At 38.2% G+C, this 72089-nt stretch overlaps 1 pseudogene across 1 annotated transcript; it reads right to left on the bottom strand.

Annotated features, from left to right (window-relative positions):
* Window positions 1-13543: 13543 nt before the first annotated feature.
* On the bottom strand, window positions 13544-65820 carry LOC311170569 (glyceraldehyde-3-phosphate dehydrogenase-like; annotated as a pseudogene). The gene is made up of 4 exons: window positions 65622-65820; window positions 62104-62221; window positions 13915-14866; window positions 13544-13649 (listed from the first exon to the last, which is right to left on the bottom strand). The product of its transcript is annotated as a glyceraldehyde-3-phosphate dehydrogenase-like (transcript).
* Between the last annotated feature and the right edge of the window lie 6269 nt (window positions 65821-72089).

Raw genomic sequence — 72089 nt, 5'->3', positions numbered from 1 at the left:
GGAGCACCTGTGGTTCTCGAATGGGATGATTCACTGTTCTCTGGAGATTATTTTCTGGAGTTATATTTGGTTGTCACTCTGGGAGGGATGTAATACCAGTATTAAGTGGGCAGAGACCAGGGATATTTCAGAGTGTCCTACAATAACGCTGAGGTTAAGAAATCCTGGCATTACACCTGTCAGTCAGGGCTAGCTGCAGGGTGGACACCTAAGTCCCACAAAGCTTTTCTGGTAGTTTGAGGGACTAGGTGCTGACTGTTGGGAGTGAGAACCTACCCAGATCCATGAGCATGAAGATGGTAAGGGAATCAAAGGGAGCACGGCAGAGCACTGAAAGGGTGTGTGAGAGAATCCCTGCAATTCATTGATATATTTACTTAAAATAATCTCTCTGTCTTTTCCATTCTCACAGCCTCCTCTATCTCAGTCACCTGGATTAAGATCTATTGGGGGCCTCCCTGGTGGCGCAGTGGTTGAGTGCTGGGTTGCGAAGCTGCCCCCGGCCGCCAGCGAGGGTCCCACATGGTGCGCTGACCTCTCCTGCCGCCTGCTGCTCCCCTCAGCAGTGTACTTTGTCAGTCTGCCTGTTCTCTCCCCACTCTGGCTCTGGTGAATTCTCTCACCCTCCCGCACTTCTGACTGTACCAAGGTTGCATAAATAAATAAATAAAATCTTTAAAAAAAAGATCTATTGGGACTGCAAACATGGTCTTGATTTATTTCATTGTGTAACTGGGAATCAAAAAGAAAAAGGCAGTAACATTGGATTAGATACATAAGTTATGCTATCTCCCTCAATGCCAAGGCGAATGTTTTTTGACATTTTCTTTCTGACTTAAGTAATGAGCTGCATTTTCACTCATCTTTTGCGCTGAGGCCAGGCTAATATCTCCTGAAGTATTCTAAATTGATATTCAGTAGCTTTCTAAGGTCATTTAAATTCCTAATGAAAAGTCACTCAAAGCCAAAGTACAAAATAAATATATTGTTATTGATCATGCAATAAGGTATTAGGCTAATTTAATAAGGCTCTGCCCTGAGATGTACTTAATTCACCAATATTGTCATTTCTCAGTCATCAGAAATTCTGCTGTTTTCTCATGGTCTAGAAATAGTCATCTCCGATTTGCTCTAAGCCTTCTTGCCACCTGGACATTTTAAGATGCCTCATCCCTGTCCATCGTCTTTTCCCTGTCGGCAAAGTACAGTGACAGAATAAGGATTCATTACTCTTGAAATGACCCTTTCTACGATATCCTCTTTTTATCTCCTTAATCAGCAAAGTGGTGCTCTGAGGACTGGCAGGTTCACTGCCTAGAGGCACATTTATTACCGAGACACAAGCTGAATAATTGTGTATTTACCAACTTCAATTTAACCTCACAACTTGACTGTCTTTTACGACAGGTGAGAAATAAGACCAAGGCACTTCTCTCCCTGTAGCTCATCAATAACTATTTCCATCGCTGTCCTTGCAAGGATGAGTTGCTTTAGCATGCGGTTTTTAATCTATGAAAGAAAAAGTTTTTGTTGTCTTGGTCAAATTTTAAGTATTAACTAAAAATAGAGTAAAGAAAGATAGCCTTTTCCTTTTCATCCCAGGAAAATGCATGTCAGTGTGCAAGGAAAGAAGGGGTTAGTTGGTTTGTTCATTCATTCAGTCATTCATTCAGATCTGGAAAGGAGATGGCTAACAACATGCCACAGGTCAATAATTTGTTAGTGTCACATAAAAAAATATTGAAAATTATAGTAAAATATAATATTAAAATACACATGCTTATTGACCTAGCAGTTTCTAAGGAAACAACAGAAATGTGCAAAGACATAACAGTGTCACTTTTCATTAAAAAATTTAAAAATAACTGGAATGTCTATTAATCTATGATCATGTTAAAATCATATACTGAAATGAAATGCACCTATTAAGTGGATAAGGTGGGTCCATGAATATTGACATGGAAATGCGTCTGTAATATATCGTTAAGTGGGAAAAGAGACCTTAAAAAAATTGCCTGTGTGGATATTTCCCAATTGTAAAACGAGTCTTTTATTTGTATTAAAAATCTGGATGGCTATTTGCCAAACTGTCACAGAGCTTTCTGAGAGGCAGGATCACATTGATTCCAACCAAGTGGTTTTGTTTGTCTGCAATGTCTGGAAACCTGTCCTTTTTTATTTATTAATTGATTGATTGATTGATTTATATAAATATTTATTTATTTATTTATACAAGCACTGGGTACACTCAGAAGTGCAGGAGGGTGAGAGAATTCACCAGAGCCAGAGCAGAGAACAGAACAGGCAGACTGATGAAATACACTGCTGAGGGGAGCAGTCGGTGGCAGGAGAGGTCTGCACACCATGTGGGACCCTGCCGGCAGCCGGGGATCGAACCGGCGCTGCAGAGGCTGCGGGCAGCTTCGCAACCCAGCGCTCAACCGCTGCGCCACCGGGGAGGCCCTGGAAACCTGTCCTTTTTTTTTTTTATCACAACTGAGGGTGGTGCTATGGGCTCCTGATAAACAGAGCCTGGCAGTGCTGCTACACCTTCTGCAGCACAAGGACAGTCCTCGTTATGTCAATAGTGCCAAGATTTAGAAACCCAGGGTTACAGAGATTTACACTTTCTGTTCATGCTCTTTGGTATTGCAATTTTGGGGTAACAATCTTGCTTTCATCTTATTTTAGACAAAATTAATAAAATATTTCCATTTCATGAAAAGAATTGTGATAAAATACAGTTCATTTCTTTGAAAACTTCAAGTAAGATAATGCAGGTTATTGAGAATTGTAGACACGGGGAGCAATAATAAAAAATTACATGCCATAAAACTATAGTTTAGGGGGCAGGTAGAATGAAGATAAAGGAATTGAAGGAAAAATTAATTGAATGATAGTTGAATGTCTTCATTTAAAAAGTATTCTTTCATAGAATTTATTACAATCTCATTCCTGACCTTTGGACTATGTCTCTTGCCTATAATTTTCTATATGTTTAGAAGATGCATATTAAATTAAATAACACTTAAATATATTTACAGAACAGTGCTTATTGCAGTACTGTTTATAACAGAAAAAAATAGAAACAACCTAAATGTATGGTAAAAGGGGAATGTTCAAGTAAGTAGTATATTTATGTAATGCTAAGCAGTCATTAAAAAGAATGAGATGGAGCTACGTGTCTGACAGAAAATGAGGTCCATGACATAATGTTAAAAAAGAAAAGCAAGTTGCAAACTAGTATGTCCAATAAGACTTTTTAGTATACATAGGTATTTATACAGTGTGTGCATAGCTATGTTTGACAGTGATGCCAGCTATCACTCTTATACAACATTTTCCTGGATGGCCCAGGTAATGCAATAAGAGAATTATAAAATAATTACTGTAAACACTAAAAACAAAATAGAATTAATTCTTTTTGTTAATATGAATATATCAATACATCCAGAAAAATCTAGGACTCTTGAGTAAAATGATCCACTTGTATTAATAAGATAACTTTATATGTTGATTAGATACAGGATAAATTTATGAAAATCAACAACTTTTCCCTATACTAAAATTAAAACCTAAAAGAGAGAAATGAGAAAAATATTTTATTCACAATACTAACAAGACCACTAAAATAGTAGGTAATACTTTAAAAAAATATTTATGTATTTTACATATATATATTTTACATTATTGTTCTTTTGCACAATATTTGTTTTCTCCTCTCAGATGTAGTCCCCCTAAATTCCCACTATCAGTAAACCGGTGCACCATCGCTATAGTCCCTTGTGTTCTTTCCTCCTCTGTTTTGTTCCCTCTGCATCCCTCTCCCTTGCAGAATGTCTCTGATTTATAGTTGCTGCTAATTTTGTTTATTTGTTTATTAGTATTTTTATTTTTTATTTTTCCTGATCCTAGGGAATAAATTTAACAAGTAAGGTCAGGACCAATACTAAGTAGATCATAAAGAAATCATGGAAGGATTTGAACAAGATCTGGACAAACTGGATGCTTTGTCATGCACTTGTTTGGAAAATTTAATATTGTATATTTGCGTTCTCACAAAATTGACATATACATTTCATGCAACTCCATTAAACATCAAAACAAATTTTCTATGAGGCATGAGAATTCAATATAAAAATTACTTAAGAATAAATCTATGAGGGGCCTCCCCGGTGGCGCAGCGGTTGAGCACTGGGTTGCGAACCTGCTCGCGGCCTCTATGGCGCTGGTTCGATCCCTGGCTGCTCCCCGGCCACCAGAGGAGGGTCCCACATGGCGCGCAGACCTCTCCTGCCGCCCGCTGCTCCCCTCAGCAGTGTACTTCGGTCCTTCTGCCTGCTCTGCTCCCCGCTCTGGCTCTGGTGAATTCTCTCACCCTCCCGCGCTTCTGACTGTACCCAGTGCATGTGTAAACAAAACAAACAAACAAACAAATAAAATAAATAAATAAATAAACATGCCTCTATAAAATTAAAAAAAAAAAAAGAATAAATCTATGAGAATTGACAATCAAGGTTAAAAATTAAAAAAAAAAGAATACTGAGGGAAGTTATGTTAATAGATATTAAAATACACTAAATCACTTTAATCAGTAGAACATGATTTTGTCATAGGAATAGACAAAAAGATCTGTGGAACACAACTGATGATATAAATATAGATAAAATGATAAATGAAAATTTAATATATAGTCAATATTTAAATATGTATTAAACAATGCCAGCTCAATTGGTGTTTTGCAATGACATGTAGATAATCCTCTAGTGCACCACATAAAAATAAATTCCTGGACCTCCCTGGTGGCACAGGGGTTAAGTTGTGTGGGGAGTTAGCCAGTCACTGCTGCATGAATTTGATCCCCAGTTAGGGGGTCTAAGCTATGTGGACAAGCAGACCTCTCCTGTCTTGTCCAATGCTCCCCTTAGCAATGTATTTCAGTAGATCTGCTCCTCACTCTGTCTCTGGTGAATCCTCTCAACCCTCCCACCCCACCTCTGACCTACATCCCAGTTCTTGTATGTGTAAATAAAAAATAAATCTTTAAAAAAAATAAAAATAAATTCCTGATAGATTAAAGACCACACTGTAAGCCACAAAGTAATTAAAATCTTTCAAGGAAAACTAGAAGAATAAAGTGTTCCTTTTATAATGTTTATTCAGTTAACAACATAGCCATAATAGTGCTTGACATGTTATGCCACTTTTTGGATAACTTTATGAGTCATACTAAATAAGTGGACTAGAAGAGGTGATAGTTCCACCTTATGGTTTCAGGTAAAGACATACTACTTACTTGACAGAATAGTTTTCAGTTTGAAACATCATATCTAAGAAATTTGAATTGTGGTCTGATTGGGATGAATGTAAAATATTCTGCTTTGCATTTTCTGTCAAGGATGAGGGATGAAGAAATAGCATTTTCTAAATATTTTCAATCTGTCATGCATATATACTATTTCCACATTTGAAAATGCTCATTTTCCTTTTGTTTTTATCAAGAGGCATTTTTCTGTGTAGTGTGAATATGATAATCATGAATCATTCAAAGGTTTAAAAATTGGTGAAGACAATGGGAAAGAAAGAGGAAGTAACAGGGTCCAAAATTTACATATCCTTTATATATGAACTGCATTCATTTTTAAGTTACTGTTTATTATTTATATAAACTTGTTTACACTGCTTAATTAGCATATTTTTCTGTGAAAATTACATGAATATCTTTTGAGTTGTAATGAAGCACATCACAAATTTTCTTCCTAAAATCAATAAGAATTTTTAAAGTTCTGCTAAAGAAACACATAACATGAAATAAGCTGTCAACAAAATATTATGTATACAGTACAGTATTACTATGTATGTACAAGGTTATGCAGCAGATATCTACAACTTTTTCATCCTGAATGAAAACTTTTCCCCTTTGAACAAATTTCCGTTACCCCATCGTCTCAGTCCTTGGCAACCACCATTCTATATTCTGCTTCTATGGGTTGATTTTTTTTATTTAATGACTTTTTATCTAATTGCAGCATTTTTTAGATATTAAGCATTTTAAGTAAGAAAGAGGACTATGTGCACAATAAATATAGGGGTAAGAAAAGGTGGGACAATGTTTTTTTTTTTTTAAGATTTATTTATTTTTGTACAGGAACTGGGGTAAAGGCTAGAGGCCAGGAGGGTGAGAGGACTAACCAGAGACAGCGGAGAGCAGAACAGGCAAATGGACCAAAAGCACTGCTGAGGGGAGCAGTGGGCGAGACAGGAGAGGTCTGCCATGCCATGTGGGAATCTCCCTGGCCGGCCGGGAATCGAACCTGTGCTGCAGAGGCTGCAGACAACTTCACAGCGCTGCGTTCAACCCACTGCACCACCGGGGACATTGTTCTTAATATAAATTGTTAATCCAGAAGCTAGATAAGAAAATGAAGATATATTTGTAGAATTGAAAATTATGTTTAGAAAAGATACTATACTTAACAGACGAAGGACTGATTTTATAGCAATATCTGTAACACAGGTGACAAAGAGCTCGCCTTTTTGATAAGCACAATGGAATGTATAAAGCCAAAATAACTCCTTAAAAAAGCAACATCTGGGCCTCCCCAGTGGCGCAGAGGTTGAGCGCTGGGTTGCGAAGCTGCCCGCAGCCTCTGCAGTGCCGGTTCAATCCCCTGCTTCTCCCCGGCCACCGGAGGAGGGTCCCACATGGCGCGCAGACCTCTCCTGCCGCCCGCTGCTCCCCTCAGCAGTGTATTTCATTGGTCTGCCTGTTCTGTTCCCCTCTCTGGCTCTGGTGAATTCTCTCACCCTCCCGCGCTTATGACTGTACCCAGTGCTTGTATAAATAAATAAATAAATCTTAAAAAAAAAAAGCAACATCTAATAGACTGTGAAAGGTGACTATAGACTAAGTTCTATAGTCTCACACTAGATTCTCAGCTGCTTCTCCCCACTTTCACAAGATGGTGGCCAAAACTCCAGGCACCATAAGCAGTCATAACCTTTTCCATGTTTTATGTTTATTTTTAGAAATGAGGAAACCTGTCTCATAAACATGCCCCAATATCAGTGACCAGCAGGGGACATGGAATGTCCAGTACTAATTTTATTGACCTGACTCATCCATCGTTTTTGGATGGAATCCCTGTTTCTGAAGGGTAATTATCCGAACAAAACTGTGTTTCTGTTTGCAAGGAGGCATAGAGAAATTTCCATGAAGTAAGTTGTAGTGCCTGCTACAGACAACCTAATCACTAATGTAGAAATCTATGTGTTTGTGTATCATGTGAAGATATACATATAATGAAATTTAAAAAAAAAGCATATGTCCTCGAAAAAAAGCTTTTGAAGTGCAGTACAAAAGCTTCTTTTTCAAGTGTCAACCCAAATGGAGGAAATTTGCTACAGAATATATATACAAGTCTACCACCATGAGAAATAATACCACTTTTTTGTGTGTCACTTAATTGTTGAAGAGGCTAAACTATTGCTCCACCTACAAACAAGCAAGCCATAGATCTTCAAATATCACAATTTTTTTTTTCCTTTTTAAAATTTATTTAAACAAACCTAGGTAGAGTCTCCTCCATATCCATGCAGTGTGAAGGATTACACTTGGTGAACCTATTGTGTTGACTTTTAAGATAAGAGCTCTTAAGGATTTTTAAGCTATCAAGCAGTATCCATCAGAACAAATAAATGAGAGATTGCTCTATTCTTTTTAGGCAGGATACATTCTGTGACCTGTCTTTTCTGTGACCTACAAGGCTTTAGAAGAAGAGCTTCCAGAGTTTTATTGGCAATGCTACTATTAGAGGGATTTCCCTCTCTCTTCCAAGCTCTTTGGGGGTCAGCCTTAAAGCAAGCTCTGAGCGAATGGCTAATGGAATTAAGGGTATAATAATAGAAGGATATAGTGAGACAATTGTATTAACAAGAAATAAATCATGTTGAATGTAAGGTAAGTGTTTTTTAATTGATTGATGGGAAGGATGCTCCACAGGTTTTGTCGGGGACTAACAGCAATTTACCTCCCCATCTACAGTAAAAAGCCAAAATGTGGAAAAAAGATAAGAAAATTATGCAGTGGGAAGATAAATTATTCAGAGAAGATGGCCATTTTGTGCTGACATCACTAATGTGAAAAGGCATTAAATCTTTGACATTAGCTTCATTCCTTAGGAACTGGGGCCTAAAACAGTGTTTGGAACTAGAGATAAAAACTGAAATGTCTCTTCGTACCACTTTCCTTTGAATAACTTCGGCAATGACTGGGTACCAGAAGAAATAGCAGTTTCTGTGCTTTCCAAATTGAATGATGGATTTGAACTTTGAAAACTAATACCTTTGTCCGTTTAATATAACAATGTAGCTATCGATATTTTTCATCGAGTTGGAAGAGGTTATGTACCTTGATATAAAGGATATAAAGAGCTGCATAGAAGCAATTTTGTGTTGGATATGGAAAATTTGATGCTGAATTTCATTACTAAATTTTTAATTACATTCTCAGTTACTTCCTTGAAATGATCTCCTTTTATATCCTATCGTAATCCTCTTTCTCCACAACTATTCTTACTATTGAGATGTTTGAACTGTTCATTTCAGACCAGCAATACTCTTGAGACTTTTATTGTAAGATTCAGACATGAAGAAGAGTGGGTAGATTCATCTATGTGTGGACAAAGGGTCATGCCTCTTGCTACAATTGCTTTAAGAGTTATTTCAAATCTGGCTCTCTCCCACTACCACTTTTCTGGGGCTTCTGGTTACTTTAGTAACTAGGTTTATACACTGTAATCCAGGAAACTTTTTCGCCACAACATCAAAATGACACATAACTTATATCAACAAAGAAAGCCAACTTTTATCAGTATCTCTAAACATTGCCAGTTCTGTTCTTTAAGGGAGACTTATCTATGTGTAAATTATTTGGTGTTTCTTCTTCTTCTTTTCTCTTTTTCTATTGCTGGAATGGAGTAGGGTAGGCAATGGCTGGATACTTTCTAAAATCAAACACTATGGAAACATTTTACATACACTATGTAAAATATATTCCTTGCAGTCATTCTTTGCAGTAAATATCATTTTGAAGATAAGGAAACCAAGGTTTAGAGGAATTAAGTACTTTGTCCATGCTCAATTTGCTTAAGTAAAGAATGAGGTTAGAACCAAGGACATGTAAGATTGCAGTCTGCACTCCCCTTTCACACTAATCCTTGGTGGTGGTATTTTGAGGTTTCAGAGATTGGTTTCTCTGGCAGCAAATGTTGAGAAGTTTGGGACACAGGATATTTATTAGGAAGGAAAATTGAAGCAGGATGGGGCAGAGGAAGGAGTCAAACTCCAGTGCCAGCCTAACACCATTTTGGCCAACCTGGTGAGAAACTTTGGAACGAGCACCCCATATGAGCATCTTGCAATGGGACGAAATAGGCCAGCTTTTGTCTCTCCACCTTGCTTAGTCAGGCTGGCCTGGTAAGGAGGTGACTTGCAAGGAGGCTTAAAAGCTCCAGGAAGAAATTGAGTAGGAGGCATTAAGTTCTGCTTGAAGGGGATTTGGACACTATACTGCTATCTCTATCACATGAAAAACTTCATGATCTCTGTAATGGGCAGTACAAAATGAACTAGTGAATGGTTTCTTTTGTCATTGTTTTTGATTATCTTATCCAACAGAATGAGATGGAAGATATGTGATGGTGATTTTGGATAAAAAACTTAAACCTTGATCCTTTGCAATAGGATTGCTCTCAACATAAAGCCTGAACATCATTTCCCACTAAGAGTTGAACAATTTTTCTCTGATTTTGTGTTCAAAGACCATTGATTGTTCCTACTACCCTTGCTGACTATTTCTTTCTACTAAAAAATCCAGTTGACTGTACTTACCTTTGTTTAGCATTACTTACATCTTCTACATTTTTTTGAGTACACGATCCTCTTTTTGGTGGACTTTGTATATTGTACATTTATTGATCTCAAAACTAATCTATAGTTTTGACTCAATTGACTTTTATTCCTATTATAAATTTTAGCCAATAAAACACTCATTTTAAAATATCTCATGTGTTCTCCTTAGATACTTATCATAACATATTGCCTTGTATTTAAAATGAGTCATTAGTTTCCAAGATATAGTTCATCATGAATTTGTTTTCATGGTTCCTTCCTGTTCATTTCCCTACAGCACATATGACTGAGCATCACATTTGGACATCACAGTCCACTCTTCTTGTATCCTTTATTAGATTAGCTAGGATGGACACTTCATTTATTTCTCCAAGATTCACCAACTGCTTTATCAGAACTAACATGTATAATTACCTTCTAGAAATTTGATTGGTTCTGTAGCCCATCATCCTATTTATTATTTCAGATTGTGTGGTCAGGGTTCTCCTCTAAAGCATCTGTTAAGTTTATACAAAGTTTTCTATTTACTCATCAAAGTTCTTCCATCTTTAATAATCATCATTGCTGTTTTGCTAAATAGCATTCTTAAGAGTATGTACTTCTCCCATGTGTCTTCCTGGAATACCTGTGTTGTGGGAAGATTGACAACTTCCCCTTCTCTCTCAGCCTCATCATAACTAAATTCGGAATTTTATGAATGTAATCATCTTGCTCTATCCCCAAGGTAACCTTTAAGACTATTGATTCTGTAGACTCACTCTATGATTCTGATATGATTCAGGCAGACGAGGAAAGAAATTAAAACTTTTGTATATAATAAGGGTAAAACACTGATTCTAAAGGAAAATTGACTTTTGGTTAGTGGAGGAAATGTCCATTTCTCTGTTTGGGCTTACCAGGATTTCTCAATCTCTTTATTTATGGCATTTTGGGTCAGATAAATTTTTGTTGCAGAGGAAGGATTGTCCTGTGCATTGCAGGATGTTTAGCATCATTTTAAATCTCCACCCACTAGATTCCAGCAACACCTCTCCCCTAAGTTGGGACAATAAGAAAGATTGTCAAGACTTATCTCAAGACTTTGTCAAATGTCCCCTGAGAAGTAATATTGCCTCAGAATGAAAGTCAACGGTATAATGTACTTCTCAGGGATGATGGTTGGGGGAAAGGTAAAAAGGATTTGTAAAGTAATTTGTGAACTTGCAGAAGGGAGATCCAAGTCTGGAGTCCATAAAGAATTTCCCTTCTCTCATAAATGTTTAAGTGTTAAGATTCCACCCCTTTAGAAATCAAGAGAAAGTTCAAGTGTAATAGAACTTTAATCTTTCCTTCTTACGATGTAATTGTTTTTAGAAATTCCCTTACATTTCAATAAAGGTAGCTGCATTTCCCTGAACAGTTAGCATGAGGTCTTGGAAAGTATCCAGTTGAAATGGAGAAGGGACTCATGGGTTCCATTAAGGTGGGCTAGTGGCAATTCTAGACCAGTCAACTATGGTCAAGAGAGGTTGCTCTTGAATCATTTAAGTTTCTGTTACAGTCATGTGACTGAGAAAGAAAAGCAATTCCTAGAATAATTACACTATTATCTTAAATTTATTGGGTGCTTACTAAATGCCAGGCACTATATTAATCATCTTACCTGCATCATTTTATTTAAATCCTTACTATCTTATGAGGAAGATACTGCTTTTAACCTCTCAAATTTATAGAAAGGAAATGGAAGCTCAGAGATAACAGATACTTTGATCAGGTACTTAGGCAAGATATAGCAGAATTGAGAATTGAGGCCAGACAACCTGGCATTAGAGCCCATGAACCCTACTATACTAGGCTCCTTTCTAGAACATAATTGGATGTTACTGGGTGTCCATTACGTTCGCAGATTGCTAGTCATGGGTTACATTAGGAAAAAGGAGGTTAATATTATTTCAAATACAGTGATAAATCTTCAGACGTCTAATCGTTGAATATGTATTCTCTTAATTATTAATGAACCTCATATACATATATGTGTTATCTTTGACTTAAAAAGCCAAATACAATTATGAGTCTTTGGTTATGTGAACTTATATTGTGTAAAATAGCATCTCTTAATATTAAATGGAAACTTCAAAATACTAATAACAAAATAGAAAGAGGAAAATCTGAAAACAGAGAGAGTGAAGAGAGGGAAAACTTCTGCCCCCTTTGTTGATTTCAGGGGATTTTCTTTCTTCCCATCATCTTACTTAGATATTTTTTAATTTTTTTATTTAATTATGCATACCAGAACTGGGTACAGGCCAGATGTGTGGGAGGGTGAGAGAATTCGCCAGAGACAGAGCAGGGAGCAGAACATGCAGACGGACCGAAAACACTGCTGAGGGGAGCAGCAGGCGCGAAAGGAGAGGTCTGCCTCACCATGTGGGATTCTCCCTGGCTGGCTGGGAATCGAACCGGTGCTGCAGAGGCTGCGGACAACCTCACAGCACTGCACTCAACCTGCTGCGCCACCGGGGAGGCCCTTACTTAGATATTTTTTAAAAATTAGATAACCTGGGCCTCCTTGGTGGCACAAGGGTTTGGGACACAACCTATGAAGCTATCTGCAGCCTCTGCAGCATGAGTTCATTCCCTGGCCAGCCAGAGAGCTACCCACATGGCACAACAGACCTCTCCTGACTCAATGTGAGTGGCTGGCCTAAACTACAACCCTTTTCCCCTCTCTTCCATTCTCTCTATCACCTATCTATCTGCTTTCAAAATGGACCTTAGATGACAATCAAAAAATTCTTGCTGTCTTAAAGTGTTCTGAGGAGAGGTTATGTCTCCTTCTGAGGGAAGAGATAGTGGTGGCGATCAAATTTAAGTGGTGTGGGGAATAGGTATGGGGAAATGTGGAAATGCTAAATTGCTAAAGTAGAAAAATCACAAGGGAGGAAGTAAGAGAAGAATAGGATGAGAAACAGGCCAGGGATCAAGTAAGAGAACAAAAATGGGCATTGGGTTCAGTCATCATAGTTTCTGATTTTCTCCAGCATAATAAAAACGAGACAGGGTTGAGTTGTCAAGGGAGAGAGGATTTTCAGCTTCTACAAGCAGTTTGAAAATGGCTGCCTATGCTATAAAACTAGGTAAGAAGGCAAATGAAGTCATGGAGGGAATGATGTACTTGGAGAAATGGGATATTGGGGTTTGAGTGTGGGTTTTTCAAGTATGAAGTGTTGGAAGTAGAACAAAGTTATTCCCATGTCACACCCTTGCCTAGGTGATGGGACTCTCCATTTTTCACAGCTGAAGGGCCAGCTGAAAGTTATGATTTGGACTCAAGAGTCATTTGAACTCTTAGAGCCATTTGTGTTGTTCTTGTATTTTTCCTGAGAGGGTTTGATGAGAAAAATTATCCCTAATTGGCCAAACACTCAGGTTCTATCCCAGTTTCATCATCCACTTACCTTATTTGTTTTTTGTTTGTTTCTTGGCTCGGTGCAGTGTACTTTACTGATGGGACACGACAAGGCAGGGCCCCTGAGCCCCGCCTCTTCTCCAGGGAGTCTGGCATGGAATTGTGACAGGTCAGGAGATTCTCAGTGTAGATGAGTGGGAGGAGTCCCCAGCAGTTGAGGGCGCTCCTCTTCCTCTTGTGTTCTCACTGGGGCTGGTGCTTTGAGGTCATGTGGACCATGAAGCATACCACCTTGTTGCTATTGCCAGACTCATTGTCATCCCAGGAAATAAGCTTGAACAACTGGTTATTATTTTTTTAAAATTTATTTATTTATGCATACAAGAACTGGGGCACAGGCCAGAAGTGTGTGTGTGTGGGGGGTGAGAGGATTCACCAGAGACAGAGTGGGGAACAGAACAGGCAGACTGACTGAAATAGACTGCTGAGGGGAGCAGTGGGTGAGTCAGGAGAGGTCTGCTGCGCCATGTGAGTCACCTCCCTGGCTGGGGATTGATCTCATGTTGCAGTGGCATGGATAGATTCATAGGTTGCATCTTAACCCCTTGAGCTACCAGAGAGGCCCCTTGAGCAACTGGTTATTGAGGGCAATGCCAGTCCCAGCATTGAAGGAATGGGTGTAACTGTTAAAATCAAAGGACATAATCTGATCCTCAATGTAGCCCAGGATGCCCTTAAGAGGACACTGTGACATCTGCTTCACCACTTTATCAATATCATTGTATTTGGCAGCTTTATTTACGTGGCAGGTTAGATCCACAAATAACATATGAGGTGCGGATCGAGGCCCTGCAAGTCAGCTACCATTCAGCTCAGGTATGATTTTGTCCACAGCCTTGGTAGTTCCAGTAGAAACAGGGATGATGTTCTGGGCAGCCCCCTCACCATCACACCACAGCTTCCCAGAGGAGTCATTCTTGATCTTCTGGGTAGAAGTGATGGCAAGGATCATAGTCATGAGTCCCTCCACGATGTCAAAGTTGTCATGGATGACCCTGGCCCAGGCAGCCAAGCAGTTGGTGGTGCAGAAGGCATTGCTGGAAACTTGAGGGAGCTGTTGTACTTCTTATATTTTACACCCATGACAAACGAGGGCATCACCCTTCAGGTGAGCCCCAGTCTTCTCCAAGGTAGTAGAGACACCAGTGGATTCCACAACATATTCGCCATCAGCATCATCCCATTTGATGTTGGTGGATTTTCATTCCTGGAAGATGGAGATGGATGTTTCATGGATGATGAACTTCCCATTCTCCACCTTGACTGTGCTACTGAACTTGCCATGGATGGAATCATCCTGGAACATGTAGACTATGTAGCTGAGGTCAACAAAGGGACAACAATATCCCCCTCACTAGAGTTAAAAGCAGCTCTGGTGACTCAGTCGGGCCAAATCCATTTACTCCAACCTGCTCCACGGTGACTGCGCGATGCAATGGCGCTACATGAAAAGAGGCAGCTGTCTGTAGAAACTGCAGGAGCAGAGTGCCACTTTCCTTTTGTATACTGAAACAATATACAAAAGGATGGCTTTGGATTTTGAAGTTGACTTTCTAAGTTTAACTTCTGTATTAGGAGTTTCATGCTTACCTGACACTTTAAACCTCAGTTTCCTTATCTTTATTTTTTTTAATTTAAAGATTGATTTATTTATGTGTTCAAGACCTGGGATACAGGCCAGCTCTTTAGGTGCAGGGGGGTCAGAGGATTCACTAGAGACAGAGTGGGAAACAGAACAGGCAGACTGACTGAAATACACTGCTGAGGGGAGCAGCGGGTGAGACAGGAGAGGTCTGCTATGCCATGTGGGTAGCTTTCTGGTCTGCTGGGGATTGAACTCATGCTGAAGTGACTTCAGATAGCTTCATAGTGCTGTGCTTAACCCCTTGCACCACCAGGGAGGCCCAGTTTCTTCATCTTTAAAAAGGATTCCATATTAGCTTTTTCATGGAAAATTTCTAAAGTAACATGGTGAAAAGCATTTTATATATTGTGAAGTTATTATTGCTTTCTTTTAACATTGCAATTTCATGAGGTTGGAAGGCTCTGCAGAGTTGTCTTTTTTATTCATCTCTATCTACTCTGGACCAAATACACCGACTAGACCATAGTGAATGGCAAATGAATGAATGTTTGATTAATAAATGAAATTTACAATAGAACTATTTGATACTTAATTAAGCTTGGCATTCAGATAGGCCATCTTGGATATAACTCAGGGATTTAATAGCTTTTAAAGTTCAAAAAAGATTTTTCTGTGAAGATGTATTGGTCTTGTAGGCATGTGTCTGTAGGATAGTGTTAAAGTAAAACTTTTGAGTGCTGTCAAAAATTTCTTAAATCCTTATGTGAAAGGCCCTGAAAATTGTCCACTTAAGTTTTATATAACTTCCAGCTCCTTTTTCTTCTGGGGGATATCATTCTTTATTATGGGTCAATTTAGTGACATCTCAATATCTGACTATTATACTAAATTGACCATAGCAGTTCTTAATTTTTCGGACCACTCCATAGTGTCATTTCCTGTGAATTAATTTAGCTTTGCTGTTAACTAAGGATTTCAATGCAATTTTGTCCATTAAAGACAATCACCCCAGCAAATTCTGAGGTATTTTACTTAGTTCTCTTTTAAGCTGAACTCTCTTTATCTTTTCAGATACTACTAATTTGTAAGATCATTTATTAATCTTGATTAACTGGACTTCTTAAGATTTATATAGTCAATTCTAACCACAAAATTTTGCTTGGATCAAGAGGATGATTTGCTACAAAGAGTTCAAATAGAGATGATGCACTTTAAACTCAAGTTATGCTTTTTTTTTCCCTAAAGGGAAGAACTATATGCAAACTTACAGGTATATTTTAATATTCCTGTTAAATATTTTAATATTTAAGACACAAAATATATAATTTTTCTTGGTAATTGAAGTTGAATCTGAAACATTAAAAAATTAACCACAGCAAACCAAATTTTCCAAGTGAAAAATAATGTCTACTGTTGAGCAGAGCTTTCTGCTGATTAATGTAATAATGCATGTGGAAGTGGGGGTGAGTTCTTCACATCTTCATATGTTTACAGATGAGATTTGTGCTGTCTAAAATTTACAAGAATTGGTTTACTGAGTTACAAATTCAGAGAACGAAGCAATTAGATTTATATAAATTGGTAAATCTACTACCTGATTATATTTCAACCAGAGAATTTATATATTATCACTTTCTTTAAAATGCCATATTTTGAAAATGCTATGTAGTGTTTAGAATTGTGACACCTAGAACTAGCTTGCCAGGTTCAAGTCCTATTAACCATGTGACCTTGAAATTCTGTCATTCAGTTTTGGAATACACAAAATGAGATGATAATAATCATAGATACACCCCATAGGTTGATCTGCAGATTAAATTTACCTGTAAGTTAAAAACATTTGTAAGTGTCTGGCACAAAGTAAGATACAAAAATTATCCTATAGTGTGATTTTGTTTATGTATCACGTGAATTAAACATATATAGGGCTAGTTTTCTTCTATCCATTTTACCTTTCAACCTTATTCTGTAGATTGGAATGGTCAAGTGCCAATGACTTAATTTCATTGTTAGGTTGATCAAGAACATGTCTTTGTCACTGAATTCTAAATATTGATAGAACCAGATTTGCAAGTATATATTACCTTACAATTCATTTCTCAATCTTATTTTATAGCCAGCCTGTTTCCTGGCTATAGATACTATGGAAGTCTATACTGCACATATGGGGTCATAGCTGACAACAGCCAATAAAATAACTATTTTTAAGAGTGGTAAGAAAATAAGTTCTTTTTGAAGCCTAAGATGAGTCAGTGAGATAAAGGTTATAGAAATAAGGAAGTTGCAAGAAATGTTTAGATATGACTAGATTATTCCTATAATGAAATATTAGTTGAAATTTCTATTTTTTTAAGATTTATTTATTTATGCACACAAGAACTGGGGTACAGGCCAGAGGTGTAGGTGAGAGGATTCACCAGAGACAGAGTGGGCAGCAGAGCAGGCAGATCTACTAAAGTACACTGTTGAGGGGAGCAGAGGGCGAGACAGGGGGGGTCTGCTGTGCCATGTGGGTTAGATCCCTGGCTGGGGAATCAAACTCAGGCCATAACTGTGAGAGCGCTGACACTTAGCCCCTAGACTATCAGGGAGTCCCCCTGGGTTGTGGATTTTATATGCATTCTTTCATATAATATCACATGGTGATGAAGTCAATTGTTTTTGCTTTTTTACAAATATGGAAATGAAAAGCTAGAAAGTTAAATAATCTGCCCAAGGTCCTATATGAGTAGATGACAGAGTACAGACTTAAGTGCAGGCTGGACTCTAAAACCCAACCTCATCCATATGCATATTGCTTCTTAATGCTTTGCAACACTTTGGGGAAGTCCTGTAGGAAGTCTTTTTTGGTCCTTGCAGACAGTGTGGTAGTACACATGTTGATACTTTCTGAAAATAATGATGTTGTAAGGCAAATTTATCTAGCTTTTCCTAACTTCATATTTCTTATTTATAAAATGAATATAATAATGTCTAATATATAAGATTGTTGTGAGTATTAAATCAGGGGAAATATATGAAGCACCCATACATGGTCAACCTTCAGTAGATATTCTTTCTCTTTTCTTGTGCTATTGGCTATTGGTTACAAGAACTGTAGAAAAAAATTCCTGTTGGTTTCTGTCTTCCAACTGACAATTTATTGTTAAATCATTTTACTAATATGACCAGAGATGATTAGATAGATGATACAGGGATAGATAGATGATAGGTAGATAGATAATATCATTACATTGGTGGGAAATTTAAGTAAGATACTCAGTAAAGACTAGTATAATAACAGTATCAACAGGATGGCACCCTTATTCCCCCATCATTCAACTAGATGGGAATCCATTTGGGGACAGAGAACTGATTAGAGTAATCTCTGGCAGTTCCATACCTCCACTGATACGATTCTTGGACACAGAAGTCATCCTACATATTTGTTGCTTCACTGACTCAAAGAGGAGGAAAGGAATAATATGCTGACTTCCTTGAATTCATATATAAAATCAATTTTTAATTTTAATAATCAAAATGTGGATGATTATTCCTTTTTTCATTCTCCTGTAATTTCCTAGTACATTGATCTCTGTTTAGAATAACTGGGCCACGTAGAAGCTGATTAGTTAAACTGATCGTCTGAGAACCTGGATGCACTCTAATATTTATTTTAGGATATAAATATAAATTACCAAAGACTAGACCTGGGTATCTTAAAGGGAATTATTCCATTATTAACTATTTGCTTGATTTTTTCAATGTACCAAATACCTTAAATATTTCTATGCAAGTGTTATGATTCAGGTAGATATTTAAAAAAAAATCTCAGAGCAGATTCACTGTTAACAACAAAGCTAAAACCATTTTACCATCTAGTTTTTATAAATAATTACATTAATAGTGACAAGAATTGAAATTGGTGGTTTCATTGATTGATAGAGGTTTTCCTGGCATATAAAACATGGAATTGTATTGACTTTTTAAATGCCTGCATAAAACATTTTAAAAATAATTTTTATAATTAATTTCTTCAGAGGTTTAAATGAGCTTTATGCCATTTTTCTAAGAGCTAAGAAATTTGGGTCTGAGAGTAAAAATAGTGAAAAAAATTTCTTGTCAACTTTTCCCATTGTGGTTAGTTGGTGCGTGCAACTCCTGTTGTGCCTCTAGATATTATGACAAACTTTCAAGACATTGGCTTGTTCTGCTTCCCCACCCTGGAGAATACTATCAATTTTGAGTTATTAATATACATTATATATAATTCTAAGTCCTTTACATAATTCAAGTCATTTAGAGTCACAGAAACACTTTAGCTATCTTACAGACGAGGAAACAGAGAAGGTAAGTCACTTCTAAAGGGTTACACAGGTAGCAAGGGACAGAGTTGGCTCTATAGTAGTCACTTGCTTCTTTATTGCAGTCTCTGAAAAAAATCAGGTGCTGACATTTACCCCACATCAAGGATTTCAGGGACCTTGCTCTAGCCACATGGATAGTGTCCAGTGATAATGTGTGAGCAGAAGATTGAGGGGAAGGGTGGAGAGCAGGATGTGGAGGAGGTGCAATAGACTATGGTGAACGACCATAGTGGCCTTGGGTTGTGGGTGCGACATGTTGGTGTACATCTGAAGAGGTATGATCCTAAACCTCTGAATCATATAGAATGATGTAAACCAATGTTATCTCAGTAAGATAAATAAAGAGAAACAAAGGATACACCTGAGAGATTATGTAAAAAAATAAAAATAATAATAAAAAAAAGAAGTAGAGAAATGGATCTCCCTTTGCCTTGGGTCAGGTCTGGGTCTGGCCCGTATCTGCTGGCATGGCGGGGATTTCTGCAGCAAATTCATCTAAAAGAGAACTGAAGTGGTTTTCCTCTTTAGCCAGGTTGTACCTCAACCTGCCTTCATTAAGCCCCTTGCATCCCTTTTCCCTTCTTGGGGTTTTGTGGGTGATTAGCTATTTGACTTATATGAAGATAAGTGGTTCCTACCGACAGTTATTTGCTGCCTAGAAAACCCTTCTTTGATGCTGTGTTAAACTGACCATGCCTTCCCTTTTTTATTCCTATGTACTGAGAGCCACTGTACTGGTGGAGCAGCAGGGATGACAGAGCATGGGGACATTGCCTGCCACCTCACTAATGACCCCGCTTATTTACTTAGCCATCAACTCCTTTACCTAGCTCCCCCAGGGAAGCAGCAAGGGCCTCAGCCTGGGAGAGAGGCACAGAATGGGGCTTCCTGCTCTGCGTGGCGTTCCTGCAGAAGGCTTAAATGGTGCCAACTGGGGACAGATTGTCCGGGAGGTCTGCTAAATTCCACCTTCTCTTTCAGTGAACTGTAGTGATTACTACTGAGTGCACCCAGCAGCTGTTTCCTGCCTGTCAAGGACATGTGTGCCCTTCAAGGAGCTCACTGCTCTTGGTCGGTTTATGGCGGGCTGTTCCCTCTGTCTCCCTGAGCCCTCATCTTCCTGAACCACTGGCGCGCACTTGAGCTTGTGGTCTCAGGTTCATGCTGACTTGATTTGAAATGCAGGGGAAAACAAAGGTTTAACTCCGCGGGTAGAGAAATCACTTAGACATCTTTTGACTTAAAAGCTACTATAAAAACCTAAGTCATTATTATTCCCAAGGCTTAAAATAACCTCGCTGCCGCCATGCTGGGTAAAAGGTGTTCAAGTTCCCTGCATTACGCGGCCTACCCGGGTCAACGGCGGGCCTGGCACACTGTGGACAGATCAGCGTGGCGGCGCCGCAGCCTGCATGCTTGGTGATGGTCAGGTGGAGCTTTCCTCACTCCATAGATAGGAAGCTGTTTATTTAAATTTTCCGTGAAAGAGAGAACTCTGGGATTATCCATTGTTACAAATCCCTCCCTGATAAGTCAAAAGCAAATGGAATCCAAATTCAGTTTCCTATTATCCTCTTTGGTATTTTTGTGATTCTGTGTGAAAATGTTGGAAATGGATCCCCATGGATGGTTTCTGGCTCTAGGCATGTCGTACAGGCAATAGTGGATTATTTTCTCATTAATATGCTGTTAGCTTTTTGTTCCATTTACTCCCAGGAGGCAGCGAACAGTGGAATTGGAATAGTGACTCTTGGGAGATGAATGCAAGGAAGCAGAACTCTTGCCCTCTTCATCTGTTCTGTTTACAGCAGTAGATTCCTCATAGACCCTTCTGGTGGGAATGAAGCTGGAGCTATAGTAAGAGATAAATAGTATTTTTATGAGGAAAGGTCAAGGAATATAGAGAAGAATAAACCAGGAACTAATATTTTTATTATTATGTGAATCATTGTTTTAGAGAATTTAAGCCTGAAAAAATTATAACAGGAGAATTAAAGAGAAATGACATTTATTTATTTATTCAACAAGTATTTCTTGACTGTCCCACTGTGTGCCAGGCTCTAACGGTGATGAAAAGACTCTATCTTGGAATTTGTGGCTTTGCATACAGGCACTTCAAACAAATGGTAAATAATTTGCATCCTGTATTTCTCCTCCTTCCCACCTTTCTCTCTCTCTCTCTCTCTCTCTCTCTCTCCCTCCCTCCCTCCCTCCCTCCCTCCCTCCCTCCCTCCCTCTCCTCTCCTCTATTCTCTCTTCTTGCCCCCTCTCTAATATATATACAGGTGTGTCTATTTAGATATGGATGGATGTCTATATCTAGCTATCTATTGATATAGGTTTATCGGTCTATCTATCCATCTTTCTGGCTGTGTGTCTGTCTTCAACCATCATCCAGCCATCTATCATTTGCTTGCCTAGTCAGGATATTAGAAACTCATTAAACAAACAGAATTGTGTCTTAGAAGCTGTAACTTCTCTACCACAAGCCTCCACTCTCCCTACCCTTCCTCACCCTTGCTCCCTGGTGACCTAAACCACACTGGTTTTCACTGAAAAGTTACTATAAATTCTTCATTTCAATATGCAAAATGGTGCAGAAAGAGTTCTGTGCTTCTAGTGACTGTCTCAGGGACTTCTTCAACCACTGACTTTTAGAACTTAATCAGTGCCGGTGCTGGCGGGGAAAGAGGTTTTTCCCATCTGCTGCTAGATTTTTTTTTTTGTATTGAGAACCAGACCTGGCTCTCCTATTTTGCCTTGCTTACCACATATTTCTAAAACAAACAAAAAATCACGACTTTATTGTTATTTGCTTTTACTTTCATCAGTCTAATTTAATCATCAAAAATTCACTTGGTTGGGGCCTCCCCGGTGGCGCAGCGGTTGGGCGCTGGGTTGCGAAGCTGCCCGCAGCCTCTGCAGTGCCGGTTCGATCCCCGGCTGCTCCCCAGCCACCGGAGGAGGGTCCCACATGGCGCGCAGACCTCTCCTGCCGCCCGCTGCTCCCCTCAGCAGTGTACTTCGGTCCTTCTGCCTGCTCTGCTCCCCGCTCTCGCTCTGGTGAATTCTCTCACCCTCCCACGCTTCTGACTATACCCAGTGCTTGTATAAATAAATAAATAAATAAATAAATAAATAAATAAATAAATAAATAAAAATTCACTTGGCTGGTGGTACCAGAACATCTAACAGTAGCTTAAAGAGATGGGGTTACTGACACTATAAGAAGTTTAGGGATAGGTTGTTTAGGGGCTGGTGTGATACTCCAGTACTGCTGTCAGGTACCAGCTTGTTCCCACAGTTTCTTTCATCATCTCTTCTATGTATTCCTTTATTCTCTTGCTTATTGCCTGAGGTTACAAGATGGCTATTGCACCTCCTGACAAAATGTCTGCATCCCAGTCAGGAAGTTGAGGAGGGGGAAAAAAAGCAAAGAGGTTTGACTGCTAAATGTGTCTGCTTTTTAAAAAATTTTTAATCAAGAGATATCAAAGCTCTCCCAAAAGTCCCTTCCATAAAGACCTTATATCTCACTGGTCGGAACTCTTATCACATGATTGATAAGTCAGGCTTGGTGGTGGTGATAGGTGTTGGGATGCAAACAATCAAAAGGCCACATTGTACCCTTAAACACATATGGGATTCAGGAGCAAGTCTGAAAAGAGGTTAGTCTGAAAAGAGGTTAAGAAAGACAACTGAGTTGAATTATTTTAGATCTAAAATAATGTTGGTATATGATAGTGTTCTCTCATCTAGCGAAAAATTAGCAAGTTACTTGAAACTAAAAGGATCGTAAGCAAATAATCTTTAAGTTTCATTATAGTTTCCCATAGGAACCAAATAAAAATGGAAGATGAATATGAGGCAGGCGAACTCTTTTTTTTTAATTAATTTTTTCTTGCATCATTGAAATCCCTGTAGTTCTCCACCCTATCACCGGTGAACCATCACCAGATTCCCTGTGCTTTTCCCTCCCCTGTCTTTACTCCCCTCTCTTCTCCGCCTTTGCTGTGTGCCAAAAAGTTTTGGCTTTTTCTTGATCTTTTGTTTGGGGTCTCTATATTCCACATATAAATGAGACCATTGAGGCAGGTGAACTTTAATGAACATTTGAGCACTGATTTTTGTTAGACTTTTCAGCACATACTTTTCACAATGTTATTAATAGTGTTCTTGTGCTTCATAACTCAAAGATACACATTTGCTAATGAAACGAATTGCCAATTTCTTAAAAATAAGCCAGGAATAGTAATGACTCACCTTTCATATTAGATAACAAAGAAATTAACAAGAGAATCTAATTTTTCTATTTTCTGGCATCATGTCAGGTGGCTTAGTTATAGAAGCATTTTCACAAAACTTTGCTTGCCTTATTAAATTTGTGAATGAAGTACTTTTTGTAGCATGTACAACATCCTTCTCTTCTGAGTCTGAGTTTGTCTTTCTTGGGTTGAAGAAAGATGGTGCTTTAAGACTCAGAGATTAAATTGGAGAGTGACATCTTCTTGGGCACTCCAATCCATCACATCAGAAAACCCAATTACCTTAGTGATCATTGACTAACTACCGGTGAGAGAATCTTCAAAATGTTGTCCTCCCAAGCCAAGCCAAAGAGCAAATAAAGCTCCCAACTAACCAAAGCACCCTACAGTTTCAGTCTCTATTTGCAAAAAGATTCTTTAAAAGTCTGCTGCTCTGTTTTACTGCTTACTTTTTCAACAGAAGGCCCAAAGTCAGGGGGTGATGACTTGTTCACTATGAAGAGATCCTATTACTTATAATGACTGTCAAGCATCACTGTGCTTGTATGTATGATTTTACCCATGGCTTCACAGAGGAAGAGTGCAGAATCAATCAGAGGGAGATAACTGAGTCTTCTTTCTGTCTATAGTTAAATAAATTCTACCTTTTCCAGCAGAAAATGTGGGGTGAATCTATCCTCCCAAGACAGATATATCTACAGACATACAAATTCAGACTATAACTCTTACCTTATAATATTGAGCCACTAGGAGAGAGACTTTTCAAGCCTCAACAATAATAATGCTTTCTCTTAAGATCAAATAAGTCACTTTGGGAGGAGGAAGGAATGGCGAGTGGGAGAGAGGGAGGAGATGCAGAGGGTGAGGGGGAGTGAGAGAGTGAGAAGAGAAAGAAGGGGAAGACAAACTGTTTAAGAATAGAGCCTTGGAACACAGCAACATTTCAAAGTTGAGGAGGGAAGGTGTATTCAGCAATATGGCATTTCTTATACTTTAATAAGCAATATCACATTGCTTGGAAACTCCTGAAACTGTAATGTGTCAATAAAGTAGACCCACTATTACAAAGTAGGTATAGAAAAGATATGTCTAGCAAGGTATAGAAAAGATATGTCCTAGAGCAAGTGAAAGGTGGAGTTAAACATGGAAGTCATCACCATGGCTCTATCTAGTAAAAGAACATCCATGTTCTTGTTTGAGACCATCTATATACCAGGCGCATACTGAAGCATCAAAGCCCCGTCTTCTCCTTACTTCAGGTCTCTTCAAGAACATGATGTTCATAAAAGGACTTTTGACAAAGGCTCATGCTAGTTGTGGATACTCTGCAAGGGACTGACATAAAGAAATGAATCTGAATTGTCCCTTTAAGAACTCACATCTAGAAGAAGCCTTTGAGGACACTTAGAACAATAGTTGGAGTACAGCATGATCTGGGCTCCAACAAAGGAGAGGTAGATAAAGCACAGTGATGTTTAGTATGATGGTGAAAAGCATGAATTTGACTTCAGACTGCCTGGATTCAAGTTCTGGACACAAGTTAGAAGTTCTGAGATCCTGGGCAAGAAACTTAGTCTCTCTGTCTCTTAATTTTCTTGCTTGAAAAATAGGTATAATAATAGAACTTTCTTACTCTTTTTATGAGAATTAAACAATGTAATATATCAAAAGGATTTATAACATTGACTGCTACCTTCTAAATGCTATTTGAGTTTTGACTATTATTGTTATTACATGGAGATCCCAAAATAAGGGAATTCAAACTTCCTCTAGTGAGGAAGCCTTCTTGGGGTAGATGATACTTGATGTGATGAAGTGTGAACAGAAATTATCAAAGAGGACCATGGGAGAGACACTCCCAGAAGACAGAGTACAAAGGCAAAGCATTTCAGTGTAACTGATGCAACTCCATGTCTGGGATATGGGAAGGAGAGAGGTTGAATGTAAAGTTAGAGGATGAATCTCATATGCCTTGCAATGGAGTTTTGCCCTTAAAATCCTATAAATGAAGAGGCTATGAATCTTTCTGAATACAAATCACATGATCTGGTTTGTATTTCTGAACAATCACTGTGCACCCATCAAAAAAAGTAGATTGGGATGCCTCCCTGGTGGCATAGGGGTTAAGTCTCAGTGCTATCATGTTTTCACCTCTGTGGCCTGAGTTTGATCCCAGCCAGGGAGCTGACCCACAGGATGCAGAAGACCTCTACTGTCTCACCTGCTGCTCCCCTCAGCAGTGTATTTCAGTAAATTTGCCTGTTCTGCCCCCCACCCTGTTTCTGGTGACTCCTCTCATCCCCCACACCTCTAGCCTGTACCCCAGTTCTTGTATGCATAAATAAATAAAAATAAACCTTTTAAAACAACAGATTAGAAAAGCACACATCAGGAAGAAAATTTTATATGTTATTCATTGTTTACTAACTTCTGGGAGTTAGGTATAAAATGATGTGTAGAAAATGATCTTTCCTTTTAAAGATCTGGAACCTATCTGAGAAGACAGAGATAGAAACATTGAACTCTAGAGCAGGGAGACAAGTGTTATCATGTGGTGGGCCTGAAGTGGAAGAGGCATACCAGGGAAGGGAGGGTGAATTCTGCCAGGCAGGTTGCTGTGGCCATGGTGATGAGAGAACATTCAGAGCAAGTGGCACATTGGTGGCATAATCACAGGATACATGTTCACAGACCAGTACCAGACCAGGGGTTGGGTGAAGGGAGAACACGTGGAAAAGGACAAGTGAAAGCTCAAATGTCAGATGAATTAAGGTTGGCCTCTATGTAGTTGGGAGCCAGCAACTATCAAGATTTCTAAAATACAGGAAAAGTATTATAGTTGAAGGGAAAATCTTGGGCTGTAGAAACTGATAGATGAGCTCAAATTCATAGTGATTTGCAGCCTGTAACCTTGGCTTGTCATAAAATTGTTGTAAGCCTCATGGGGAAGATAATAGGACCTACTTTGTCCTGTAGGATTCAGTGAGGATTAAATGAGCACATACATGGGAAGTACTTGGAATAGTGTCTGGGAAGTACTTAACACTAAATAAATGTCATTGTTATTTTAATTATATCTGTGCTTTTGAAAGATTGTTCTGGCAGGTGTATGATAGTGGAGAGACTAGAAGCAAGAGGCTGGTTGGAGGTTTTAAGTCCAGGCAAATGGAAGGCAGGAGTGGATAAGGCAGTGTTGTCAAACAAGCAGGAGAAAATGTGTTTGAGGGACCTCTCAGTGCTAGAGGGGACAGGGTGGGACTGATTGAAAGGCGGTGAGAAGAGGCCAGGGAGGAAAAGTAGAGGGTGAGGTTTATGCTGGAGATAACTCAGCTTTTTTATTTGGCTGCTTTAAAGGATGATGAGCTCATTACTTGCGATACAAAACAGGACAAACTTTAGGGCTGGGAAGAAAAGCAAATCAGTTCTATTTTGAATGTGTTACAGGTGATTTGTAGAGAGCCAAGTGGAGGGCTTGGGGCAGGGTGCTGATGGAAACACAAAGAGAAATCTGAACTGAAGATCTATATTTTAAAATGTAGACCAATATTTTATATATTTTAATATATATTAATATTTATGTATATTTAATATATATTTTAATATGTAGATCAAGGGTTTGCAATGTTATTCTGGCAAAATATTCAGAGAGTGAATAAAACAGGCTTTGGGGGCAATACAGTATCTTCCACAGCTATGTGACTGCCATCTTAGCATCCTACCAGCCATGGAGAAAACCTAAATGGTGGGGCATGACTGTGTTCCCATAAAATTTTACGAAAACAGGCTGCTGGCTCCAATGGTCCATGTGTTGTAGATTGTCAACTCCTGGTAGAGAGTCGAAGGGCACAAGAATGGGTGGGCTTCTGTAAAGATGGGAGTAGAACAAATTGAAGAGAGCTGACTAGAGTGCAGGAGCCGCCAGCATTCAGGGTGGATGGGTGAGAGGGGCAACGGAAGTCACAGGTTGTCCTGGTTATCGCCCTTCTAGCATCTTCCGCGTTAGGATCTGTTGAAGACATTGAAACCAAACATTCATGCCCTATTTCATCTGAAGGAAAAAGCTGTCAGGAGGTGCAAAGAAAGGAAGATATTAACATTTTAACAAGAGGCCAACATGCCCACTTTGCCCGATGAACCTCATGTTTCCTGGACAAACTTTCTTTCCCTTATCCCTCACCTTTTTGTCTTATAGCTCTTATTTTTTTCCTCCTCCCTTCCCTGCCAACGTTACTTTCCCTACCCTCACACTCCCCACCCTGACGCACCCACCACTATACCAGGTGGGTAAGATGATAATCATCGAGCCAGTTATTATGAGCAGTATAAACAAATGACAAATCTCTGGGCACAGGAAAGGTAACAAGAGGCTGATCAGTAGTTCTAGTTATCTTTCCTTCATGTTTATTGCAGTCTGGTGCAGTTATTTCTAAGAGCCTGACATTGATCGACAGCTTCTATTAAGGCCTATCCAGGGCAGCTGGATTGAACAGATACATTAAATAAAGCAGTTATTGCTTTTCATTGCCTTTCCGTAAAATATCACTGCTAAATAGCTTCTGCCATCAGATGCAGTTAGGTACATGGTTTTAATTTGAGGGACTGCTTTATAACACTGCACAATTGACACTGGCCTTTGTTTCCCCTACAATAATGATTGTGTACATCCTGGAGAATTGATGGGCTGTCTTTTGAGGTGGTGTTGGAGGAGGCGGGAGGAGGGGGCTCTGGCTTTGTTGTTCTCCCTCTCTCTCTTTTTATACATGCCAGGTTTGTCACTTGTTTGCAGCATGGGCAGGAACAATGTCAAGCGAGGGTCCTTATCTCAGGATGTTGTAATGTAGGGACTGTAGCCTTCGCCTGGAGACGAGATAAGCTCAACCTTACAAGCTGGGAGGGAGATGGCACGGGGGTGGAGGGGGTGCGTGATTGAGGCAACAATGGAAAGCTGTCGGGCGCCAGTTACAGCTCTTTCTGGTGCCACAGAAATATATGCATGTGGAATGGTGCATAACAAGCATGAAAATAAAAGTCTGGAATGTTCATCTAATAATGATGTATTTGGAGCAAGATTATGCTGCCCAATGATATTCTTGTTTTATCTCTGGGCTAAACGCTGGGGCAGCTGTGTGCTTTGGCACAGTCTTCTGTCCCTTTTTTTGTGTGCTGCATATTAATCCTTTATTGAAGTAATTAAATGTGTGCTTAATGGCAATGAGCTGGCAGAATGAACGTACAATTGAATTAGCAGTTATGATTGGGAGCATGCTACAAAATGAACTAAATGCAATTACTGTAGGCATTTCTTTCTTCAAGTCGAATCTGGCTACATGACATGACTTAATTAGAGGTGGTTAGATACACTTACTCCCTGATTCTCTAGGGGGCTGTCTGAATTTTAGTTAGAGTGCCCACCCCACATTTGCCCCTTGATCCCCCCTTATGCAGATTCTGCTCAGTAAAGACTCCTCATTCCTTCTCACCCACCATGAAGATAAGGTCTTTTTGTGGGCAAAGCAGGTGTTAGTGGCAACATCTTCAGTAGTGTTCTCCCTCAGTGAACTCTGGTGATCACTGGCATAGCCGCTTGCCAGAGGAGCGAGGGCAAGAGACAGAACCACAGGACCCACCCACTTCGTGACTAGGACAGACAGGTGCCCATCACAAGCTATGGAACAGAACTTGGAGAATGAACACATTTTAACCCTTTCACTTTGCATCCGCCGAAATGACTTCTGGGGTGGTGTGTCATCCTTGATAGAAGCCTTCAGCAGAGGTGACGTGAACAGATTGTCAAGTTCTGAGGGCAGGGACTAAATGTCTGCGACATATTGCTCCACGGAGAGCTCTAAATGAGAAGAAATGACTGATGTGTTCTACTTTCTTTATTTAGAGCTTTTGTAACTGCTTCTAAATATTAGCTAAATTAATGGTTTTGAATTCTGGCCATACAGGAAAATTCCCTGGAGCACTTTAAAAATTGTGGTGGCACCTCTAGAGTTTTAATTGTCTGGGTTGGGTTCAAGACAGTGCTAGTTTATAATAGCTCTCAGGTGATTCTAATTATACCAAGGCCTGGCAAACATTAACTTAGGTAAAATAATTTCACTTTTAAAAATTTATTAATATGCTTTCCTATCTCTCTTTTGGAAGTGTTACTTGGCACTGCAATAGTTTTTGGGGAGGGAGGGTACTTAGCTCACAGAGACATGAGTAATGGTGGATGTCAGTAGATCAAAATGGGGTAATAGATAGCGTTTGCCTTAATCTGATATACAAGGCAATAGCTTTTTCTCATCTCTGTGTTGATCCTGGGCCACTTTGGAAAATGTGGCGCTAGGATTTATAATTCCATCAATTCCTGACCTCCAAGATCTGTCCAACAAGCAAGGGCTCTCATTACTCGTGGCCCCCTGTTTTGATTAGAGTTATTTACCAAGAGGCCAATCAATACTCTATGAACAGACAGTTGAGATGTGAGGGCCTCATCAATCCATTCCGTTTTCTTTTCTCAAAATGGCGGGTGGATGCAGAGCAGAAAACTGACTATGAAATAGAAGGCAAAACTCATAGCCACTTTTGAACACCTAAAATGTGCATTTTCTTTTATTTTTATTTGAACGTAATGAGGCAGGGTCCTTGGTCAGTGGGAGCTCTCGGGTCTATTTTACAGCCTTCATTCTCTTTCCCAGGGCCATAAATGAAACCCTTTCAGCCCTAATGACCACAATGACTTTCCTCGATCATGTTATTGCTACTTTGGCACATTTATTGCTTTCACATGCACTAATGGATGAGTTTGGATATGTTAACAATTTATATATCATTTGATCCTAAAAAAGAAACCCTACTGAACTAACTTAGCCCCCACGATTGAGTGGCTTTTAAGGAGTATAAATGAATTTAATGCTTTAGAAAGAGCTTCTGTAAATTATGAACATGACACCTATTACATTAAGCTGCATTAAGCATTAATACATCTTCATTACTGGCAGGTTGCCCAAACCTCCAAGGTTGAAAAAGCTGCCTGAAAATATTCAATGTGACAGTCACCTAGGCCAAGATGGATGGTTCTTTTTTGGGGTGTGTGAGGGATGTCTATTGACTAGGTTCTTCTTCCACTTCTAGACAAAGAAATGTAAGTGATGTCAACCAGAGTTCCCCAAAGGCTGAGTTTAATGGCATAGGCAAGAACTGCTTTCTTCTCGCTTGCTGGTTAGTCCTCATTTTTCAGGAGATCTTAGAGTAGGAAACTCCAGGTATTGTAACCTTTCATACAAAAAAATTTGGTGAGGAGGCATAATGTTTCTTTCTGGGAGAGTTGCATTTAATTCCCATTTTTATTTTACAGTATAAAATTCTTACCAACACTTATGGGTAATCATCACTACCATTTCCTGTATATTTGTTACATGCCAACACAGTTAGACTCTTTATATACTTTCTGTCATTTATTCCTCCTAATGACCCTGTGAGTAAGATATTGTTGACCTAGGCAACTGTGTTAGTTTTCTAAGGCTGCTGTGACAAAAATATCACAAATTAGGTGGCGCTTAAAAAATTAATTCTTTCACAAATCTAGAGGCTCTACGTCTGAAATTAAGATGTTGGCAGAGTCATCTCTCCCTGAAGGCTCTAAGGGAGAAGCTGTTTCAATTTCCTTCTATTAGATTCTGGCATTGCTGGCAGTCCTTGGTATTCTTTGGCTTACAGATGCCTCTGTCCTGCCTTTGCCTTTGTCTTCCGTAATGTTCTCCCTGTGTGTCTACATTCTCCTTTCCTTATAAGGATATCAATCATATTGGATTTGTAAAGACCCACCCTACACCAGAATGTCCTCTTGTAAGTAATTATATCAGCAAAAGGCATTGTTTCCAAATAAGGTAACAGTTAGAGGTTGGAGGGAGATCAGAGAACAGAAGAGGAAAGGAGATGAGGGGAGGAGAGGGGAAGGGAGGGAGGAAAGGGAAAAGGAGAGGAGGGGAGGGGAGTGGAAAAAGAAAGGGAAGAGGAGGAGAGGGGAGGGGAGAGGAGAAGAGAGACATTAAAAAAGAATATTCATTCTTTTGCTGAGCATGATCCCTTCCAGGTCCATCCATGTTGCTGCAAATTGCATGAGTTTATCTTTTTGATTGCTGAGTAATATTCCATTGTTTATATGTACCACATTTTTTAAAAAAAGATTGATTTATTTATTTATGCAAGCACTGGGTACAGTCAGAAGCGCAGGAGCATGAGAGAATTCACCAGAGCGAGAGCGGGGAACAGAACAGGCAGACTGACGAAAAACACTGCTGAGGGGAGCAGCAGGCGTGGCAGGAGAGGTCTGCGCGCCATGTGGGAACCTTGCTGGCGGCTGGGGATCGAACCAGCACTGTAGAGGCTGAAGGCAGCTTCGCAGCCCAGTGCTCAACCGCTGAGCCACCAGGGGAGGCCCTGTACCACATCTTCTTGATGCAGTTATCTGTTTTTGGGCATTTGGGTTGTTTCCAAAGCTTATGCTAGAAAGAAAAAGAAAAATACCAGATGATCTCATGCATAGCAGGAATTTAGAAAACCTAAATAAGGGACCAGGAAAAAGACCAATTTTTAATAAAGTAAAAATCAAAATTGACAGGCAACTATAAACCAGAGACACACTACATGGGGGGGAGGAGGGAGTAGGATCAAAGCAAGGGAGGGTGGGGATTTTATGGGGACTACAACCAAGATGAAAATGCATACATTGTGTAAAAATGAAGAATGATGTTAAAAATATATAAAAATAAAAATATTAAAAAAAAGAATATTCATTAGATTCAAACTTGGCCAATTGCAAATAAAAGGACACAAAGGAGGAAATGACCATGGAGCAAGACTGGCCTGCCTGGACCCACTGGGTTAAAGTCTTGCTTCTACAGGTTTCTGGTTACCAGCTCTTAGGTAAATTATATATGACCTTTGGTAAGCCTAAATTTATTTACGCAAAAGTGGTATGCATATTACTACTAATACATTATAATATCTATTTTATAATCTTATTTTTGAATATGAAATGAGAAATTAAGTGATCATTAGTGACAAACACATTCCAGTTAGTTAAAGAATTAAAGGGAATTTATTGGTTTAAGTAATGCAAGTATGTTTGGCTTCAGCAACAGAAGAATCCAAGTGTTCATCTTTTGGTTCTGGGCTCTTTGTATAGACTTTATTCTCAGGCAGACCTTACAGTGTAAGTGGCAAAAATACCTGGTACTTACTAGCAGTTAGTAGTTAGTTACCCCAATAGTAGGAGCAAATGCTGTTCTTCCAGTAGTTCCTACAAAAGTACTTCAAGTTCCTGCAAAAATTTCATTTGACTAGACTTGGAAAATGTTCTCATCCTTGACCAAGAGTTGAGAAAGGAGGTGGGAGCAGCCACTGAGATTAGGAGAGCAGTGGGGTGCAGGAAAGGTGGAAAACATGTCTACCATGGAGACATGAGGAGCACATGCTCCCATATGGCCTTGGAAAATGTTACCTATTGGCTGTTAATTTCTTTGTGTATGTGTTTGTTTTTAATTTTTGCATAGAACTGGGATGTAGGTCCGAGATATGGTGTGTGTGTGAGAGAGAGAGGATTTTCCAGAGACAGAGCAGGGAGCAGAACAGGCCGATCTACAGAAATACATTGCTGAGGGGAGCAGTGGGTGAGACAGGAGAGGTCTGTGCCATGTGGATTAGCTCCCTGGCTGGGAATTGAACTCAGGCCTTAGCTGTGATAGCATTGAGACTTAACCCCTAGGCCATGATGGAGGCCCTGGTTGTTATTTTCTATTACACTATTTAAGCCAGCCCTGCTGGGTACTAATACTGTCCCTAAATAAAACTGAGTTTATAAACATGGAGGCAGTTATCAGTAGAATGTGATGAATACTTGAGATAAGAAAGAAAAAAAGCAATTTAAAAAGCTCAAAGTATCTATTTTGTAAAAGGGCAAAGAGGCAAACAGTTCACCCATATCGCAACTATTATTTTTGCATATAAAATATGAAGGCGAAAAAGGAATTCTTGAATTTCCTTTTTCTTGAATTTCAGTATTGTCATGCTTTTTCCTTTTCAAACAGTTTTATTTTTGTTTACTTTGTCCCAGGTACTGTTCTAAATAGCTTATTTGTATGAATTCATAAAACTACCAGGTTGGTTTTGTAATTATTGCCACTTCACGAAATAAGACATTTGAGTCACAGAGAAGTAAGAACGTTGCCCAATTTTTTGTCCTCCATTTGTTCTACTTCTCCTGTTTCATTTTTTTTGTCCTCACTTTTATTCTCTTTTGAATTAATATAGTTTTTTCTTTTTCATTCCTTTCCCTCTTATGTTAGTTTGGGTGTTCCTCACTTTTGATCTTTCTTCTTTCTATATTTAGTAATAAATCTGCTGTCCCCCCTTCATATTTTTATGAAGTTACCATTACCCCCAAAGTATCTTTTGGATGAAAGATACTGTCTTAATTTGGATTTTTTCTAATGCTGCCTCATGATTAGATTCTAATTATGCAGCTTTGACAGGAATACCACAAAGTATTCTGTGTTCTTTTCATTGCACCCTATCAGGTGGTATATCTGAGTGTTTCTTTGACATTTTTTGAAAAATATCTTTTTTTTTCCCTTATAGGTTTTCTTTTTGACATATATCCTGCGCTAATTACTTTTTTATTAGTCTGTATTTTTATTGTTTTTCATGCCATCACACAGGCATTATTAAACACTGATGAAACTTTGGCATTCAGCTATCTGAAAGAAAATTCATTCTCCTTTGGACTAACTCAGGTTCAGTGGAAACCTAAGCAAAAGAAAGAGAAGAAACTCACTTTAAGTTCTTCCTGATTTTATAAGGACTCTCCCATGAGACTATGAACAAATAATGATATTAATAAAAGCAAAGCTAAAGTTCTTAAAATTGTGTTTTAAATTAAATGGTAGCAATACAAGATGTTTTCCCCTCCCGTCCTACCATACCACTGTCTTTGTATCCCTTGTCCCTTTCCCTCCATTCTCCTTCTAACCTCGGAGCCCTCACAGTGTTTATTAATGTCCTCTGGTTTTTGAAAATGCTTTACATTACCTAATTGTTTGCTATGTAAATGTCCAGCGTTTGTGTTTACCATTCAAAATTGCTCAACCTCCCTCCATTTTGATGAAAATGGCTGCATTTCACCCTTTCTTATGGCTACCTAGTACTCCAAAGAGTGGATGGACCATATCCTCTTGGTCTAATTGTCTGTTGATGAACATTTAGGTTGTTTCCATGTGCTAGCTACTGTAAATAATATGCTATGAACATTGTGGAATGTGTGGATTTTGTGTTGGTGATCCCATATTCTTTGGCTATATGCCCAAGAGTGGAATTGCTGAGTCATATAGTATGCACATTTTCAGTTTTTTAAGGTGAATTCAGATTACTTTCCTTGATGGTTGCACCACTTTGCATTCCCACCAACAGTGTAATAGTGGTTATGGTCTTAGATTTCTCCTGGCTTTGTAGGAAGTGGCATTAGAACTTCTGGCTTTTATTCTCCTTCTTTTGCAATAGTATGTGAAAGTTTTTGAATAGATTAGAAAGCTATAATTCTCTCTGTTATAAGATTGATGCATTATGTAAAGAAGTGTCCTATAATGTAACAGAATGTGGGAAATGGTATACTTTTTTTTTGTATACTTTTTTGTATAATTTTCTTTTTTCCTTTTTTTTTTTTTTTAGGTATTTAGGTACCCAGAATCAAGCGGAGCAGACTTTTTATTTCACTGCACATGGTGACCATCTGTCCAATCAAACTTCTCTTTTATTTCATAATTTATCTTTTGATCCATGATCCCCTCTTTAAGTCCTCTTCCTTGCTCAGTTAACATTCTCTATATTTAATCAGATTTACATACTTTAAAATAACTGTGTACATTTTAAAATATATATGGGGTTATTTTGGACAGTTGTTTATATACTTTCATGTGAATGGGCAATAAATCTAATTTTGTTTCTTATATTTTTACCTAAGATGAAATTTTCAGGTCTGTTCATTTTGCTCTTTTTATATTATCTAACTTGTAATGGGATGATGGCATTCAGTATGTGTATTTACTTCATTTTACTTATAGATTCTGCTAGTATTGGATACTTATGTTGTCTCCAGCTTTTTGCTGGCACAGATAATTTAATGAATGTGCTTGTATTTGTCTTCAACTGAAATGGGCATATAGTATATTCAAGATAGTGCAAGTGATTTAGTACTGCTGTACCAGAAACTTAAGGATAAATATGTGCACAATGAGAACAGAGTAGGCACTTGATAAATAGTAATGACTCTTATTGCTTTAAATATTGTCTGTGAAATGAGGAGTCTGAGCTTTATCTCTAAGTTACAATTATGTGTTATGTGTCCGTGGCATGAAGTACGTCACTTCAGTCAGTTCAGTGTGTTTTGTGCACTTAAACACACACATTTATCTTCAGGCAGGATAATTTCCATATCAGGAGATATTTGTTTTGTAAAGAATAGTTGCTTATTTGTTTTTTCTCCAGGAGAAGTTTATGGTCTTTCATTAACTTAATTTTTGATTGAACATTCTGTTGAAATTAAAATAGTAGCATATAATGCTAGTCTTTAAAAGGTTTTTTGAGTCTCTGGTTTATTTCAGAAATAGAATAATATGTTAATGCTAATGTCCAATTTATAAAAAAAATTACTACTTTTTGTTTTTATAAAATGTACATTACATGTGGTATTTTTCTTTTTCTTTCTGGCTTATTTCGCTGAGCATGATGGGGGAGGAGGGAGTAGGATCAAAACAAGGGGGGGTGGGAGTTATATGGGGACTATAACCAAGATGAAAATGCATACATTGTGCAAACATGAAAAATGATGTAAAAAATACATAAAAAGTTCTTATACACAATAAAAAAGACATAAAACAAAGAATAATTTAAAGAAATGTACATTATATGAAATTCATAAATTTTAAATATATTGCATGTAGACACATGGACTCTGTTTTCTATTTTGCGGTAGTGAGTGATCAACAGTGTTTTTTGAATTTGTAAGGACTTTGCTCCAGACAATGAACTTCCAGACAATGAACTTCCAGACAATGTCACTGCCTGATGGATCTTGAATATTTGTTCTCTCCAGTTTTGACTGAGCCGATACAAAAGGAGGCAAGCTGATAGGCAAGTTTCTGTGTTTAGAGACAGAAAACTGAGATTCAAATCATGACTGCCATAGTTAGTTATGTGATAGTGGGAGAAATGACTTAAATTCTTGCAACCTCAATTTTCTCATCTGTAACATGGGGGTAATTCTTGATAAGCCCACAGGGAAGTGGGGCTTAAGCAAATCCTATAAGTCTTTGGTCCTCATTTTAAATTTTTTTTTTTTGCAATTTGAAGCAGCTTTCAAGTTGTAACTAAAAAATTCTAGAAATCACATTTTCAGTGAGAAGATATTTTATGCAAAATGATGCAAAATGGAAAATGCTACATAGGGGGACAAAGTAAAAAATAAGGTACTGAAGGCATAGTTAGTTCCTTTTGTCTTTTTAAATACAGTTCATACTGCTACAGCATGCAGCACAAACCAGGTTTGTGCCAGGTGAAGAGATTGCTGAAAATACTAGTTACATTAGCAAAAGTCCTTAGGGAAGGTTTTTATTCACTTACTAGTCATTTCTTGTCATCTACATTTTGGTGTTACACATGGCATTGCCATGAATTCTATCAGAGCACTCCTGCATTTCTGGATTTCTACCTTCTAGAAGAGAAGAGAAGATTGTGATAGCAACATACCACAAATATTTATAAATTGAACAGGTTTGAATTTTTTTCCCCACTTATTGGAACTTAGCGCAGTCTCACTTTTAGATCTTTCGTTGTAAAATGTGTACCTGTGTACAGCTTGATCATCATCATCAATTACATGCCATTCATCCATTCATTCTTTTAATGCTGATTGAGTAGTCATCATGTATAGGCACTGTGTTAAGTTTTGTGTAGCTAGTGAAGAATAGCAAAAGATTTCTCTTTCCTAAACTCACAAGATAGTGGAGAGACCCACATATATTCAGATATAATGTGCTAAATGTTATAGTATACTTCGGTATAAAATAGTGAAGGCATCCAGTGGAGGAGTAATAATGGTCTGGAAGAACAGGGAAGGTTTCCAAGTAGAAATGAAGTCTATTTCTGTACTGTAAGTTAAATGAGAGTATAGCCATCAGAATGGCAAAGGAAAGACAATTTGATTAGAACCTTCAATAGTCCTCTGGAAGAGCATGATCAAAGACATGGAGTAGTTAAAGAATGTAGCAGGTACAAGGTGGAGCTGGTGATTTATTTCAGCTGTAGCTGAGTGCAAGTGAGACAATGCTCTTAGTAAAGCTTAAATTCAGAGGTCAGGGCCTCCCCGGTGGTGCAGCGGGTTGAGCACAGCGCTGTGAAGCTGTCCGCAGCCTCTGTAGTGCGGGTTTGATTCCCGGCAGGCCGGGGAGATTCCCACATGCCTTGGCAGACCTCTCTTGTCTCACCTGCTGCTCCCCTCAGCAGTACTTTCGGTCCGTCTGCCTATCCTTTTTTTTTTCCCCAAAGATTTATTTATTTTTACAAGAACCGGGGTACAAGCCAGATGCGGGGGAGGGTAAGAGGATTCACCAGAGACAGAGTGGGGAACAGAACAGGCAGACTGACTGAAAACCACTGCTGAGGGTTGCAGCGGGTGAGACAGGAGAGGTCTGCTATGCCATGTGGGATTCTCGCCGCCAGCCGGGTATCGAACTCGTGCTGCAGAGGCTGCGGACAGCTTCACAGTGTGGCACTCAACCGCCTGCGCCACCAGGGAGTCCCCTGTCTGCCTATTCTGCTCCCTGCTCTGTCTCTGGTGAATCCTCTCACCCTTCCGTGCCTATGGCCTGTACCCCAGCTCTTGTATAATTAAATAAAATATTTTTAAAAATTCAGAGGTCAGTAAGCTGGGCTTGAAGCCAACCTCTGCTACTTTCTAGATGTACAACTCCGGGATGTACTCAGTCTTTTTGTACTTCAATTTTGTCATCTAAAAAGTGAGAAAATTAATTGCATGTACTCTTGTATATGTAGTTCAGTGTAAGGTTTACCTGAAATAGTCAATTTAAAGAGCTTCACATCTTAAATTAGCCAAGTGTTAGATATTATTATTATTATGGAGTGATAATGGGAAATGAAGTTGAAAAGGTAGTTAGGGGTTAGAAACATAAGGAGTTCATGATTTATCTGTAGGTAATGGTGAAACTTTAGAAATATTTAAACAAGAGACAAAATATGGTCAAATTTGCTGTCTAAACACTTGTAGCATGTACCAGCTTTAGATCAGTTTATTCATTTACTCAGTTATTTATTCAGAAATGATTTGACTAGGTATCGGTTCTGCACCAGACATTGCTCTTGCACAATCACTAGGTAAGAGGTGATGGGGTCTTAGTGAAAAAAGAAGGATATGGGGATAGAGAGGATAAGTGGGATTTGAGTGTTTCGAAGAAGGCATGCCAAAACTTGATGTCTGAATACATACACAGAGGAAGATGTTTAGACAGATTTCTGTTTATTGTTCGTTGTTTGAGTAAAGGAAATAATGAGATAACTGGAAATATCTGTAATAGAAGTAAGTCTCTTGAGGGAAGGAACTGAATTGAGCCTTGAACAGAGTCCTCCTGATTATGGAGATGATAAAGTCCAAAAGAGTTGATAAGATTGCCCTGTGGGGAGTGTGGTGGGCATGTCCAAGGAATTCAGCCTTTAAGCTATTGTGGATAAAGGAAGGTTAGGAAAAGGAATTAAATGACAATTGTAGAAGAGTATTGAATTAAGCAGAGAATGATGGCTAAGGAGAGGGTGTGGCCTATATGGTCTTGATTAGAAAACTTATGAAGACATCCATAAAGACTAAGGACTCAGTGGAGGCTTTATATTTCATTTCTCCCTTGATTTTTATAGAGATCTAAGCAGCTATAATTTTAGTGAAAATGTGGAAGTGGAAGCAGAATTACAATGGGTTGGGGAATGAATTGGAGATGTAAAAGAGGGTAGAGTGAAAGGAGACTAGCACTTCAAGCAGCAATTTGTAATCATGATTATGGTGTACAGGAAAGGAGGCATTGGTCCTATAAGTGGTGTCTCCTAACCGGCTTTCCACATTAGCCCTGTGGTACACCTGGCCAGCGATCCCAAAACCATCTCTGCTTTGACAGGAAGAAGATCACACACTGATAACTTTATTTTTCTCAGAATGTGGAACAAAGTCATAAGGATGAAGGGAGGAGGAGATTGGGACAAACACTCAGAATATCCCATGTGGGGAATATGAGTGGGAGCTGACTCAGGACAGGTTGAGAAACGGTGTTGAGAACTCATCTGAGATCAGAAAACATAAATCTTCAGTGGATGAATCTGTAAGGTTGTGCGATTATCTCCTGCTGTGCTTTGCAATGGTCATGTCGGTATCGAGAAGATGGATTGCTGGAGCAATCTGTAGTTGAAGGTTGGTAGGAGGTATGTGGCAGGAGGCAAAGGGTCGAGGAAATTGAAGGTGTTGACAAGAGAGAGGTTGAAATGAGGCACCATGGGGTCCTGGCTCAGTAGGGAAGGAAATGAAGCCAGAGGAGCCTGATCGAGTAGCAGAGGATGGAGGGATCAAGGGAATGGAGGTCTCGTTGAGGTCAAAATACTGGTGAAAAATTGGAATAGGGTGAGAGAGAGCTGGACCTTCTTCTCCTCATCCCAGCTTCTGCATGACTGTAATTAGTTAGTGCTGCTGTCATGGCTCTCCCTAGTGTATATTTTAATGACTAACAACATTATTACAAATGGGTACTAAATGTGCCATTAAAATAGTTCTGCTCTACATTCAAGTATGCTCAACAAAACGAATCAGACTCAATTGACTACTGGAATGAGAAAGAAAGGAGATATATAGGGAGACAGCCAAAAAAAAGCCAAGTCACTTTTTGTAAATTGCTTAAAACCATTAAATAAATTAAGCTGCTGAGGGGTATATGCATGCATTTCATGGAGTTCCAATTTAGCAATTACTGATCCTTCAGCAAAATCAATAAAATATTAATCCACAATCATACAGTGAAAACATGTCCAAGGGACTTCAACATTAGGTCTTGATTCAGAAAATATTCTTAGATAAAGGTAACTAATTAAAAATGTATCAGGTTCAGCACTGGGCTGAAGTTGGTGAGAACTCTTTTTGGAAACTTTTATTTGTTTGATTGTTTATACACGACTCAAAAAATCAAAGACATAAGAGATATTATACACCAAAATTTCTCAATCCCACTTTTTTCCTATTGCACTTTTTCCTTGATGCTATTTTTATTTATTTTTAAGATTTATTTATTTATGCATACAAGAACTGGGATACAGGCCAAAGGTGCGGGGGATGAGAAGATTCACCAGAGTCAGAGTGGGGAGCAGAAAAGGCAGGCTGACTAGTACACTGCTGAGGAGAGTAGTGGGTGAGACAGGAGAGGTCTGCTGCACCATATGGGTCACCTCCCTGGCCGGGGATCAAACTTGTGCTGCAGCGGCTGCATATAGCTTCATTGTGCTGTGCTTAATCTCTTGTGCCACCAGGGAGGCCTGATGCTATTTTTATTTTTTCAGTGTTTTCTTATGCCAACCCAAGCAAATATAAATAAGTATATATATATATATATATATATAAATATATATATGCATATTTCCTTGTCTTTCTTGCATAGATAATTACATACCATAAATACTGTTAAGCTCCTTGATTTTAGTCTCCCATTTAACAATATAGCCAGGAATATCATCAATTTATAGACATTATTTAAAAAATATATTGTATAATAAGCTCTGAATTAGGTGTGCCATGATTTATTTAATCAATCCTGCTTGGATTGTTACTGGTCTTTTCCCAAAGTTTCATAAAATGGGTTACTTTGTATGAGTCTAAGTGTATCTATACAGGGAGTCTCAGATGTACAATTGCTGAGTTAAAGGAAAAAGTCATTTGCAATTTGGGTAGCAGTTATTAGATTCCACTCCAAAGGGATTTGCCGACTCATTGTGTGAAAGTACTTGTTAAATACAAAAATACTTTAATATTGAGTTTATTTACAACTAACACACTTTGACATCAAAGTCGTGTAATTTTTGAAAGCTTGTCAGGATATTGTGGAAATGATGAAAATAGACATAGGAACTGTGCTGGCTTCCTGTACCAGGTTGATGAGATTCTTGTCATAATTGGTATAGATACAGGCTGTGATAACACTGCTTCATGAAATCCAACACTTGTAGCAGGTTCTTTGAAATTCATCTATTACATATACATTTGTTGAGCACCAACTAAAGCTTACCAGATGAGATATACGAATATTACTTCTTTCTTTTACATTTAAAGTGGTCTTTGAATTTTGCTGCATATACCCAACAAGAGAATTTTGAAATATTTAATACCCTTCATACATTTTAAATGTAAATATCAATAAAGTAGTCTGACAATGTATTTCTATAAAATTGCAGCTTGGACCTTTTAAAAAAAACATTACAAATATTAAACTTTTATATAAATGAAATGTTATATTATCTTTTAATGTACACCCAAAAGAATCTAAATACAATTTTCTATCCACCATCATCTATCTCAAAATATACAAATAAACTCTCCTTTAATAGTATAGTTTACATCATTGATTATTTTTTTGAACTCATATTTCTATCCTATTTTCCCCAGTGAATTATATCTTTGCACAATATTGAAATTCTTATAGATCATTGTATCATAATTTTCTGCTACAAGATATGTATATACATTGACATTTTCATTAAAAATTTTTCCTCTAGCCATCAAGCTACAAATGGTAAAACATTACATACAGAATGATTATTATGATTGTTAATTAGTATACAATCAGTCAAAACATAAGTATATTACACATTTTGATAAATAAAAAGAACTTTTTTTAAAATAAATTTTATTTTTAATATTTCCCATACAATTGCAACCCCCTTATTTTGACCCCAATCCCTCCGCTCCCTGCCCCCCACCCCCCATAGAGTGTCTTTTGTTCATAGTTTTTTGTTGATTTTGATTTTCACTTTCTTTTAGTTATTCATTTTCCTGGACCCTTATTTAAGTTTTCTAGATTTCTGCTATGAGTGAGATCATCCGGTATTTTTCTTTTTCTTTCTGGCATATTTCACTGAGCATGATCCCTTCCAGCGCCATCCATGTTGCTGCAAATTGCATGTGTTTATCTTTTTTGAATGCTGAGTAATATTCCATGGTATATATGTACCACATCTTCGTGATCCAGTCATCTATTTTTGGGCATTTGAGTTGTTTCCAAAGCTTAGCTATTGTAAACAGTGCTGCTATAAACATAGGGGTGCAGGTGCTCTTTGGAATTGATGTTTCTGTGTCCTTTGGGTAAATACCAAGGAGTGGAATTGCTGGATCATATGGAAGGTCTATGTTTAGTATGTCAAGAAATCTCCACACAGCTTTCCATAGTGGTTGGACCAGTTTGCACTCCCACCAACAGTGCAGGAGAGTTCCTTTTTCTCCACATCCTCGCCAACATTTGTTGTTGCTAGTTTTTTTAATATGTGCCATTGTCACCGGTGTAAGATGGTATCTCATGGTAGTTTTCATTTGCATTTCCCTGATTACAAGTGATGTTGAACATTTTTTCATATGTCTGTTGGCCATTTGCATTTCCTCTTCAGAGAAGTTTCTTTTTAGTTCTTCTGCCCATTTTTTGACAGGATTATTTTCTTTGTTGTTGAGTGTCATCAACTCTTTGTAGATTTTTGTAATCAGTTCTTTATCATTAGTTTTGTGTGCAAAAATGTTCTCCCAGTCGGTAGGGTTTCTCTTTGTTTTTGTTATTGTCTCTTTTGTTGTGCAGAAGCTCTTTAATTTGATGTAGTTCCAGCTGTTTATCTTTGCCTTCACTATCACTGCTTTGGGAGATGTGTCTGTAAAGATGTCTTTGATGTGCATATCACGTAGTGTTTCACCTATATTTCCTTGTATGTATTTTATGGTTTCAGGTCTTATGTCTAGTTCTTTAATCCATTTTGAGTTGATTTTTGTGTATGGTGTGAGGTAGTGGTCAAGCTTCATTCTTTTGCATGTAGCGACCCAGTTTTCCCAGCACCATTTATTGAACAAACTTTCTTTGCTCCAATGCATATTCTTTGCTCCTTTGTCAAAGATTAGTTGACCATAAATCAGTGGGTTTATTTCTGTATTTTCTCTTCGATTTCATTGGTCTGTGTGTCTGTTCTTGTTCCAATACCATGCAGTTTTGATGATTATGGCTTTGTAGTATAGTTTGAAGTCTGGGAGTGTGATGCCTCCATTCCCGTCTTTTTTTTCAGGAGACCTTTGGCTATTCAGGGTTTTTGGTGATTTCATATGAATTTCATCAGTAATTGTTCTATTTCTTTGAAGAATGACATTGAAATTTTTATTGGAATAGCATTGAATCTGTATATTGCTTTTGGTAGGATGGCCATTTTAATAATGTTTATTCTTCCAATCCAGAGCAGGGGATGTCTTTCCATTTCTTTGTGTCTTCTTCTATTTCTTTTAGCAGTGTTTTATAGTTTTCTTTGTATAGGTCCTTTACCTCTTTTGTTAGATTTATTCCCAAGTATTTGATTTTTTTTGTTTCGATAATAAAAGGGATGGTTTTTTTGACTTCTTTGTCTTCAGATTTATTGTTTGTGTATAGGAAGGCTACTGACTTTTGTGTGTTGATTTTGTATCCTGCCACTTTACTGAACTGATTGATTAGTTGAATTAGTTTTTCTGTGGGGTTTTCGGGGTTCTCTATGTATATTATCGTATCATCTGTAAATAGTGATAGTTTGACTTCTTCTTTTCCTATTTGTATGCCTTTCTCTTGTCTTATTGCTCTGGCTAGGACTTCCAGTATTATATTGAAAAGCAGTGGTGAGAGTGGACATCCTTATGTTGTTCCAGATCTTAATGGAAATGCTTTCAGCTTTTCACCATTGAGAATGATACTGGCTGTTGGCTTGTCATATATGGCCTTTATGATGTTGAAGTATGTTCCTTGTATCCCAAGAATTTCAAGAGCTTTTATCATGAACGGGTGTTGCACTTTGTCGAAAGCTTTCTCAGCATCTATTGATATTATCATATGGTTTTTATATTTCTTTTTGTTGATGTGTTGGATAACATTGATTGATTTTGGGATGTTAAACCATCCTTGTGTCCCTGGAATGAATCCTACTTGGTCGTGGTGAATTATCTTATGGATACATTGTTGGATTCTGGTGGCTAAGATTTTAATGAGGATTTTTGCACCAGTGTTCATTAGGGACTTTGGCCTGTAGTTTTCCTTTTTTGTGTTGTCCTTGTTCTGTTTTGGTATTAGTGTAATGCTGGCTTCATAGAACGTGTTTGGTATGGTCCCTTCCTTCTCAATTTTTTGGAAGAGTTTGTGAAGGATAGGCACTAATTCGTCTCTGAATGTTTGGTAGAATTCATTTGTAAATCCATCAGGTCCTGGGCTTTTGTTTTTGGGGAGATTTTTAATTACAATTTCAATTTTGCTGCTTGTAATTGGTCTGTTTAGGTGTTCTATTTCTTCTTTATCTAGCTTTGGGTGATTGTAGAGTTGTAGGAATTTGTCCATCTCCTCTAGATTGTTGAATTGTTTCCATGTAACTGTTCATAGTAGTTACTGATTATTCTTTTGATTTCTGCTGTATCCGTTGTGATTTCTCCTCTTTCATTGATGATCCCGTTTATTTGTGCTTTCTCCCTTTTTTCCTTTGTGAGCCTGGCTAGGGGTTTGTCTATTTTATTGATTTTTTTCAAAGAACCAGCTCTTGGTTTCATTGATCTTTTGGATTGTTTTTTTTAGTTTCAATTTCATTTATTTCTGCTTTGGTTTTTATTATTTCTTTTCTTCTGCTGGTTTTGGGGTTTTTTTGTTGTTCTTTTTCTAGATCTTTGAGCTTTGAGATTAGGTTGTTTCTTTGAATTCTTTCTTGTTTCTTGATGTGAGCCTCAATTGCTATATATTTTCCTCTTATTACAGCTTTTGCTGCATCCCATACATTTAGGAAATTGGTGTCCTCCTTGTCATTCAATTCAAAGAATTTTTTAATTTCTTCTTTGATCTCCTCATTAGTCCAGTGGTCTTCCAGTAGTGTGGTTTTCAATCTCCATGAGGTAGGAGAGTTCCTTGCCTTCTTTTTATGGTTTATTTCTAGTTTGATGCCTTCAAGGTCAGAAAAGATGGTTGGTATGATTTAGATCTTGTTGTATCTGTTGATGTTTGTCTTGTGTCCCAGTATGTGATCGATCCTGGAGAATGATCCATGTGTGCTTGAGAAAAATGTGTACTCCTTTTTTTTGGGTTTAGTGTTCTATAGATGTCTGTTAAGCCCAAGTGCTCTAGATCCTTATTTTGAGCTTTAGTGTCTTTACTTATTTTTTGTCTCGTTGATCTATCCATTGTTGATAGTGGTGTGTTGAAGTCTCCCACTACGTATGTGTTTTCTCTGATGTCTGTTTTCAGAGATGACAATAGTTGTCTGATATATTTTGGTGCTCCTTCGTTTGGTGAGTATATGTTAATGAGTGTTATTTCTTCTTGAAGTATTGTCCCCTTGATCATAATGTAGTGACCTTTGGGGTCTCTTTTTATCTTTTTGAGTTTGAAATCTGTTTTATCTCATATAAGTATAACTGTTCCTGCTTTCTTTTTTGGTCCATTTGCTTGTAGGATTGTTTTCCATTCTTTAACTTTGAGTCTATTTTTATCTTTTGTAGCTAAATGTGTTTTCTGGAGACAGCAAAAGGTTGGGTTTTGTTTCTTAATCCAGCCTGCGACTCTGTGTCTTTTTATTGAAGAGTTTAGTCCATTTACATTTAGAGTTAATATTGATATGTTAGCATCTGTATTTGCCATAGTGTTTGTCTTTCCTTTGATTTTATTTATTTATTTATTCTTTTAATAACATTTTTTTTTTGGCCTTCTTTCATTGTTATTCATCCCTCTGAGGTTCTGGCTTTAGGACTCCTTGTAGTATATTTTGGAGTGGGGGTTTAGTCGTAATGAAATTCCAGAGTTTCTGTTTGTCTGGGAAGGTCCATATTCTTTCTTCATAGAGGAAGGAGAGCTTTGCAGGATAGAGTGTTCTTGGTTGGCATCTGTTTTCTTGGAGTCTGTTGACTATGTCCCTCCACTCTCTCCTTGCCTGTAGTGTTTCTTCGGAGAAGTCTGATGTCAGCCTGATTGGTTTTCCTTTAAATGTTATCTGTTTCTTCCCTCTTGTCAGCGTCATTATTTTTTCCTTGTCCTGGATTCTTGGGAGCTTTACTATTATGTGTCTTGCTGTATTTTCCCTTTTGTCATGGAAGTTTGGTGTTCTTCTTGCTTCTTGTATATTTTCAGCTCCTTCTTCACGTTTGGGAAGTTCTTTTCAATTATCTCCTTGAATATTTTCTCTGTTCCTACATCGCTCTCCTCTACTTCTGGGATTCCTATAACTCTTATATTTCCTTTCCTCATGGAGTCAGATAGTTCCCGAAGTCTTTCTTCGGTCTTTTTCCTTCGTACTTCTCTTTCCTTTTCTGTTTTGGTTCTTTTCATTTCTGTGTCTACAAGAGTACTTATTCGTTCTTCCATTTCATCTATTCTGCTTTCATTGCTTTTCCCAGAGTTCTTTAGTGCCTTTATTAATTTTTTGATCTCCTGCATTTCTTTTACTTCCCTCTTTAGAGACTCAATTTCATTCTTCTGATCGTTGATTATTTTCCCCTTATCATTGTTTTCCTTTATGACTTCTGTCAGTTTTGTAATCATGGCAATTTTAAATTCTCCTTCTGGAAGGCTCAGAAGTTCTTCCAAGTTTCTGTCGTTGCAATCTGGGGGGTGGTTTTCTTTTTGTGGTGTGCTTTTTTCCTGAGGAGTTGCTAGGTTGCATGTGGTTCTTCTACTCCCTACTGTCTGTTTTCTAATTTGCCGTATGCATTGGGACACTGTGTTGCTGGGACTGGCTGGCATCTTGGGTGAACTTCTCCACTCCCCTCTGGCTCCTCCGGGAGCCATCTGTTGGTTTCAAGCAGTCTTTACTGAAGAAAGGTCCCTGTTCAAAATGCAAATCAAAACTACCATGAGATACCATCTCACACCAGTGAGAATGGCACATATTAAAAAAACTAGCAACAACAAATGTTGGCGAGGGTGTGGAGAAAAAGGAACTCTTCTGCACTGTTGGTGGGAGTGCAAACTGGTCCAACCACTATGGAGAGCTGTGTGGAGATTTCTGGACCTACTAAACATAGAGCTTCCATATGATCCAGCAATTCCACTCCTAGGTATTTACCCAAAGGACACAGAAACATCAATTCCAAAGAGCACCTGCACCCCTATGTTTATAGCAGCACTGTTTACAATAGCTAAGCTTTGGAAACAACCCAAATGCCCAAAAATAGATGACTGGATCAAGAAGATGTGGTACATATATACCATGGAATATTACTCAGCATTCAAAAAAGATAAACACATGCAATTTGCAGCAACATGGATGGCGCTGGAAGGGATCATGCTCAGTGAAATAAGCCAAAAAGAAAAAGAAAAATACCGGATGGTCTCACTCATAGCAGGAATCTAGAAAACTTAAATAAGGGACCAGGAAAATGAATAACCGTAAGAAAGTGAAAATCAAAATCAACAAAAACTATGAACCAGAGACACTTTTTGGGGGGTGGGGGGCGGGAGGGGAAGGATTGGGGTCAGAATGGGGCTTTTGCAATTGTATGGGGGAATATAAAAATAAAATTTATTATTTAAAAAAAAAAAAAAAAGAAAGGTCCCTGTTCTAAAATGCCGATGCGGGGACACACTCCCCTGCGTGCCTGGTCTGCCCCAGTGGTAGGTTCCCGCTCCCCTCTCGACTCGGACTGCAGGCCAGAAGGGACCTGGCGTGGGCCAACTTCCCAGCTCACCTCTGGCTCCTCAGGGAGCCTTCTGCTGGTTTCAGGCAGTCTTTACTGAAGAAATATCCCTGTTCTAAAATGGCGATGCAGGGCGCACTCCCTGCGCACCTGGTCTCAAAAAGAAAATTTTATTGAAACTATATTTTTTTATGAATGACTGGTTCAATTAAATTTTATTTCAATTGAATTGTAGATGTCTCAGTGTTGCTAGAATGAGATGGGGCTTAGTATTTTATTTGTACTCCTACTTTTTATTTTTATAAATGAAAACACTGAAAAACTTTTCAATAAATGGCTATGGGAAGGGAGAAAGTTTTATTTGAGCAATAGTTCTCAATTGTTTGAAATTCTGTTATATGTCCAAACCAATAATTAAAAACATATTTTTAATGATTCATTGAATAGTAGTTCAATTAGGTCTCCCTCAATGGGACTGAAAGAAAACAAAACCCTGAAAGTGAGGAAGAACACCAATATTTTCCACGTATCTGTTTGACAGGCTTGTGCTTTATGCTCCAGGGCCATACACTTCAGTGGAAAAAAGGAGGAAAGCATATCTTTTCTGAAGGAGAGAGAAATGAAAAGGAAAGACAGTGAAAAATAAGTTATTCTTTTTCCATAAGCATTTTCTCAGAGAATACCAGTATTAGGAAAGAGTATACACGTGACCCTTGAACAACAGAGGTTTGAGCTGGGAGGGTCCACTTACACTCTCTCTGTGGGTCCTGCAGACACGGGTTGAATGCATGGATGTATAACCTACACACATGAAGGGTTCACTATAAGGACTTAAGCATTCTTGGATTTGGATATCTGTGGGAGCCCTGAAATCATTCCCAGTGGCTTCCAAGAGATGACTGTAGCTAGGTTTTTGGGAAGTCAAAAAATATAGCTAGATTTTCCTGGCATGGGGCTTGCATACCATACCCCTGCCCCTCCCAAAGATGCTCAAGTATCAACTGAATGTAAAAGCTGAGGATCTGGGAACTGTTTCTTTTAAATGCCCCCAGAGCACACATCCTTTGCAAAGTTCTTCTGTATCTCTGGAGGTGCACATAGTCTAATTTAAAGACTACTGGTACAACTGACCTCCTCTAAAGCAAGCTCAAAACCAGATCACCAGGTAGGTGAAAGAATAGAGTCAAGGAACAACGTCAAGTGAAGAGCCTTCAATAATCCAATTTAGCTGAGGGTGAGGAGGAGGAGATTCACCAGTCAAGAAAGGACTTGAAGGAATTTGACTATGACATTGTTGGAGGCTTTTTATGTAATAAGCAAAATTTATTTTAAATGAATAACAAAATATAAACTGCAGAAGATGCATTTTACCAAGCTTCCTTAGTATGCTGAATTTTATTCATTTATTACTTTTCTACTACATAGTTAGTATCTGAGATGGTGAAGAATAAGAAGTGTTTTGACTAAGAACACAAGATTGAAAGTCAGGCTGCTTCATGTTGCACCCTGATTCCAACTAGTTTATAAACTCAGGCAAGGTACTTAACTGTTCTCAGTATTAATTATGTATTACTGATAAATAATTATAATATACTAATAAATACTAATGTATAACTAACCCATGTGGTTTTTGGAGCTAGAACTAAAATATTTTAAGTAATGTTATGAGTACAGTGCCAGCTCATCCAATATTTATTCAACCAAAAAAGTTAATTTTGTTATATACAAGCTGATAGTGACTGCTATGCAAACATTTAAGGGCAATAAAGTGTTACATGCATGAGTTTGGTATTATAAGTCCCATTTTACAGATGTGGAAGTGAAGGTTAAAAGATATTAGGATTATAAGTTCATCTATAATTTAAGGTTACCAACCAGTAAGTGGCAGAGCATAAACTTGTCTCAGAAGGTGAAACCCCTTGTGGCTTGTTTAAGCATGTAGTGGTAACAGGCTTCGGAGTTCCATACACCTAAGTATTTCATTGTCATTCCAGCTCAGATAGCAGTTCTGGATGCTCACTCAGCACTGCCTGGCTGAAGCCAAGCTTTTCAGTCCTCAGCCTGTGAATGTCTTGCCACCTCTGGAAACCAAGGAGAGCATCCTCCCATGCATGAAGGGCATTCCAAGGTCAACTAAGTCCTTCAAGCTCCATAAAGAAAGCAGCTACATAAATGGGGATTCTTGTTAAGATAATAAAGCTCCAAAGGCCACTTTTAGAAAGGGAGGTCATTTGGAGGGTTACCAGGAAAAGCCAGATGCCCCAGATGTGCTATTTAACCTTCAGTTTTCGTAAAATATACACATTCTATAGGATTATCTTTAATTATTTTACTTTTAGAAAATGATGACTCTGACATTGTTTAAATAAATTGAGTCAATTCCTATTATTAGAAGCAAAGTGTCTTGCCTTTTACAGGTGTTGAGGTTGGTAGGAATGGATTGCCAGAAGGCTCATTAAAATTAACATCATTATGCCAAACTGTGGAGTATGATACAGTTCCAGCCCATCTACTGTTGTGCATTCATAGTGGAGAGCGCCTCAGTGTATTTCCTTGTTTTGAATAAATTGTGGTATTAAATTCAGTCTTTCTTCATCAGAAAGGGAAAATGATTTGACCCTCACATTCCTTAGAGCTGAACTCAAACTTTGGAGACACACTTCAAAGCTCTGTAAATAATATGAGTAACACTTTGGACCCTTCTGAGGTGGGAGGGAAATTCGCTTTCTGAAGAACACCCAAGTCTTTAAAAAGAAATGGTCAGGCTTAAATATCTCACTGTTTTTCTTGTTTGAGGCTCCATGCTGAGGATTTTATTTTCCTTTGCAGAGCTTACGCTGCCCAAGTCCTTTTCTCAGAGGTCGGCTGGTGCTGGCGCGCAGGGCCCACTTGCAGGTTTGCTGGAGCAAGTTTATTTGTAGTGTGGCTGGAGGCGGGTTGAAGATTCCATTATGATGCGGGAGACTCCCCCAGTTTGGAATATCAATGGCACTTCAAAGGGAAAGAGCTGTGAATTAGCAGTCAGGCTTCTTCTCAGGCCCCCCAATAGAATAAAATAACCCACCAAGAGATGTGTTTCAAGATAGGAGATTTTCTTCAAGGGCTCTAATTGTAAAGTGGCACCCGGGTCATTACAGATATCCTGGCGTCTCACTGGACACAGGAGACTTCATGGATTTTGCAGAAGGCGCTCAAGATTCTTAGTGTGAAATGTTAAGCTTAGCATTAGACACTCCTCCATCTGCCAAATTCGTTCATTTAAATCCCTCCTGATATGGGTAGCCTTACAAAAAAGGGGAACCCAGACCTGTTTAACCTAATATTTATTTCTAAAAGACTGAATATCATACGAATTGTAAGGTTTTCTGAATTTTTTTTTGAACCCCCCACTTGCTTTTTTTCTACCTCCTGCAGTCCTAGAGCAAAACCCAGGGAGAAAGAAAATTGGGATTTTTTTTCCTCAAGTTGCCAAAATGAGTTGGCATCCATCTGACCATGGTCAGGTAAGCAAAACAAAGCAAAGGAAAACTGAGACCTCTAGGGCTCACCAACACATGCCTGCTCTCCAGTGGTATTTATTTAAAAAAAATATTTTTTCTTCTTCATTTTTATTGCAGTAACTTTGGCTTACATCATTGTCTGTGTGTAGTACCTTCCCCTAGGTATTGTCAGCACGTTGTATCCACCCACAGATATGCACAATCCACCCCCATAGTCTGTGGGGCTCCCTTCCACTTTGTTCTTGCCCCTTCCCCTCTCCTTCTCCTTCTGGTGGCCTCAGTTCTATATTTAAAGGAGAATAAAAAATATGCACAGTGGGAGGCTCTACTTTGCCTGAATACATGGATTGATCTATGCTGGAATGGTGGTCATGGTGTTTTCCTAATGCCTTCAACATAGTTATGGTTGCTACCCCCTTTCTCTTTAGGAAAGGGCTGCATCTTCAAAGGTAGCACAGGAGGGAGGAAAATGCCCTGAACTGGGACTTATCTACAACTGAAGTGATCTTTTTACATCACAGGTTCCTGATTTTCTCCTTTCCACGTGATTTCCTGTTGGTTAGAGTTGCCTGGTAGAGCCTCCTACAGACTGAATAACCCCCTTTAAGTATACTACTGCTTCCTGTTTTCCTTCATCTTATGTATTTCTGACTCCTGAAGATATTTTGACTGGAATTCTTTGGTCCAGAATCTTCCACCTCTGAGAAGTTTTCCTGACTCTTCCAGCCCACCCTATGCATTTATGTTGTACCTGTGTCTTCCCATAGCTCATATTGTGTGCCTAGTTATTTTGGTGGGTTCTCATTGGTCTGTAAGCTTTATGAAGGCAGAGACTGCAACTATTTTGTTCATTGTCATATCCTGAGTCCTTAGCCTCATACCTGGAATCTACTAATTGCTCAATGCTTCTTGCATTAGTATATTTTTTAAAGATTTATTTATTTATACATACAATAACTAGGGTATAGGCCAGAGTTGTGGCGGGGTGAGAGGATTCACAAGAGACAGAGTGGGGAACAGAACAGGCGGACTGACTGAAATACACTACTGAGGGGAGCAGCAGGTGAGGCAGGAGAGGTCTGCTGCACCATGTGGATAGCTGCAGTGGCTGTGGCAAGCTTCATAGGTTGCATCTTAACCCCTTGCACCAGTAGGGAGGCCCCGCTTCTTACATTATTTTACTAGCTAGTCAATTAATTGATTAATTGAAGAAGTCCTGAACTTCAATCTGAATTTCAGAAGAATAAAAAAATTCTCCCAATATTTATTTGCAAAATTCAAACTTAATGAAAAGTTGCAAGAATAAAATGAACAGCTCTATAGCCTCCACTTAGATTCTACAATCATTCCCTTTTTTGCTTTAATCTCTCTCTTTAAATGTAATGGTTTTGCTAAATTATTAGAAAATGTTGCAAATGTCTTGTCACCTTACCCCAAATGACTACAGTACACATCTCTTTGAAATCAACTTTATTGAGGCATAATTGATGTTAAAAATGCACATATTTAATATATACAATTTGATGAGTATGAACATATGCTCTTGTAAAAACATTATTCCAATCCAGGTAATAAGCTTATCTATCACCTCCAAAAGATTCCTCATGTCCCCCACTCTGTTTATGCGTGTGTGTGTGTGTGGTAAGAACACTTAATATGAAGAACACAATATAATACTTACATGAGACCTACTTTCTTAAAATTTTTAAGTGCAAAATGCAGTATTGTTAATGTAGGAACTATGTTGTACTGTAGATCTCTAGCACTTACTCACCTTATATAACTGAAACTATACTTATTGAACAAACACATTCCATTTTTCCCAGCCCCTGGCAACCATCATTCAACTTTCAACTTTGATGAGTTTCACTACTTTAAATATTTCATATGAGTAGAATTGTGCAGGATTTGTCCTTCTGTGATTGGCTTATTTCATTGAGCAATAAATATCCTCCAGGTTAATCCATGTTTTTACATATGGCAGGGATTTCTTTCTTTTTTTAAGACCGATAATATTCCATTATATGTATAAACAACATATTCCTTATTTATTTATTTATTTTAAAGATTTATTTATTTATACAAGCACTGGGTACAGTCAGAAGCGCGGGAGGGTGAGAGAATTCACCAGAGCCAGAGGGGAGAGCAGAGCAGGAAGAGTGATGAAATACACTGCTGAGGGGAGCAGTGGGCGCCAGGAGAGGTCTGCGCGCCATATGGGACCCTCGTCCGGTGGCCGGGGATCGAACTGGCGCTGCAGAGGCTGCGGGCAGCTTAGCAACCCAGCGCTCAACCGCTGCGCCACCGGGGAGGCCCCAACATATTTCTTATTTATATGAGTGATGGATACTCAAGTTGTTATCATATCTTGATTATATGATTAAAACTGAAATGAACATCAAGTGAAGACCTCTATTTTATATACTAATTTTAATTCTTTGGATTTATATCCAGAAATGGGATTGCTAGATTTTAAGGTAGATTTAATTTAAAATTTTTTAACTAGAATTCATATGCTGTTTCCAGGGTGGTTTTGCCATTATATATACATACTACCAGTGAACAAGTTTGCCAATTTCACCACATCTTTGCTAACACAACTGATTATTATTTTTTATTAGTAATCATCTTCAAAGGTGTGATTTTGATTTGCATTTCTTTTTTTTTTAAAGATTTATTTATTTATTTATGCATAGAAGAACTGGGTTATAGGCCAGAGGTGCAGGGGGTGAGAGAATTCACCAGAGATAGAGTGGGGAGCAGAACGGGCAGATTTACTGAGATACGTTACTAAAGAGAGCAGTGGGCAAGACAGGAGAGGTCTGCTGTGCCTTAGTTGGGTTAGTTCCCTGGCCAGGGTTTGAACTCAGACCACAGAGGTGACAGTATTGAGACTTAACCCCTAAGCCACCATGGAGGCCCCCTGATTTGCATTTCTGTAGTGATTAGTGATGTTAAGCATATTTTCATATACCTTTGGTCATTTATATGTCTTCTATGAGGAAAGTCTACTCAAGTCTTTTTTTTTTTTTAAAGATTTATTTATTTGTGCATACAAGAGCTGGGGTACAGGCGAAAGGTGTGGGGGGTGAGACAATTCACCAGAGACAGAGTGGGGAACAGATCAGGCAGACTGACTGAAATACACTGCTGAGGGGAGCAGCGGGCAAGACAGGAGAGGTCTGCTGTGCCATGTGGGTTAGCACCCTGGCTGGGGATTGAACTCATGTTTCAGTGACTGGCTTGACAGTGCTGAGACTTTAACCCCTACGCCACAAGAGAGGCCCCTTTTTCCCTCTTAACCTGCCTTTCTTGTCCACCTTGTGGTGCTTTCCCATGGTGAATTCCCCTGATCAATAGCAATTTCATCTTGTTCCACCAGCTCAGGACTCACCTGCACTGTTCTTAGTGTGCATAGCAGCTTGAAAGAGTGGCGAAGGGGCCTCCCTGGTGGTGCAAGTGGTTAAGACGCAACCTATGAAGCTATCAGTAGCCATTGCAGCACGAGTTCAATCCCTGGCTGGCCAGGGAGCAGCCCACGTGGCACAGCAGACCTCTCTCCTGTCTCCCCGTGTTCCCCTCAGCAGTGTATTTCAGGAGATCCGCCTATTCTGTTCCTAACTCTGTCTCTGGTGAATCCTCTCACTGCCCCCACAATTCTGGCTTGTACCCCAGTTCTTGTATGCATAAATAAATAAATCTTAAAAAAGAAAGAGTGGTGAGGGGGCGATGGGGTTGGAAGAATACTCAGTATCATGTTTAAAATCCACTAAGCAACTTCCTGTAGCTGAAATTGATCTATGAGTTTGTAGGCCCAGTGTACACAGCAAACTGGAACATCCTTGCTCTCACACCTCCACTCTCTTGCTCCTCTGCCCAGAACAGGTCATTAGTTGGCTACAGCTCTTTCCCATTGAGCTTAAACTGTTCCACAAAAGATTCCAAGGAACCACAGTCACTTAACTTGAATTTAAGAGGAAACCTCTGTTTCTTCCCATCTTTGTGATACAGTATTTTCAATTCTCAACCTGTTACAATAAACAAATATACTTTGAGCATTAGAAACTAAATCATACCTTTGTAGGAGTCCAAGTGGTTATGTTTATTGGTTGAACTCCCATCTCTAGCAAGTATTTAAAATGCTAATCCTACAGCCTGCTGTAGACAAATTTTTGCAAAAATAATTATGTGAGGAGGTTGTGCGACACATAATTAATATTCAAAAGTCAATGTGAAAATTTGCATGCCAAGTTGCTTCACCTCCCTAGAGATGTGACACTGAAGGTGATATTTTTCTAAAATACAATTTATTATGGGATATTTTTGAGGTATCACTAAATAACAGTGCAATGTTATAATTTTTGATAGGCATGAAAATCAGGGGAGGGGTAGAGGCAGAAAAACTGAAGTGAAAAGTGAAAGAGAGGTTCATGGATCATTCAGGGCAGAGTCAATGGAGGTCACTTTATTCTGTTTTGTGGTACTTGTAGACCAGGCACTGAAGTTTATAGTAATCTGTTTCTTGATAACTGTATTTTCATGGGAGCCAAAGCAAGAATTTGTGACCCGATATGAAATAAAAATGAAGCTTTTAGTCTTCCCAGGAGTCCCTTTAGTGTGGCAATGCTGTACCTTGGTGTAAGTTACTGTGTATTTGATGAGTAATTCATGAAGAAGACATACAGATTTTAGTCTGGTTGAACCATAGTGTGCAAATGGAAAAGAAAAGATTTATGAACAAAATCCTATTTATTTTTGTTCCATTTCTTTTTTTATTATACTGACTTATGTTGTTTTACCAAGTTTTATTGATCCTTATAGAGCACCTTAAATTTATTTTAGATAAACAAGTGTGTAAATAAATAATCATTAGCAACAAACTATAATACTAAGTTATGATTTATTGAATGCTCACTTTATTTTAGATGCTGCTTTGTGCTCAACAGTGTATTTTATTTTCATCTGCCCATAGCTCTGTGAGGAAGATATTTTTATTCCCATTTTATTTATATAGGAGAGAAACTGAATCTTAGAGAAGTTATGTGACTTGTAGAAAACAGATGAGGATTTGAAGCCAGGTTCCTCTGCTTTGGGAACCTGAAGGAATCCTCAAATACTGCACTATGTTCCTCTGTATACAAATGACAGTGGACTTTTGTTATTCTGTTTTCCTTTAAGCATTGCCTCCATCAATAACAGTAGTTTGCTTGTTTCTTTGAATCTTCCACGGGGAGACGAATCCTATCAGCTTCACCAGAAATGCTCTAGTTTAAGACATTCTCCTCTATCACTAATGAATATTATGCTAAAATAAATTTAGGAAAGCAATTCATTTGATTTTACTCTTTGCTAAAATAATGTATAAATTTGCTTAATATAAAAAACAATAGCAAATACATCAAACCTTAATATGACTAATACCAAGAAAAGTAATCAAATAAATCTTCATGGTGTATTTACATTTTCACACTGTCTATTACCCACTTTGTCTTATATGGCCAGCAGATGTGGGGACTTACAGCACCTGCTAAGACAAGTTGATTCTTTATGGCCAAAGCCTGGTCCCATCTCCTAGGGATTTTATGTCCTCCCCTGCTGTCTTACTGGGGCCTGGAAGAATCTGTGCTCTTAGTTCATTAGTGCAGCCAGAGTCTGTGGTGGGTCTTGGATTCTCCATTCAAGAGGATCTGCTGGGCCTGCTTTGATAGTGCAGCCAAGCAACTGCTGCTTGCAATGTAAAAAATGCCAGAGGCTTCTTTTCTGTATAGAAAAATGGTCTGAAAGCCCAATAGCAGGAGAAAAGAACATGTTTTCTTACCACGAAAGCTTAAAAAGTTAGGGATAAAAGGCTGGGGCAGAAAATGTAGCCTATTTCCATTGGCCTTCACTTAGAGGACTGAAACTGTGTTGGGAAAACCGCATCTTTATTTTTTCCTCCATGAAAGAAACTCTTGACATAGGTTTATAGCACCTCTTAGAGATATGCCATCCAATTCAATGTTCCTCCGTTGGGTGTCAAGCTGGAAAAGTAAGGCCGTATTGCTGCAAGAAAATGCAGTGCAGACCTGGGGCATTATCTGAGCTGCAAGTAAACTTCCCACTTTGGCTACTGTGGATGATTGTTTTAATTTTTCACTTTACTGTTACAGGACCATTCCCAAGAATGGGAAATTTCATTTCGATGATCATCTCAATTCTCTCCTTCCCTTTTCTGCTTAAAGAAGACATTTAAGGAAACTAAGGAATTTTAGATTACATGTAGGTATGGGACTACAGTGAATAAAAGGACAACTTCAAGAATCATTTAGACATAATAATAAGACTTATTGTGTCTTTGTTGTTCACTGCTCAGAAAAATGCAGAATGGCAGGAAAGAGTCACATCATAAACTAACGTAAAAGCTTCTTAAAGTACCAGGGAAAAAGGACAGTGAAATACAATTATGTTGTTCAATGACATGAAGGTTTCTTTGAGTCTGGCTTTCTGTGCCGCAACCATTAACTCCCAAGGACAGTCCTACTTACTGCAGACCTTGCCACAGAAGGACAAAAGTCATCAAAGTAATAATGAGTGACTGCAGGTAGGCTGAGGCACTTTTTCTGTACTTGTGTTTATAAGTGGGAAAATCCATAGCAATTGTGAATTCTCCCAAAGACAGCAGTTAGTTTTGCAAAAGAATCACTAAAAAATCCATATACAAGGGAAAGATAACTCTTTATACAGAATCCAGATAATAATAAAGCCTTTAATTGAGCAACTACAAAAAAAAAGGCTCATGAAAATTTCCGTTTTCAATTGGGATACTTTACTTTTAATATAGGGTTTTTGGAATTCAGGGAGAATCTAGATAATGGTTAATTATATATTATTATACAGCCTTGTTGAAGTATGTTTTTATTGATGTTTTGGGGAGCCATGACTAAGGGTATTAGGACACTGTTCTCCAAATGGCAAATTCTCTTCCTAGGTCTTGTTTTTCCACTAATGAATAAGTATGAAAAATTGCCAAACATTTTCGATGTAAAGCAATCACTATGTTTTATTAGAGAAGCCATAACACATTGTGCTAAAACCAAACCAAATAAAAAATGAACAAACAAAAACAAACCTTGAAACAAAATCTTACTTCCTTGCACATAACAGTAAATTGGAAAGCAGATAACTTGACTTTGGACAATTTTTTAAAAAATGTGAAATTCAAATGCCCAATCAACTTAAAGTGACTGCAGTAATTAAATAAAAGCAAATCAGCAAGCTACCATTCTCTTTACTTATCAATTAAGAATTTCAAAAATAATAATGGCAATCGATGAGACTGTGACAGAGGTTAATATTGGTACAATTTTCAGATGTTAAAAGTTAACTTGGCAGTAGAATAACTATAAGAAAGAAAATATCAAAATCAACAAAAAACTATGAACCAGAGACACTATATGGGGGTTGGAGGGCAGGGAAAGGAGGGGTTGGGGTCAAAATAAGTGGGTTGCAATTGTATGGGGAATATAAAAATAAAATTTAAATAAATTAAAAAAAAAGCATTTTGCCACTTAAGCCGGCAATTTCACTTTAATAATGTATTCCAAAGAAACAGAAATGTTCATAGATATTTCTGTCTATTGAACACAGTATTTTGAGTAATAAAATATTGAAAATAACTAATACTTCAATGGGGAGTAGTTACATGATAGATTGTATATTCATTTTCAAATACAATGTAATTTTTTTTTTTTTAGAGGCATGTATTTTTATTTATTTATTTATTTGTTTGTTTGTTTGTTTGTACATGCACTGGGTAGAGTCAGAAGCGTGGGAGGGTGAGAGAATTCACCAGAGCAAGAGAGGGGAGCAGAGCAGGCAGAAGGACCAAAGTACACTGCTGAGGGGAGCAGCGGGCAGCAGGAGAGGTCTGCGCGCCATGTGGGACCCTCCTCCAGTGGCCGGGGAGCAGCCGGGGATCGAACCAGCGCCGCAGAGGCCGCGGGCAGCTTCGCAACCCAGCGCTCAACCGCTGCGCCACTGGGGAGGCCCCAAATACAATGTAATTTTTAAGAATGATACAGTAAAATAATATTTAATGACTTGGAAAAGTTTAGAGTGCATTATAATGTGCGAATAAAAGCAGGTTACCAACCAGCATTTGTAGCATGATTCCAATTTTGAAAAAATGTTAATAACTGCTAACTTTGGGGTGGATGGATTAAGCATGATTTTTATTATATTTGTGCTTTTGTGTATTTTCCAAATTTTTTTTTTGCAATAAGCACATTATTTAATATATAATTTGAATAAAAATAAATGCTACAAAAATAACCTGGAAGTCTGGTTCCCTGCTGAAAAAATATTTAAATTTTCTAGATCTGAGACTGCAAAATAAGTCAGTTGAATAGATGAGCCTGGGCCTCCCCAGTGGCGCAGCAGTTGAGCGCTGTGTTGCGAAGCTGCCCGCAGCCTCTGCAGTGCCGGTTCGATCCCCGGCTGCTCCCCGGCCACCAGAGAAGGGTCCCACATGGTGCGCAGACCTCTCCTGCCGCCCGCTGCTCCCCTCAGCAGTGTACTTTGGTCCTTCTGCCTGCTCTGCTCCCCGCTCTGGCTCTGGTGAATTCTCTCACCTTCCCACGCTTCTGACTGTACCCAGTGCTTATCTAAATAAATAAATTAAATAAATCTTTACCAAAAAAAAAAAAAAAGAATAGATGAGCCTAATGTCAGCTCCCTGAATCTGTGATACCAGTACCAGGTTTTTTTTTTTTTTTTTTTTTTTTAAGCAGTAGTAACATCTTCTGCTAAACCCTTTGTCATTTTGGCTAACAGTTATTCAGGGAAAAGGTAAAAGGCATTATTCATTTTCAAGCATTTGGCGTATTTCCAAAACACTGAGTCAATTTAATGTAATTACCTTTTCATAATTATAATTTCAGAAGTGCTTTAACTTCGGTTTCAACTAATCACTTGTCAGTTCCTTATATTCCCTGCCTATGAACTTGGGGGTTCAAGTGATAGCAAGCATTTGGGCACATTGGATTCCTACCGTTTAAAGAAATCCTCTAGGAAGTACTTATTTGAAGTAAAGTTCCTTCTGGCTATACAAGAAACAGTCACCAATGCCTGCTGTGTTAATCACTTGCCCATATCAAGTTTACTTATGGGTTCATAGGCATTCTGGAGTTAGCACTTTCCCCTGAATGGCTTTTGGCCACAAGCCACAGTAACTTCTTGAGGCAATGTAGTGACAAGACAATGATGAGATGTGGTAAAACAAACAATTATGCTTTTTCTCAAAGAGCTGGTGTTATGGGGTGGCTCTGTTTTTACCAGTTGGTAGTTTTGAGAAAGTGATTACTAGACTCTTTTTTTTCCTGAGACTTATGCATATTTTCATTTGTCTTCCTATATTGCCTATGTCTCTTGAACCACTGATCAGTCTTATTTCAGTGATGACTCTATTCTTCTAATGGGTAAATAATGTATAAAAATCTATATCTCCGTCCCAATTTGAATCACCGAGGTAGTTGCTTTAAATAGAATTAAGAGAGTATTAGGTTAAAAAAAATTGCTTTTGCTTAGACTTCAGGATTAACTTTATTATGTTTTCTGCTAGAAGTTGGATAGGTGCATACAATTTTTCCATGCTCCATGTCCTGAGATCATAGATTAACATGCTCTGGCACATAACTGACATTTCCATTGAAACATGGAAGAGCAACCTCTTAGATTCCTTCTAAGAGCTTGATTTCTTCCAGGCCCCAGTTGGGGCTTAAGCTCCAAGAGATAACAGTAGCATTTTGGTTGAACCAGAGCTTCTACTCTGCATAGTTCCAGAAGTGAACCAGTCATTAGCCTCATGCTCCCAATTACCCCTGCCTGAATCAGTAGGACTGGGATGGGAGGAGGAAATATAAATAAAATAAAATGCTGTGCTGAATGAGACATTTTCATAAACTGTAGACTTTGAAAGGTAGAATAATGGCAAGAAATGTGAAGGGTCTGAAATTCACCTTACATACAAGGTAACATGTTAGCCTACCACAGTTTCATGGATGTTGGGAGAAGACATATTACTGGGTCAGTCAAATGACTGTTACTCACAACAAGCAGGTAACAACAGCTTCATATTTTTGTTTGTACTTCTTGATGCCCAAGTCCACTACGACCATTTGGAGGGGTCCATTTTGGTAGTGTTCACACTGTGGATTTGTGTCACTACCTGAGACTCCAAGTTTAGCAAACTCAAGTCTTTTATAATATGCAATAAACAAACTGTCCTATATTTGCCCTGTAGTATCTTTATTATACTGGGTAGTAAGTATATCTACTCTTTGCTCTGAATGAAGATAGCATCTCTATCTTTCAAGACTGCTTATTATGCAAACATTCTTGACAATATAATGTGGAACCAAAGCCTGCCTGGTGTCTCTGCTCACAAGATGCGCAGAAGCATGAGAAACTCAAGAAAACTGTCTCCTAACAAATAAAACCACAAGTATTTTACTGTATGTAGTAAAAGTCATATTATGTGCTTGAAAAGAGAAAATACACCCCAGTCAAGGGTCAAATAGTGTCCATTGTTGATAACTATTAAGCACAATTGAATAGCAGTATTTTCATTGGAGCTAAAAGAAAAAGGACAGGTAAGGTCATGATTGTTGAGTTTCATACCTCAATGTATTCATCTCTCTTACCATTTAAAAAATAAGCAAAGCTAAGTATCTTCCAGTAGGAAAGCCTGCCTCATGGATATGTCAATTTTCTTTTAGAAAATATTTATTTTTTTAGATCCAAGTTTATTATACTCACAAAATGTTTTTTTTTAACCAGGAATTATAGCATGTGGTTTATAATAACTATTATGATGAAAATACTTTCTTCCTAAGCTATCCTTGTTATTTGAGGATGGAGCATATATGGTAGGAATATTAGAGCAGATCTAAGGATTAAACACAGGAAGCACTGATGTCTCTCTACCATCTTTAAAATATTTACAGCTTTTTATTAACTCATATGCAAATAGGATGACAAAAATGACAAAATACTTATTAAATAAGAAAAAGAGAACACATAATACTCCAAGAAGTTAAATTCAAGGTAAATGCTACTACTGGCTAGTCAGTAACTGCGTATGAGGATGCTCATTGCACTATTATTTATGGCAACAAACAGTGATAAAGAAGATGAATTTCTCCAAAGGGGTAAGTTAAATAAGGGCTTTGCAAAATTGGCACCGTTGACATTTTGTGATGGGTGAGTCTCTTATGGGTCTGTCCTGTGGCTCCTAGGCTGCTCATTAGCATCCCTGGTCTCTACCCACTAGGTTACAACAGCATCACCCTTAATTGAAACAACCAGAATCATCTGTAGAAGTTGCCAAATGTTTCCTGGGGCAAAAAGTATCCCTGCTGAGAAACACTGAAGCATAGAAATTGTACTAGATTTATAAGTTTTCCATAAAAAACATCCCCAACCCAGTGGCTTAAAACAATAGTAATTTATTCTCTGTCAGTTGAAGAGGCAAAAAATCCAAAATCCGGGTGTTGGCAAGATAGGTGCCTTCTGGAGCTTCTGAGAGAGAACTGTTACATATTTTCTCCAAGCTTCTTGATGATGGCAATCCTCAGAGTTCCCTGGCCTGTAGATGCATCCCTCCAATCTCTGCCTGCACCTTCACAAGACATGTTCCCTAATGTCTGTGATGCTCGTGTCTGAAATTCCATCTTTTTATAAGGATATCATGCACTGGATTAGGAAGATTCGACACCATTGTAAGCTTACTTTAAATTAAGTACATCTGTAGATGTTGTTGCTAAACAAGGTCACATTCACAGGTACTAGGGGTTCGACTGGAACATATATTTCCAAGGGACATAATTCTACACACAACAGTGCACTCTTTTTTAGTGACTCTTAAGATCTTTCAGTGTTTTATGACACTGCAGAATTATCATTCAATTATTGCTAGCAGTTTTCATTTAGAAATGGAGGCATTATATATAGGTAGAATATTTCTCAATTGTCCTGAGAGAAAAACTATGAAATCACCCTTAACTTGAATGCAAACGTGTCAGACTAAGATGTAAAATGTTCTAGCTCTGTATATTGGGGAAAATGCCAGCTGATAGTGAGTTAATATAATTAACTATTAACAAATTAGCAAATTAGCAAATTAATAAAATGCTTTTTACTCTGATATAAATTTTATTTGGTTGGTGCTTCAAAACTTTTGCGTTTTGAAAGATTGGTATGTGTATTTTTTCTAAATATTTGGTGAGACCAAACCACACCAGAAGTGATTGGTAGGTGACTTCTGGAGAAAAATTTGAAACAGCTGGTCCAGTTTTGACACAGTGCTATGTAGCATGCACTATCCTGACTTTGGCAAATACTTAGTCAACTCTTTTAATCACCTTGCTTGGGCCTTGAGCACTAAGTCAACTCCTTTGATTGAAGATGGGAATTTTCTCTGAAAAATGTGGGTTTTTACCCTTAACCATTCTGGGAAAGATACTATGGAGGAACAGAGGAGGGGAAACATTACTCTTCCTCTGAAGTCAAAGGAAGACGTGGGGCCAGGACTCTGGTGATGGAGAAGCCTAGAAATTTCGGTCAAGGGCCAATTTCATGTGAGAAACCCTAGAAGAATCCACATTACACCAAATAATTCTTTATGGAGCCCATGCTAATTAGCTATGTTTATCATTCATTAAAAGCCTGTGATGTTGTCATCTGATTTTAGCAGATTTCAGGGACTTAAGGAATGGTCCATGTTCACCATGGGACAAGAGAGTGAAGAAGCATGTTTTTTCCTCCCAGGTTTGATACCCCCCTCTGTTGCTTAATGATGGCCTCATTACCTCAGTGGCGTAGTAATTGTGTATGTGCCTTTGTGTGATGAGCTGTACCAGGATAGAGAACAATGGTTAAGAATCAGCCAAGAAGGTGAGCATAGGCTATGGTGACAAAGACAGGACATTTAAAAAATAAAGATACTGAATATACTGCATAAGTTGTTGAGAAATTAGATTACTGTTACATTAACATTAAAGAGAGAGTGACCTCTGAAAGCAGGAAAACTTGGAAAGACATGGATTATATAAATTATGATGTACCCACATGATGAAAAATCATAAAATGGTTTCAATAATGTTATTAAAATGAGTAAAGGAAATGACATAAAATGTGTTTTTGGATATAATGTTAAGAAAGACCATAATATATGGTATGTGATTTGATTCCAGTTTTGTTTACTAAAGAAAGAGCCACACAAAATGCTGATGCTAATTATTTAGGAGTGGGGAGAGTTATTAGTGTTTTTGCTGATTACTTAGGAGTGGGAGGAGTTATTAGTGTTTTTTTCCCCAATCTTTGAAAATTTCTATGGTTTCCAATATCTCTCCCTATATCCAATATCTTTCCCTGAAGGAAGTGTTAAGGGACATATATGAACTTCAGAACCAGGGGGAAAAATCCATTGTGGAAAATAAGACTTAGTTCTGCTGGGCTAAGCTGAGTGGAAAATATGGTAAATAATATCATTTTTATTAGTTACCCATGCTAGTGTTGCTAATAGTTATTAATACCACTCCTGATGAGGTAGACATTCTTTCTCCTACCTGACTGGACGCCTTGTATCTCTTGGTCCCTGAGGTCACTGCTTGTGTCACATCCTAACTCTGATGTGAGCATTCCTGGGTCTCCATTACACTTGGCTTCCACCTCCTTCTTCCCTTCAGGGAAAGTTAGCGTCTTTTGTGGGGAAAGTAGCCACCCAGAAGCTGTAATGGCAGCCTTACTACTAGCGAAATCCCACATGACAAATTCGTCCTTTGTGCTGATACAATTGACTTGTCACCTCATTTTTACAGCTAATTAGCTCTTTAGTAAGCGATGGCAAGTGTCAGAGGTCATCTGATACCTGATTCTGGTAAATTGACCGTAAATATTACTGTCCAGCTGTATTTGCTGTTCAAAATACTGCTTAGTGACCAGATTTTAAACTCTTTTTTGTAGGCGACCCTGCTTATTTTTGTGAGCAAGATAAAGTTTCCAGATAATGCTCATGAAACTTATCATCCCTGAAGTTATCTGGGGTTGCTGCTCAATTAGCCTTTTCAATTGGTCATGCCACCCACAGGGTGAGAGAAACATCTACGCAATTTCCAACTTTTCCCAGAGTTTCTTTTGTTTCCACATCTAAATCAGAAAGTCAGCCTTGTTCTGATTCTCTTCATCACTCTTATACTTTCTAAGAACATTTAATTGTTTTATAACAATAGCACCAGCACTGCTGAGAGTATCTAGTAATAATTGAAGGGTCACTATATGTCAGGCATGATGCTTAAAGGTTCATGTGTATCCCAACTATCCTATTTAGAGATATTTTCAATCCCTAAATAATGAACAAGGAAACTGAATCTTGGAAAGTTTAACTTTTTGCCCGATGTCATATAGATACATAAAAAATTGAGGCTTTACTAAGCTCTGCCTTAATCCTACATCAGATCTCTCAATCCCTAAACTACATGGTTTTATGAATCTAGTTACTAACATTACTAGCTAGTTAAAATATTAATTGTGAAAATATCCATGGGGTAAAGTGTGTGGATGTGAACAGCCATCTGTTAGAAGCCAATGAGACCAGGAATATTCAGGAAATATGAAACAGCAACAACAAAAACAGATTAGAGGTGGAATTGAGGTGTGGTTTCAAGGGGAGCCATAGGTAATCTGGACTGAGGCTGGTAATCAGGATTTAACTGAGACAAGTCTGGTGAAGAGTGTTTCTTTTCTGGATTCCCCTTGGAAGCCCAGAGGCAACAGTCTCTGAGTTGTTAATGTGTGTCCAGCTTACAAGGCAAAAGCTAGTCCAGCTGTCAGATTGAACAGATGAAAATCACATTTTTTTACATCAATTAAGTTGAATAGAGGACAGATGCTGGTTGTGTTCTTAAAATGCTGGTGAACACATTTCTGTGTTGCTAAGGCTTGCTTCTAAACTCAAAAATGTATTTTCAGAGAATTTAGTAGATTTCTCCACTCCCTTCCCCTTTTGTATCCTCACCTCCTTCCTGAGAGAGCATGGGTAATGGGAAAGCTCTCTTGGAAGGCATATTAAAAGAATTAGGTCATCAATCACTAATGAAATATCCAGGATTTAGTAACAAGTAGTCAGAATCTAGGATCTTAGGCAAACTCAATCTGTGCAATGATTGTAATAGAAACCAAAGAATACAGAAACTACAATTTCCTTTATAATAGTTGACTAGATATTTTAGCAGCATTTGACAATAATAAAGATATAAAATGAAGGTGATTTTACTTTAGATTTTTTTTAGAGCAAACCGGAACTGGAGGTACCTGACTGCTATGTAAATTCAGCTTGTGGACTTAAAAATATGAGAGGTTAGGTATGCAAATGTGGGACTAAGGCATAATCAATCAGCCAACCCATAAGTATATTGAATAGCCTTGAGTAATAGAGTCAGCACTGTGTATAATGCCAAATGATGACACAGTCTCTGACCTTATCTAGGGAGGCAAAGAAAGTATAGAGGGGACAAACGAGAGCAGCAGACACTTCATCATTAAGTGCTGGTTGAAGCAGAGAGACTCTATAGGCAAAGGGATTTATAAGGCAGCCTGGATTAGAGGAAAGAGAATTTGGTCAGAATCAACAGATTTTTGTGCTCTCCATTCCTGTTTTTGCCACTAACTTTTGTGTGACCGTAGATAGGCAAATTGATCCCTCTGGGTTTTTCTTAGTCTCCCATCTGTAAAATGAGAATCAGAGAAAGCAGTCTCTAGGTCTTTTCAGATGTAACATTCTAATATAAAATCAGAAGCTCTGTGCATCTAAATCATTTGGGAAGAAGTCTCAAACCAGGGTGTAGGAAGTGGCCAGGAGTGAACAGAGGTGTGAGCTTGCAAGGAGTGGGTGGCAGGTGAAAAGAGGGATTGATTTAAAACTGTGCAGGGGTTCGCCCACATCATAGCAGAAAAGAGAGGCTGGGATCAACTTTTCCCCTCAAAAGAACTATAAAAAATTAGTATTTGTTAAAGAGGGGATTTGGAAGTCCCCCCCCAAGTCCCAGTACTTTGCCGTGGAGGATACAATTGCCAGCAAACATCTGAACACAAGGTGGAAAAGCAAAATGAGCATAATAAAACTTCTGGAATATATATAAAAGATTCGGAAAGAAAGGGCCTGTGAGACAAAGATTTTAAAACACTAATATTAAAAAAGGCTAAATCAGCTACTGGAAGGTCAAAGGCAGATAGGAAGGTACAAAATCTTAGAAAGGAGATCCAGGAACAAAGACAGACAGTTCTTTACCAAAGAGATTGAAAATCTTAAGGAACACAAAAAGGGACACTGAGTGATGACAGATATAGTAAGTGCTTTACTTCTTTATTTTTAATTATTATTTTATACTAAGTGATTTAAATAGAATTAAACTGAAAGAAGAAATAATTTTGGAAATAGGAAACTCAAAAGTACAAATCACCCAATTAGAAAAAGAGAGAAATAAGAAAAATGTGGAAACTCTATCAGAAATATCAGACTCTATTAGAAGAGGAAACAAAGTTAATGAGCCATCAAGAAAGTGAAGTGAGAGAAGGGAGAAGAGACTCCATTCACAGAAATAGTAGCTGAGAATTTCCCAAACTTAAATGGTGAATTAAGCATGGACATTTAAGAAGCAGAGAGAACACTGAAATTTCTAGATGCAAAATGACCTACACCAAGACACATCATATTGTTAAAATATCAAAATTTAAAGATAAAAAAAATTATAGGGAGCTAGGAAAAAGAAGAAAATTTACAAATGTATCCAAATTAGACTTTTCTCTGCTTTCACTCACTCTCTGCTTTTTCCCACTCACTGTCCAGGCAAAAGGAAAGTGAATGAAATGTTCACAATTATAAAATATAAGAATTTCCAGCTAAGACTAATCTACCCTGTGAAATTATCACTCAGGTATGAAGGTGAAGTAGAGGCTTTCCTAGATAAACAGAAGCTAATAGAGTTTATCACCACCAGACCTGCCCTACACGAAATGATGGAAGAAGTTCTTCTACAAGAAAAGAAAAAATGAAACACAAAACCCTGAGCAAAAATGGCAATAGGGACACAAAATCAACAGCATGAACAAAAATATTACCAGCAAATACCAAAATACTAAAGGGAAGAAAGAAATGGACAAGCCTATAAAATTAAATGTCAGAGAGTAGACACCAGCTCATAAAAGACTTTTTAAGACATAATAAGAACTTCTTTTGTATATTACTTTGTCATCTAAATTATCTCCCATAGCATTATTTAATATTATTTAAATTGATTTGATGTAATTTGGTGAAAACAAAAAGCTCAGGGTAGTGAGTAGGACTGTGTCCCTCCCTAAACGTGTTTCTAAGCCTTGAACTCTGGTATTAGTGAATTTGGCCTTCTCTGGAAATAGCATCTTTGCAGATGTAACCATGATAAGGATCTGGAGGAGAGATCATTCTGAATTTGTAATGGGCCCTAAATTTAAATATATTGACAAAGGTTTCCTTTTAAGAGAAAGGAAAGGAGATTTGAGACAAAGAGATACTGGAGAAGAGATTATGTAAAGACAAAGGTGGAGACAGGAGTGATGCATTTACAAACCAGGGACTGCCAGCAGCCACCAGAATCTAGGAAAAAAGCATGGAACTGACTCTTCAGATCCTTCAGAAAGAACCAACCCTAGGTTTCACACTTTTGGCCTTCAGAAATATAGACAATAAATTTCTATTGGTTTAAATTTTGGCTACAACAGCCCTAGGAAGCGAATACATTCCAAAAATCTACACAGGTGAAAAACTGAAACCAAAGAACATCCATAAAGCCAGTTGGCAAATACGTACAAAACTCATGGTTTTCTAGTCTTCCAGGCTGGAGGTCATCTTAATGTAATCTTAACATGTTCTAACAAATCAAATATCCTTGAGAACATACTTTGTATTTGTGTACCTCTATCTCAACAGCTGTCACTTCTAGTCCAGTCACTGATCTTTTTTGTGTGGACCCTGAAATAATATTTTAACAGGCACTCATGCTCCCACCCATCCAGGCTTCATAGAGCAGCAAGATTATGAGTTGATTTTCTGGAACTCTCAATGCATGATTTTATTCTAAGTGCAGTGGGAAGTCATGGCCTCATTACTGCAATGACTTCCTATTAAAATTAGAGCAAAATATCCTCCCTTTGCCATGACTTCCAAGGTTCTTCATGATGTGGTGCATATCCTCCTCCAAGCCCATCTGCAGTATCTTACCCTTGCTTATTCTGGTTCAATCTTTCCCACAAGATGATACAACCTAGAAGGAAAGAAACTTCTTCTGTCTTGTTCATCTTTGTATTTTTAGTGTTTAGTGAAGTACCTGACTCTAAAAAGATATTTGCTGAATTGGTAGATAAATGAATAGATTGTTTAAAGAAGTTGTTCACTCTTTTGTGGGTCTCATTGATAAAGCCCTGGAGTCTTTTTGACAGGAGTGCCTTCATTTTAGCTCATATTTTTGCTCGAATACCTATATTATCTACAGATTATCTGTCATAGTATTTAAATAGCCAGGCTTGGAATCAAATCAATTGGAATGCTAAAAAGAATATTGCTCATTTAAATGGGAATTGATAAAGCTTCCCATTCTTCCAAAAGCTCTCTCTTTTCCATTTTCATTTTTTTCTGAGCAATCTTGTCCATGGTTATGAATTTGTTCTTTTCTGTTGCCAGACCCCTGGTTCACTACTCCTGTTTTGCTTTGTTTACTGCTCCTGGGGACTGGCCATCAAGGCCTATTTCTCTAGTCAGCTAGTTTCTGTTTCATTTGGCCCATGGGAGATACTGGTGAGATACTGGAGGGCAGGAAGAGAAAGGTAAAAGTAGTATTTTCCCCTCCATCCAGGCTCTGGGTATATCCTCTGTTTTCCTTAGGAAGCTGACACTCCTCCATAGTTTCAACATTTATTTGGCTCTGGGATAGTATTTCTCCTTGATCTTTCAGTAGTGAATTGTAGTTATTAACAATTTCTTGATAATTCTGATTTCTGGGTGCTTCATCATCCATTGTTGGCTTCCTTAGTAACTCTGTCCAAACCTTGATAAGTAGTTCCTTTATTGAAAGCTCTAGAACCATCTGTGTTTGATTCTGTTTTCCACTGGACTTTAACATGGTGTTAGCTATTAGGAGAGCAAAATTAGGGTCTAGTTTAGACAGTATCTGCTTATTGGCTCATCACCAGTTTGCAGCTCTAATTTTGTATTCCCTGCTTGAACTTCATTTTCACCTTCAGGCTAAGGTACTGTAATTGGATCCCTACAGCTTTGTTGGGGCTGAGGTGTGTGGGCCTTGAATATGAGATCTCATTTCTAATAATTATTCATCCTGGAATGAGTCAGGATAAGCTATTATAAATGAAGATCTGATTGTTTCACCTTCCTACCTGGCTTTTCCATTCGTGACCTGTGAAGGACATAGCTCAAAAATCCCATGTGCAGAATTTTCTGCTGAGAAGGTTGACCTCACAGCAATGATTCAGTTAATATTTGAGGTTGACTCAACCATCATGTTAAAAAAATAATAGCACTCTCTTATTACCATTATACTTCCTAACTCTATCACCTTCAATAAGCTTCTGAATATCTCTATTTCTCGATGTCTTCATTTGTAACATAGGACATAATAACAGTTCTAGCCATTAGAATTATGATGGTAATTAAAAGTGATAATCTGTGATAGTTGTGCATTTAGCAAAGTCCCTAGTACACCGTGGGCATCAATAAAGTTTACTTATTATTATTGACAGAAGATAGTAGAGTTGAAGCAATTTCTTAAAATACACTGATAGATGCCGATGCCAGGTCTCCAGGTGGAGTATCCAAATCTCCAATAGCTCTCTGAGACTCTAGAGGAATGAGTATAGTCATTACCAGCTATACGTTTCCCCTCATTTAATAAAAGAATCAGAAAAACTAGAAACAAATGATTCAAGATCATTAACAGTGTAACACAGTTAGTACTGGGGAAATAGATCATTTAAGGAAGACTTTCTGC

This window comes from Talpa europaea, assembly GCF_964194135.1.
Source record: "Talpa europaea genome assembly, chromosome: 5".
NCBI classification, from domain to species: domain Eukaryota; kingdom Metazoa; phylum Chordata; class Mammalia; order Eulipotyphla; family Talpidae; genus Talpa; species Talpa europaea.
This window is presented reverse-complemented; position numbering and strand designations above follow the sequence as displayed.